Source organism: Pinus tabuliformis, chromosome 4_2 (assembly GCF_031772625.1).
Source record: "Pinus tabuliformis cultivar Carrire ecotype Pingquan chromosome 4_2, CPIR1, whole genome shotgun sequence".
In the NCBI taxonomy this organism is placed as follows: domain Eukaryota; kingdom Viridiplantae; phylum Streptophyta; class Pinopsida; order Pinales; family Pinaceae; genus Pinus; species Pinus tabuliformis.
The window spans coordinates 518,949,712-519,021,800 of NC_142304.1; positions in this window are offsets into that span (position 1 = coordinate 518,949,712).

Below are 72,089 nucleotides of genomic sequence, written 5' to 3' on the forward strand. Positions count from 1 at the left end.
GAGGTTGATGCCACCATTTACTGGCAGCTTGTGGGTTCATTGATGTATCTTATGAACACACAACTAGATATGTGCTATGCGGTCAACCAATTGAGCCAAGCTATGGTTAGGTAGACCAAATTGTATTGGAAGGCAGCTAAGCATGTTTTACGGTACCTCAGAGGCACTACCCAGAATGGATTACGGTACAGACGAACATAGGGAGTGAAGTTGTGTGGCTTCTTAGAAGCAAATTGGGCAAAGAGTCCATCCAACTGAAAGAGTACATCAGGTGGAATTTTAAGTGTTGGGTTTGCATCAATTTCCTGGTACAATAGCAAGCAGAGGTTTTTGGTGCTTAGCTTAGCAGAAGCTGAATACAGGGCTGCAAGTCAAGCAAAATGCGAGGCGATTTAGATCAGAAAGATGCTTGTGAGATTGTTTGGTCAGGAGATGGATCTAACTGTGATCTATTGTGATAATTAGAGTTGCATTAATATTTATGAGAATCCCGTATTTCATGATCGATCTAAGCATATCGATATCCAATATCATCATTTACAGGATTGTATGCATAGGAGGATAATGTTGCTACAATACATTTTGAAAAAAGAACAAGATGCTGACATCTTTACAAAGGCTTTGTCAAGAAGGAATTTCGAATTCCACAGGTTCATGATAGAGGTGGTTGATAATCCCTTTCTTGCTAAGAGGGAGTGATAAGAAGTGTAGCAAGAAAGACTCAATTTAACTTAGCTATGGTCAAATTGAGAAAATTCAAAATTTCCACATCAGCATACACTTGGAGGCAGTTAATTGAGGTGACATGGATCTTGTCACTCAATTAGCTTAGTAAACTCGAGTTAGAGGGCTTGAAGTTCAATTTGCATGTGTTGATTGCTAATTTGTAGCAATCCAGTTCAGTTATTTCTAGTTGTACTCAGTTAAACTAGTTTTTACTGTTAATAGAACTAGTTGAAGGTCAATTGTGCAATGAGAAAACAATCTAACCCATAAATCATCCAGTTAACTGATCAATCAACCAAAAATAGCTCATGCATGCAAGGAATTTGAATTTCTCAGCTATGGTGGAGATTCCAAGCTAGTGTAGCATCAATTATAGACTAGTCTTAAGTGTATAGGTGTTGCATGCAATCAGTGATCAATCCTTGGGAATTGCGCAATTTGGAGGAAATTCCTAAATAAGAAGGGCCAATTTCCTTAGGATTTGCACAAGGAAATAGGAGCTTAGGTGGAGGCATAAATTGACTAAGTCTGGGTCAAAGCTTTTCATTGAGAAAAAAAAACACTTATTCACTTGCAGGTTGAGCTCAGAGTGAGCAAACAATTGTAATACATTTTGTATTCATCTGATTAATGCAAGCAAGCTTAAGAGGATTTTCCCAGTTGGTTTCCCCTAGATAAATATGCATACTTGTGTATGTGATTGATGCATGTTTGCGAACGTTGTTCTAAATTGTGAATTAATTTCCATAGATCAGTAGAGTATAATTATGTCTCTTGATTTAGATTAAATTTCTTGAGCAGTTGCAATTTTATCACCATATTTATGTTGGAAATACTGAGAGGCGGGGTGAATCAGTATTCCTTTTCAATTGTTATTTTTACCAGTTAAATAATTTATATTTAGAACACAAAATGAACAATAGGAATAAATGCTTTTGTCAATATAATCTTTACAATAAATCAGGTACAATATATATAAGGCTCCAATCTGTTGCCAAGCACCAACTTGATCTTTTGTGAGGCTCCAACCTCTAGGGCTCCAACCCTATCTTCTCAAGGCACCAACCTTGTGTTTAGGAGCACCAACTCCAAGGACACCAATCCTTCCAATTCTGAGGGACCAACCCCAAGGGTTTCGACCCTATCTTGTCAGGGCACCTACCTTGTGTTTATTTGAGGCTCCAACTTTCAAGGCACCAACCCTCTGGGCTCCAACCCACTGCTATATTTTGTCTAGATATGTTTGGTAGTTATTCTCTGCTCCCAAAATATTCTTCACTGAATTTTGTCAACCTACAGCTTCACTGTAGTCTCCATGCTACATCATCAATGAAAACCTGTCTTCATGTGAAGGAGTCTTCACAACTATTCATATTTCCCACACAGAGTCTGCAAAGTTACCTCATGATCATTTCAAATAGCCATCATGATCTACAATAGTCTTCACACAACTTCAATGTTTCTACAATGAACTGCACTTAGCTCTGCACAAAAACAACTCTCTATTTCAAGCCTTTGTTCTCACTGTCACAGTAAATGCTTAAGGAGTGGCTACTTCAAGATTACCTGCTTCAGGAGTGACTTCTTTAGAGGAGTGACTGTCGCAGTTTCTTACTTCCAAGAAACACCCTCACAAACACTTCAATGCTGGTGCTATCTACTGCTCCCTTCAAATAATGATAGATGAAACTTTATTTCCTTTCACAAAACTGTTCTTCAAAATTGCGTTCTATACTTCTTCCATTCAATTTAATTTATCACAGGTCTGAGCCTTTTTAAAGATTAACCCACTCAACATAATGTTTTACCTTCATCTTCCACTGGCCCTTCGGCTTCCTCCTGTCCTACTGGACCTTCGGCTTCCTTCTGTCCTGCTGGACCTTCGGCTTCCTTCTGTCCTGCTAGACCTACGACTTACTTCTATCCTTTTGCTTACATTTCTCTCACTCGATCTTCGGCTTCTTTTGTACCTTCATTGTCTGCCAGACCTTTGGCTTCTCAACCTTTTGATTTCTTCTTTCATTTGTTTGACCTTCTGACTTCCTCTGTTCCTTCAAGTTCACGAACTGTTACCTCTTCTCCGTGATAGATTCCCGAGATATGTTACCCATATGGAGATCCCACGTGCCACATCATTTCTTTAATCGCAATCGCAACTTCCGAAGGTCTTTTATAAGTCATGCCCATAACATACTCTGTCCTCCGATCTCAACATCATCGATCTTCACATATCAACATAGTTAAAACCATATAATGGGTGATCCCACCTGCCACATCATCACCTTGATCGCAATTGTTGGTTTACCATTGTTACATTTCTTCAATACTTGCGATATGTGAGGGATGCGATATTCCAATAAGCTTCTTTTGATAACTCAATCAGGTCCACAACTTTATCACAAATGACAGTTTTAACATGTCATCCCTTTTGAACTTTGTGATTCAATGGATGCGATATTACATTAAGTTATGTCATAGTGGTGTAGTCGGGTCCACTTAGTCCCAAGTCTTATCGGATTAATTCTCCACCGTTGATCTCATCTTTAATCCGACGGTTGTTGATCCACCCGATCAACAAACCCAATCGCTGATCCTCCACCGTTTGATCAAGGCGCACTGGATCCAATGGTTCATAACGATATCAGCTGGGGAACTTGCACGATGCTTAACTGCCTTTACGGAGCTAATAAGGATTATAAATCCTTGATCTATAAAAGTTCGGGTCCATTCTTGAGATTAACGTCTGATCATTTTGTGACCCAATATCCATTGGATATACGAGGTCATCAAATCTACGGCCTGCAGGTCTTCAACTAGCACACGGGTTAACAACATGCTTAACGATTTTTGAATTGTTCACTTAGCACCCATTGCATCGGGTGATGCTCACAGGGGTGAAGAAGTGGGATTGAAACTAGTGAAATGAATCACATAGCATCAATCGTCACTTCCGGGGCTTGCACCCGGTAACCAGGACTTCCCAGGAGGTCACCCCTGTCAGCATCACCCGATGCAATGAGTGCTAAGTGAACAATTCAAAAATCATGAGAAATTAGTCAGTTACGACTACCTCTCATGGAAATGGTCATACGTTAATGACTTACTTAACGCAGTTGAATCCCAAAAACGATATCTAATATAATGCACTGCGTAAACCCCTAATACTTAAACATGCTTAACCCCCGCCATTGACCGTGATCTAAGGGTTGACTATGAGATCAATGGCTAGGATTGAGTGTGGGACTTCACCCACGATCAAGGAAGTCCGTACTTTCCTACCCCCGCTCTTTTGATAGCTACTGCTGCTGTGACTTCTCTTCACTCTTTCGCTCTTCCGATAGCTATTGCTCCTATGGCTTATCTTCCTGTGACCTCTGATAAATCTTTTTATGCTCCTTTGCTATTTCATCGATATTAATGTTAAATCCTCCGTTAACATTGCTTATGAACCTCCGCCGATGTGTTCCTCTTTGCTTCTCGCGGCTTCCAATGACCTCTTCCTCTTACGCTTTGGCTTCATGATGGCTTTCGATAAACTGCTTCTGATGAACTCTTCTTTGACTGCTCCTGTTCTTGACTTCCAATGGCTTCCAATGTCTTTCCAATGGCTTCCTTGATGGCTTTGCTCCTGTTTCTTCATGGATCTGCTCTGCTTCTCCTTGGCTTCATATCATCATTTAGTATCCTGGAATATTTCCATATTGACATCAATGACAATCTAGATCAACAATCTCCCCCTTTGTCATTGATGGAAATATTCTTCTTCTCTCCCCCTTTGACATCAATGGCAAGGGAGTGCTCAGGGACTCCCCTTGTCAAACTGCTCCCCCTATCAAACTGCTTCTGTTCTTTATGAATAGTAGATCTTCATGGGTATGTTACTCCCCCTGTCATAGTGCTCTTCTTTTTACTCAAGATAGAAGGATTGCTGCCTCATCATCCACTAGCACATTATCCCCTCTTCATGTCTCAGAACTTCTTCATAATGCTTTCAACAATGCTTAAATATGCTCCACTTCAATGCTTCCAAACAGTTTGCAAATAGCCACACACCAAATGTTCAAGTCCAAGTTTTTATGCTTCAATCCATATTCTGTTGTCTCCACAGTCAGAATTAAGAGGCCTTCATAGTCCGAATCAAGAGAAAATTCCACTGAAATTGTCTTTCTTGCTATCTTTCTTCAGATCCGAGTTCCTTTGTGTCTCTGTGTTTCTCCTTAAGTCATTGCCATCCAACATTTCAACATCATTGCATTTGGATGAAATGGTGAGAGGTTGTGCCTCATTGTTTCTATTTTTCTAAGTGACCAATATCAACTTGAGTTATATTTGACTCCACAACATTCTCCTTGCTACAGTCCTTTTGATGAGCCCTTTTTTTGTGTTCTTGCAAGTTATCTCCACTAGCAGATTTTGATATCCAATCTGTGACTGTCTTTTAAATTCTTTCTACTGATTGACAACTACTCTTGCTTCAAGCTCCATTCCCAGATGTATCTGTTTGTTTGAAGGTTGCTTCTATTTGTGTCCATAATTTACCTGTTCTTACATCATATCCCTGAGTCGAGACACTCAACTTCTGTAATAATAGCAACATAGTTCTTTTCCTTATTAACATTAGATGGCCTTCTCTGCTGCTCCAATTTTTGCTTAGTGATCAAGTGAAAAAAAACATCTTCAACAACAGTCCATTGGATAGTTAAGAGATCATGTTCTTTCAAAGGAATGTTCTTGAGAAAATGATCCATCAAAGAATTATTGTCAATATAGCTCATCAAGGATTACATAAGGCCCATTCACAGATGGCTTCTGCAAGAATGCTTAATCATCATAAGCTCCCCTAACTGTATGCATGATCTTCCTTTTGGCAGAGTCTCCCCATCAAATGCTTAGATTGTCAAAGATCAGGTCAACAACATGTGTTGTTGGCTGGAGAGTTCAAGGGACTTTTGAATTGTATTTGCTTCCTTCTCCATACTTATGTAACTTTCTTATCTGGCATAGTTCTAGCTTGAGAAGGTGCCCAAATCAAGTTACAATTATGTGCCATATGACCAATGTTATGACACTTTAAGCATTCTATGTTTTTCATGAATAATAATTCATGACTTCTTCTTGCGAAATTGCTTCTTGGAGATTGACGGGGATCATTATAAGCCCTACAATCTTTTGCCACGTGTCCAAAGTTTGTAGAAGAATAACAATAACCAAGAAATAAAATTTGGTACCTGGGAGATGGATATTTCCTTGATGTACTTCTGAAGCCCTTCTACCTTGAGATCCTTTGATGATAATTATTGCTCCTCGCATCCTTGACAACATCTACATTTCTTCTTGGAGTGGCATTTCTTCCATTGTTGCCTTGACTCTTCTCCTTGCCTTTGCTAGAACTGGGAGCATCAACATTTATTTCTGGATTCCTCACATCCTTTTTGTTTGAAGCATTATCATTCTTGCTTGAGGATCCACCTGCATACCCGAGACCTGATTTATCAAATGGAAATCTTTGATGGCTGAGCATGTCATCCAAGGCTTGAGAGCTCTTCAAGGTTTTTTCCACCCCTTCAACCTTTTTCCTGAGGGAGACAATCTCTTCTTCCAATCTTTCGCAATCATTATTCTTCTTAGCAAGTTGTTTCTTCATTTGCTTCTAATTTAAGGGAGATGATATCTGACTTCATTTTGAAGATTTCTTTATTTTCCTTTGCTAGACTGCTCTCCATTTCTTCCTTGATCCTTGTAGATTTACATGTTTCGGCCTTGAGAAGGTTGGTGTTAGATTTTAATTTGAAGATTTCTCCATCCATTGCTTTTAGTTGACATATCATGGTGTTTCTCTCCTTTTCTGCTTCATCAACCTGTCCTTCTATGATTGCCAATGCTTCCATTGTCTTCTCAGCTCCTTGTGCTAACTTTCTTGCTTCTTGTAGTAGAGATTTGAGAGAGGAGACCTCTACCTTGTACTGACCAATCTCTTCTTCAAGTTTGTTCAAGCTCCTGTGCCTTTGTTCAAGTTGACTTGACAGGGTATCTTCCCGTTTCTTTGCTTTATCCAATTGATTTGTCATGGATATGACTTCTTCATGATGCTTTTTTTTGCTTTTCTGAAATTCCTTCTTAAGCTTGGAAAGCTCTTCATCCCTTTCTTGTACTTGAAGCTTGATAAGGTCAACTTTATTCCTTGTTTGGTCTTGGTCACTAGCTAGAGCTTTCTTATTAAGTTCCTCGTTTTCCTTTTTCAAATTGATAATCTCTTCCATGGCAGCCATAAGTTTAGTGAGGACATCTTCTACAAAGTCTTTTTCATTCTCTTCATATTCTAGGTCTTCTTTAGCCTTGATGTCGTCATTCTCATTTTCAGTTTCTATGATGGGTTCTGGATTTTGTTCTTGGTTTCCATCATCTTCTTGACTAGTGGTCATGGTCAATTCTCCTTTTGAGTGAAGGTCATGAAGTTTGTCCCATATACCCTTCGCTGACGAACATTTTCCTAAATTTTTCTTTATATAATCAGGTAGCCCATTCAAAATTTCCTTCTTTGCTTTTGCATTGTACTCCTTGGATTCTCCATCCATCATGCTATCAACTATCACTGATTTCCAGATTTCAATGCCTTGAGTTTTTAAGAAATTCCTCATTCTTGCTTTCCATATATCAAAGTTTCCATTGAACCATGGAGCCTCCTCAAATTGATTGACTTCTATTTCAGTGGTAGAGGGAGACACATCTTTAGGAGGATTGGAGACTTTCTTCCTTGGCTTCGCCATTTGTGTTCTAATGATCGACCTTCAAGCTATTAGGCTTTGAGTGAAGGTATTGGCTCTGATACCAATTGTTGGAAATACTGAGAGGGGGGGGGTGAATCAATATTTCTTTTCAATTGTTATTTTTACCAGTTAAATCATTTATATTTAGAATACAAAATGAACAATAGGAATAAATGCTTTTATCAATATAATCTTTACAATAAATCAGGTACAATATATATAAGGCTCCAATTTGTTGCCAAGCACCAATTTGGTCTTTTGTGAGGCTCCAACCTCTAGGGCTCCAACCTTATCTTCTCAAAGCACCAATCTTGTGTTTAGGAGCACCAACTCCAAGGACACCAATTCCAATTCTGAGGCACCAACCCAAGGGCTCCGACCCTATCTTGTCAAGGCACCTACCTTGTGTTTATTTGAGGCTCCAACCTTCAGGGCACCAACCCTCTGGGCTCCAACCCACTGCTATATTTTGTCTAGATATGTTTGGTAGTTATTCTCTGCTCCCAAAATCTTCTTCACTGAATTCTGTCAACCTACAACTTCACTGTAGTCTCCATGCTACATCATCAATGACAACCTGTCTTCATAAGAAGGAGTCTTCACAACTCTTCATATTTCCCACAGAGAGTCTGCAAAGTTACGTCACGATGATTTCAAATAGCCATCATGATATACAATAGTCTTCACACAACTTCAATGTGTCTACAAGGAACTGCACTTAGCTCTGCACAAAAACAACTCTCTGTTTCAAGCCTCTGTTCTCACTATGACGGTAAATGCTTCAGGAGTGATTGCTTTAGGATTAACTACTTCAAGAGTGACTTCTTTAGAGGAGTGACTGTCGCATTTTCTTACTTCCAAGAAACACCCTCACAAACACTTCAATGCTGGTGCTGTCTACTGCTCCCTTCAAATAATGATAGATGAAACTTTATTTCCTTTCACAAAATTGTTCTTCAAAATTGCGTTCTATACTTCTTCCATTCAATTTAATTTATCACAGGTCTGAGCCTTTTTAAAGATTAACCCACTCAACAAAATGTTTTACCTTCGTCTTCCGCTGGCCCTTCGACTTCCTCCTGTCCTGCTGGACCTTCGACTTCCTTCTGTCCTGCTGGACCTTCGGCTTCCTTCTGTCCTGCTGGACCTACAGCTTACTTTTGTCCTTCTGCTTACATTTCTCCCACTCGATCTTCAGCTTCTTTTGTACCTTCATCATCTGCCAGACCTTTGGCTTCTTGACCTTTCGACTTCTTCTTTCGTTCGCTTGACCTTCCGGCTTCCTCTGTTTCTTCAAGTTCACAAACTGTTACCTCTTCTCTGTGATAGATGCTCGAGATACATTACCCATATGGAGATCCCACGTGCCACGTCATTCCTTTAATCGCAATCACAACTTTTGGAGGTCTTTTATAAGTCGTGCCCATAACATACTCTGTCCTCCGATAACAACATAGTTAAAACCATATAATGGGTGGTCCCACCTGCCACATCATCACGTTGATCGCAATCGTTTCTTCAAGACTTGCGATATGCAACAGATGCGATATTCCAATAAGCTTCTTTTGATAACTCAATCTGGTCCACAACTTTATCACAAACAATGATTTTAACATGTCATCCCTTTTGAACTTTGCGATACAACGAATGCGATATTACATTAAGTTATGTCATAGTGGTGCAGTCGGGTCCACTTAGTACCAAGTCTTATCAGATTAATTCTCCACCGTTGATCTCATCTTTAATCCAATGGTTGTTGATCCACCCGATCAACAAACCCAATCGCCGATCCTCCACCGTTTGATCAAGGCACGCTGGATCCAATGGTTCATAACAATATCAGCCGGGGAACTTGTGCAACGCTTAACCGCCTTTACGGAGCCGATAAGGATTATAAATCCTTGATCTATAAAAGTTTGGGTCCGTTCTTGAGATTAACGTCCGATCATTTTGTGACCCAATATCCATTGGATATACGAGGTCATCAAATCTATAGCCTATGGGTCTTCAACTAGCACACGGGTTAACAACAGGCTTAACTCCCACCGTTGACCGTGATCTAAGGGTTGACTATGAGATTGACGGTTAGGATTGAGTGTGGGACTTCACCCACGATCAAGGAAGTCCGTACTTTCCTACCCCCACTCTTTCGATAACTATTGCTCCTGTGACTTCTCTTCACTCTTCCGCTCTTCCGAAAGCTGTTGCTCCTGTGGCTTATCTTCCTGTGACCTCCAATAACTCTGTTTATGCTCCTTCGCTGTTTCTTCGATATCACTGTTAACTCCTCCGTTAACACTGTTTATGCACCTCCGCCAATGTGTTCCTCTTTGCTTCTCGTGGCTTCCAATGACCTCTTCCTCTTACGCTTTGGCTTCATGATGGCTTCCAATAAACTGCTTCCGATGAACTCTTCTTTGACTACTCTTGTTCTTGACTTCCAATGTCTTTCCAATGGCTTCCCTGATGGCTTTGCTCATGTTTCTTCAAGGATATGCTCTGCTTCTCCTTGGCTTCATATCATCATTTAGTATCCTGGAATATTGCCATATTGACATAAATGACAATCTAGATCAACAATTTCTACACATAATTGCAAGGTATGTATATTCTTTTGTTAAGGATCTAACATATGTTGAGGCTTAAGTTGGTTCTAGGGTATGTTGTTAACATCTAGGACCGTAGACCCTAGATGGTTCATGAGAAACCCTAGTGATGAGAAAACCTAAATCCTAAGTTACTTGTTCCCTCATAAACCGTATGTCATGATTTATAGGGATTATGGAGTATCTAGGGAATATAATAAACCCTAGTAATAATTGATGAGGATGATGATATGATTTTTAACTTGGAAACCCTAGGGTTCTATCCGCTATTGCATGCAAACCATGGATTAACAAATTGATATCATAATTTTGTTATCACATTTTGGTTTTAGTAGTGTTTGTCAAATAACATTGTAGGTGCCTTGTGAAGAAAGCATTGGAAGGAGGATATGTAAAGAAGATCCTATGTTTTGGAAAGCATGATGGAAAGAGTGAACTATGAGGATTCTGAAATTGGTAACTTGGTAATCAAAATTGGATTCTTGGGTACTCTAATGAGATTTTTATCAATAATGGCCATTTGAATATGTTGATGTATTGGTAGCAATCATCTGATGAACCAATTGCTGATGGTCTGAAAGGATCTTTCAAATATTCTTCATCGGATGATATCATGAGAGGATTTCTTCACCCTAGTTGAAGAAGGACCATGATGATATTGCAAAATTTTCCTCTCTGATTTGGAGCAAGCTTACTAGAAGTTTGCTGATACAGTTGCAACATGATAAAGTCTCATATTAAAGATGAGAAGCAAATTGTTGAAGGCTAGATGACCAATTGAAGTAATACATCAAGAGAGAGCTATAGAATCCATGACAACATTAATTCGTAGACAATGACGAAGGATGTTGATGAAGGAAAGACATGACAACTTATTATGATATCATGACTCTAATGTTTAACTTTGATAATCGATATATCTCTGCTACTTGAGAAGACACATGGAAACTGTATGATTATAATTCAATTCCCTGAATTGAATTTATGACTTTGACACACGGACCAGATGATTAATGTACACGTCGACAGGAAAGGTATCAAGTTGCAGATAACTAGATGGTCATGTATGGGCAAGGTCACTTTTCCAATATTCAAAGGGAGATATGGTTTCGCTATGATGATTGGTTTGTGAAGATACAACTACTGATGATATATTTCTAACAAATGTTGACCCTCTCAATTATCGATATAAGAGGGAGTTGACTTATAAATTTAAGATGAAAGACCTAGCCCCGATGCACTTCTTCCTAGGCTTGGAGATCTGGAAAAATCTTGGCTAAGTGAAAAAGTTGTTGGTCTGGATATATATAAAACTTGTGGGGGTCCTTATGTTCTCAGTAAACACCTAGCCGAACACATGCCTTATTGTGTAGACATCAAGTCAATTTATCATTAAGCCTCTTACATTGGATTGATGCTTGTTGATACAATTAACTATGGTTTGAGAACACTATCGAGAATATAATATTCCATGGATATCCCAATGATGAGTAGGTTGGCAGTGTGGTGGATAGAAAGAGGACATCTAGATGCTATTTCTCTTTGGGATCCACTTCTATTTTTTGATGAGTCAAAAGACTAAAATTTGTTGCTCTGAGCACTGTTGAGGCTGAATAGATAAAGCAATGAGCATGGCTTATTGTGAAGCCATTTGGTTAAGGAAGCTCTTTAGTGAGCTATTTGAGCACGTGTTGGATACAATTGTTATATATATATATATTGTGATAATCAGAGTGGGATTCACCTTACAGAGAATCTCGTATTCCACATTTGCTCCAAGCATATTGACATTAGGTACCACTTTATTTAGGATATGATACAATGAGGAGTAATCAAGCTCCATCATTTTAGCATGAATGAGCAGGTTACTGACATCCTTACATAGCCTCTTGGTAAGGTTATATTACCTTTAGAGAGATTCTGGGAGTTGTGGAACAACCCTACTATGAGTTTCTCGGTTGAACATTGAGATTTGGGAGGTCCCAGGGACATGGGGTACTTTTTGGAGCTATGTGTGACTATAGGGTGAGTGCTTCACCCTTCCCCTATAGATGTTTTATGTATTGGGTGAGTGGTCCATCCTTTCCCTATGAGTATATACCCTAGTATGACATATACATATATGTTGGTGGATGACACATGTATAGGGTGAGTGGTTCACCTTCCACTATGGTGGTTGATATGTGTGTAGGGTGAGTGGTTCACTTTCCCCTATGATGGTTGATATGTGTGTAGGGTGATCGGTTCACCTTCCCCTATGGTTGATGACATATGCATAGGATGATCAGTTCACCTTCTCCTATGACATATGAGCAGGATGCGCGGTTCACCTTCTCCTATAGATGCCCCAACATACATCCTACCCATGTCGTCAGGGACTCTTGGGAAGTACCTCCCATCTGGACAATGAGTTGGGAAAATAGTATAGGGACCATAGCACTACATATGGATGCATTGTGTACTGTTGTACTCCCTATGACTAGGATACATGATGTTTAGAAACTTGATCCTAGATCAAGTTTGGTAGGGGTTCTACCCTTGGACATGAGAATTTGCATCTGTCACATGTTTGAAGGTGGAAATGTCATGTGCCCCACCTTCTATGATCTTCTTCTTCTTGATCTATGATAAAAATATTCAACAGAGATGAGATGAGACGTAGAGATAGTACATGATGACCGTGATGGAATGAAAATTAATATATATTAGAAGGCGAAATTCTTCCTAATTGAGAGGGAATGTTAAAATGTGAAACTACGGTCAAATTCCACTTTGGAAAGCTCATTTGCAGAGGATGATTATTGGACTAAATTCCTCTTTTCAAGAGGACCAATTTTGACCTAAGAAGCACTGGATTTGGACAAGGATAAATATGTTTTAAGATCAAGCCCACTCATGCACTTTTGGTCAAGGTTGGCCCTAGCTTTATGTAGGCTCATGAAGGCCAAGAGAAATGACCTTTTACCCACATTTATTTGTATAAATAAAAATTACTGAGACCTCATTTTGGAATCTCATTAACACACATTTCTCTCTCCTCTTCTGATTGGTTCATACTTCTCAGAGCAGTTTTTCTCCTCACATGTGCGAGAGTTTGACAGGGTTGTTTGTTCTTTGTGTTGACCAATTTTTAGCCAACTTTCACCAAGCTTTGTTTGACCTCATTTGATTATGAATTTGCTGGGTTTCTCTGTTGGGTGTGTGTTATATTATTTCCACGACTAGTTGCACGTGTGGGGGGGGCTGATATCCCTCCCTGTTCATTGCGTCGGGCGCAAAAAGGGGGTCACATGGGGGCGTAGCCCCCCTTTTTAGGGGGTTTCAGGGGGGTAGTAGCCCCCTATATGGGGTCCGAGGCAGTGCCCCGAGATCTTTTTTTTGGACCCTATATTAGGTGGGCAAACTTACCTATGGTTTTGTGCATGGGTTTTGCACATGGTTTTGGGCATGGTAGTTTTTGTAGATCTGGTCAAGGGAACTATGGTTATGTTCTAATCTAGGGTTAATGGATTGAGGTTTATGAATGCTTCGACATGTATACATATATATTGTAACATTGAAAGACACATAATGAAAAATCAATTTGGTTGTCCTGGTTTTGGGATCTAGGGAAAAATCTGGTCTATTTGTTTTGTGTTTCTCGTCATTATATATTTTTTGTTTTTTAAGAATTCGTTTGCAAGTAATTTATGTACAGGGTTAAAAGCTACATTTGGCATCAGAGTTGTTTCAACTTCAAGGGGACGCCTTTGCTTTTGAGGGTTTTTCTCGGGCCTGCAGTAAACCCTGTCCAATGGGAGATTTGCGGGATCGATTCTTGCAGTGAAAGAAGATGGCGAGTAGTGGAAAGACAGATATCGAGAAATTTAATGGTCAGAGTTTTGAGTTGTGGAAACTAAAGATGGAGGATCTGTAGGTAGATAAAGATTGTTGGATCACAATATATATCGGTACTAAACCAATGACAATGTCAATAGAAGACTGGGCTAAGCTGGATCGGAAGGCAAAGAGCACAATACGATTATGTTTCTCAGATTCAATATTGTTGAATGTATAAGGAGAATCTACAATGAAGGATTTGTGGGTCAAGTTAGGGACTTTGTACCAATCTAAGTCTCTGGTGAACAAATTATTCCTGTGAAAAAAGCTGTATAACCTGAGGATAAAGGATGGATATTCGGTGACAAAGCATCTAGACGCCTTTAATATTGTGTTAATCTAGTTGTTATCTGTTGATATAAAAATTTCAGATGAATATAAGTGCATCAGTTTGTTGTGTTATCTAACAGATTCGTGGGATAGTCTGGTTGTTGCTATAGTAGCAATACAACTACCTTGAAGTTTGATGAAATAGTATCATTCTTGTTGTTGGAGGAGATGAGACGGAAAAATATGGAGAGCTAGAATGGAGATGCCTTGTCTGTACGAGGATAGTCCCAGAACAAAAACAAAATAAGTCATCGAGTGGGATATCTAAATCTAGAGGGAGATCTAAATATCCAGGAAAACCTATAAAGGTATGTTGGAAATACAGAAAGGAATGGCACAACAAAAATGACTATAGATCTAAAGCTCCTAAAAAAGGAAATGGATTTGATGATGCTCCTTCTGTAGAGGTGAAAACCACCTTAGACGAAGGTGGGGATGTGTACTTGGATTCTTATTCAAGTACACATGTAGATTACGAGGCATGGTTGATTGACTTAGGTGCATATTTTCACTTCACTCCCCATAGGGAGTGGTTTTGCGAGTATGATAAATATGATAGTGGTGATGTATTCTTAGGGGATCATAGGAAGACTATAATCGTCAGATGTTATAAATTCAAGCGGAAGTTGCAAGGTGGAAGGATTAGAACACTTCTGGGATGTTCTGCATATTTCTGCATTGGCCAGAAATCTGATCTTTGTAAGCAAGATGGATGATGCTAGTGTAAAAGAAATGTTTGAGAAAGATACCTGTAAGATGGCTTAGAGATCACTGATATTGATGTGGGAAGTTTGATTGGAACTCTGTACAAGTTTCTGGGTAGCACTGTTATTGATGGGTGCAACAGTTCTGTGATTCCTGAAAGTGGAGTGGAAAATCTAGTGGTCTCTAGAGAAAATACCATGCTATGGCATCAAAGGCTTGAAAATATTGGAGAGAAGGGTCTTCAACTACTTCACGGTAATGGTATGGTAGAAGGCATGTCTAATTTCTCTCTGAATTTCGATTTATGTGAACATTGTGTATATGGGAAGCAAAATTGGGCGAGTTTACCCCCTGGTGCTAAGAGGGAAAAAGGGATATTAGAGGTTGTGCAAAATGATGTGTTTGGACCTGTGTTAGTTCCATCACTGGGAAAGTCTATGTACTATGTATCCTTTGTAGATGAATTCTTAAGGAATACATGGATATATTTCCTCAAGAAGAAATTTGAAGTCTTTGACAAGTTTAAAGAATTTAAGGCTCTAGTGGAAAACTACACAGAGAAGAAGAGAAAGGTGTCGAGGAAAAATATTGGTGGAGAGTTCTGCAAGGAGGAATTTGATGAGTTCTGTAAGAAGTGTGGTATATCACGACAGAATACTACTCCATACACACTTCAGCAAAATGGAATTGCAAAAACAATGAATAGGACGTTGATGGAAAAGGCAAGAAGCATGCTCAGTGGCGTCAGGTTAGGAAAATAATTATGGGCAGAGGCGGTGGAGACTGCATGTTACCTGGTTAATAGATCACCTTCATTAACGTTGGAGGATAAGACTCCACATGAGGTATGGACTGTTAAGAAACCCTCTCTTTCACATTAGAGGGTATTTGGCTATGATGCATATGTACATGTTCCAAAGGAGAAAATAACCAAGTTGGATATTAAATATGAAAGGTGCATCTTTATTGGGTATAAGGATGGTTTAAATGGTTATAAGATTTGGAACCTAGAAACAAAGAAGGTTGTGTACAACTAAGATGTGGTATTTAGAGAGGTGAAAGATGTTATTAAACATGAATTACTACCAAAGGAACCTAATAATATAGAGTTTGAGCTAAAGGAGCAAGAATAAGACTCTACAGTAGAACAAGAATCAGAAGATGAAGAGCCACAAACTACAACTGTGAGAAGATCAGTTCGAGAAAGAAGACAACCAGAAAGGTATATTCCATCTGTTTTCTATTCAAATTTTGCTTTATCTATTACTAATGATGATCCCAGAACTATCAGGGAGACAATAGATTCAAAGGATGGCAAGCTCTAGAAAGAGGCCATGGTTGATGAAATGACATCTTTGGAAAAAAATGAGGCTTGGGATCTGGTGGAGTTTCCAGTTGGAAGGAAACCCAATGGAAGAAAATGGGTGTTTAACGAGAAGATGAATGCAGAAGGCAAGGTGGAGAAATACAATTCTTGGTGGTAGCAAAAGGTTATTCCCAGGTATCGGGAATTGATTTTGGCGATATTTTTTCTCCTGTTTCTAAGGTAGCTTCTATTATATTACTTTTATCTGTTGCTGCTGCTTTTGATTTTGAGGTAGAACAAATGGATATGAAGACAACATTTCTTCATAGGGACCTGGAAGAAGAGATCTACATGAAGCAACTTGAAGGCTTTGCGGTGAAGCAAAAGCAAGAACTGGCATACAGGTTAAAAAAGTCTCTGTATGGGTTAAAACAGTCACCAAGGATGTGGTATTAGAAACTTGATACACTTATACAAGGACTTGGCTTCACCAAAAGAAAAGTGGATCACTATGTGTATTTTATATTAATTGGTGATTGTGTTATTTATCTAGTTTTGTATGTGGAAGATATGTTGTTGATTGGAAATGACAAAGAAATTATCTAGGATTTGAAGACCCAATTGTCCTCCAAATTTGACGTGAAGGATCTTGGGGTTGAAAACCATATTTTAGGCATGGAAATTAAATGAGATCAAGCAAAGAGGAAGCTCTGGTAAACCAGAGGAAGTATGTCGAGACAATACTGCAGAGGTTTAATATGTAGGATAGTAAACTGGTGAATGTTCCTATTACTGTAGGTGTAAAGTTATATGCTGAATAGTGTCCTAAGACACAAGAAGCGGAAGAGGACATGTCCCGTGTCCCATACGCAAGTGCAGTCGATAGCTTGATGTATGCAATGGTATGTACTATACCATACATTGCACATGTAGTGGGAGTATTGAGGAGGTTTATGTCAAAACCAGGGAAGGAGCATTGGACAATAGTGAAGCAGGCTTTTAGGTATTTGTGTGGCACTAGTGATTATGGTCTGTGCTACCAAGGAAGACCAGGATTTGATAGATTTTTGGGCATCCATGGCTTTGTTGATGCAGACTAGGCTGGAGATCTGGATCAAAGAAGATCTACAAGTGGGTATGTGTTTAACCTATTTAGAGGTGCAGTTAGTTGGATGAGCAATAGATAGCCTATAGTGGCACTTTCAACTACAGAGGCAGAATACATGAAAACCACTCATGCAAGCAAGGAATTAGTTTGGTTGTAGAGATTGTATTCAAGTATGGGGTCAGTACAACGAGCTATAAGGATAGACTGTGATAGCCAAAGTGAAATTTTCTTGGCAAAAAACCCTGCTTATCATTCAAAGACAAAGCACTTTGATGTTCAATATCACTTTGTGAGGGAAATGGTTGAGGACAAAAAGGTGTTTCTGGTAAAGATGGACAATTTGAAGAATGATGCAGATGCATTGACAAAGTCTGTGAGCACTGAAAAGTTTTCTTGGTGTAGAGAAACAATGGGCATTGTAGGGTTGGACCAATGACTAAGCTCTCATGTGACCCTCCATGTGGAAAATAAAATAAGTGGGAGAATGTTGGGTGTGTGTTGTATTATTTCCACGATTAGTCGCATGCGTGGTACAATAGTTGGCTAATTCTATGTATGTTTCCTCAGCTGTGGAAAGAGAAACTAAAAATTGCTTTGTACTAGACCAAGCTACAAGGAAATCTCCCAAGAAAAATGCACTCCCATTGGTGCTTTTTCTGTTGTCAATACTTCCTGCCCAATCAACATTTGTGTATGTTGTCAATGTAAAATCGATACTTTTGGAATACCACAATCCAAATTCAAGGGTGACCTTTAAGTATCAAAATATCATTTCTATTGCTTGCATATGCAGTTCCTTATGAGATGATTGGAATCTTGCCACTATACCAACTTCTTGCATAATGTATGGCCTTGAAGCTATCAAGTATAGTAGACTCCCAATCATAGATTTGTAAAGTGTTGAATTGACCTTAGGAGATACATTAACCTTGCTTAACTTTCATTCTGTAATCATAGGAGTAGTAATTGGTGCACATTCTTCCATTCCAAATCAATTGAGCATCTCCTTGAGATATTTGTCTTGGGCAATGAATATTATTGCATTGGTTTGAGAGACTTGTAGTCCAAGGAAGAAGGAAAATTATCCAATCATTGAAATTTCAAATTCTTTAGACATTTCCTTCGAAAATGCATCACTCATATGATTATTATTGCTTCCAAAAATAAGATCATCCAGGTTGGGTTGTGTTATATTCTTTCCATGACTAGCCCACGTAGTTAACCGGGGGGTTAGGAGGGGGGCAGAGCGCCCCTTCGTTGTGTCGATTGCGTAGCAGGGGGAGTCATAGGGGGTTTGAGGGGTGCAGGTAACCCCACTCTATGGGGTCCGGGGCAGCGCCCCAGAAAATTTTGATTTTGGACCCTATGTTAGGTTGGGCGGACCTACCTATGGTTTTGTGCATGATTTTCGCACATGGTTTTGGAAGCGATGGTTTTCGGTCCATGGTTTTGGACGCGATGGTTTTCGGCCCATGTTTTTGGACGTGATGGTTTTCGGTCCATGGTATTGGATGCTTTGGCATGTTTAAATATGTATTGTAACATTGAAAGGAAAACAATGAAAAATTAAGCTGGTAGTCTTGGTTTTGGATCCAGGGGAAAATCTCTGTGTATATGTGTTTTATGTGTTATCTCTCGCATTGTTTATTTTTTTGTGTTCTTAGAATTCGTATGTAGGTAATTTCTGTATGGGGTTAAAGCCCAATGCTACTTTGGCTCCAAGGGAATGCCTTTGTTGCTGAGGGGTTTCGCTCGAGCCTGTGGTAGACCCTGTTCAGTGGGAGATCCGTGAGATCGATTCTGGTGGTGAAAGAAGATGGCAAGCAGTGGAAAGATAGAGATTGAGAAATTTAATGGTCAAAGTTTTGAGTTGTGGAAAATCAAGATGGAGGATCTGTTGGTGGATAAAGATCAGTGGATCGCGGTAGATCCGGGTACTAAATCAACAGGAGTTTTTGATGAAGAATGGAAGAAGTTGGATCGGAAGGCAAAGAGCACAATATGATTGTGTGTCTCAGATTCAGTATTGCTGAATGTATCAGGGGAAGCTACGACGAAGGCTTTGTGGGACAAGTTAGGGACTTTGTACCAATCTAAGTCTTTGGTGAATAAACTGTTCCTGCAGAAAAAGCTGTATAACCTAAGGATGAAAGATGGAGACTCGGTGACAGAGCATCTGAACGCATTTAATACCGTAGTAAGTCAGTTAGCATTTGTTGATATTAAAATTTCAGATGAAGATAAGTGCATCAATTTGTTGTGTTCTCTACCAGATTTGTGGGATAGTCTAGTTGTTGTAATAGGTAGCAATGCAACTGCCTTGTAGTTTGATGAAATAGTCTCATCCTTCCTGATGGAGGAGATGAGATGGAAAAATATGGAGAGCCAGAATGGTGATGCCTGTTGGAATTATGACACAGGTGTTGTCCTTGATGGCAACTCACTCAAATGACAGATCACAGTTCAGGCTCTCAGAATGAAGGAAAAAGATATATACGCAAGTTCCTCTTAACCAAGTCACATATACACACGAGATCACCGATCAAAAGGCTCGTATACGTATGCACTTACTTTCATGCAAGGAAAAGCGCGTACATGTGGGAAATTTTATTTTTTGGTCCATGGTATTTAGTCCTTGGTATTTGGACCTATGGTTTTGGACCATGGTATCTCGTCCGAAGTGTTGAACCCAGGTATTGGCTCCATGGTATTGATTCTCTATGGTTTTGGACCATGGTATTGAGTAAGGCCTAATACTATAAAACGGGAAATCGATCATTAGGCAAAGGCACTCAAGGATTGAATATCTTATGATGAGCAAGATCTAGAATACTAGTCATTGGGTTGTGGTGCATAGCTGGATCTGAGTCAAGGAGGAACCTGAGCACAAGGAGAAGGATAAGTTATATTGATAGATCTGTACGCAGGTTCAGCTTAGCAAAGGCACGTATATGCGCTAGTTCGGTAATTCAAAATAGCGTATACGCAGGTTGGCTTTAATACAGCAGCGTATGCACGCATGTTCTACATATTGAAGTAACGTATGTATCATGAAATATGTTTTAGCTACTTCTGTTTATTGCTGCCGTGTTCTGGGTTCAAGAATGGTTTCTGGTTACTGTTAATGTATTCTGGTTACAACTTTTAGAAAAGTGATTTCTTGATTCAGTTTTTGGTTGGTGCAAAGGAGATTGGTTGATGCAGATGTTTTTGATGTTTGATTAATGTTATTGATGGATCCAGTCTCAAAATTTTTGGAACGTGGTCCCTGGAAGAAAAAGAGAAGGTTGTAGCCTTCTGTAGGTTAGCACCTACGTACTAGTACAAGAGCTTAGGGGGTAATAGCTCCCTTCTAGGAGATTCTGGCGAATGAGAGAAGGTTGTAGCCTTTTGCAGGTAGAAGCCTGCGTACCGATATAAGACTGCACTAGTACAAAACTATTGTAAAAAGAAGTTTCTCATTAAAAGAAGATAGAGACGATGTTGGGTTGTGTTATATTCTTTCCACGTAGTTAACAGGGGGTTTGAAGGGCACACGTAACCCCACTTTATGGGGTCCGGGGCAGCGCCCTGGAAAATTTTGGTTTTGGACCCTATGTTAGGTTGGGTGGACCCACCTATGGTTTTGTGCATGATTTTGGCACATGTTTTTTGGACGCGATGGTTTTCGATCCATGGTATTGGATGCTTCGACATGTATAAATATGTATTGTAACATTGAAAGGAACATAATGAAAAATCAAGCTGGTAGTCCCGGTTTTGGGATCTAGGGGAAAATCTCTATGTATATGTGTTTTATGTGTTATGATCTCACAATTTTTATTTTATGTGTTTTAGAATTCGTAAGCAAGTAATTTCTGTACGGGGTTAAAACCTACATTTGGTATCAGAGTCAGGTTTTGGCTTCAAGGGGATGCCTTTGCTGCTGAGGGGTTTCGCTCGGGCCTGTGGTAGACCCTATTCAGTGGGAGATCTGCGAGATCGATTCTGGTGGTGAAAGAAGATGGCGAGAAGTGGAAAGATAGGGATCGAGAAATTTCATGGTTAGAGTTTTGAGTTGTGGAAACTCAATATGGAGGATCTATTGGTGGATAAAGACCAGTGGATTGCAATAGATCCGGGTACTAAACCAATGGGAGTGTCCGATGAAGAATGGAAGAAGTTGGATCGGAAGGCAAAGAGAAAAATATGATTGTGTGTCTCAGATTTAGTATTGCTGAATGTATCATGAGAAGCTATGACAAAGGCTTTGTGGGACAAGTTAGGGACTTTGTACCAATCTAAGTCTCTGGTGAATAAACTGTTCCTGCGGAAAAAGCTGTATAACCTGAGGATGAAAGATGGAGACTCGGTGACAGAGCATCTGAATGCATTTAATACTGTGGTAAGTCAGTTAGCATCTGTTGATATTAAAATTTCAGATGAAGATAAGTGCATCAGTTTGTTGTGTTCTCTACCAGATTCGTGGGATAGTCTGGTTATTGCAATAGGTAGAAATGCAACTGCCTTGCATTTTGATGAAATAGTCTCATCCTTGCTGACGGAGGAGATGAGATGGAAAAATATGGAGAGCCAAAATGGTGATGCCTTTTCTGTACGAGGGCAGACCTAGAACAGAAACAAAAATAAGTCATTGAGTGGGAGATCTAAATCTCCAGGAAAACATGTAAAGGTGGTGATCTATAAATGCGGAAAGGAAGTGCACTACAAAAGGGATTGTAAATATAAAGCTCTTGACAAAGGAAAGGGATCTGATGATGCTCCTTCTGCAAAAGAAAAAACCACCTCAGATGAAGGTGGAGATGTGTACTTTGCTTCTTCAAGTACACATGCAAATCATGAGGCATGGTTGATTGAATCAGGTGCATCCTTTCATTTCACTCCCTATAGAGAGTGGTTCTGCGAGTATGACAAATACAATGGCGGTGGTGTCTTCTTCAGGGATGATAGGAAGGCTAGAATTGTTGGTTGCGGAAAAGTAAAATTGAAGTTGCAAGGTGGAAGGGTTAGAACACTTCCGTGTGTTTTGTATATTCCTGCATTGGCCAGAATTCTAATTTCTGTAAGCAAGCTGAATGATGCAGGTGTAAAAGTAGTGTTTGAGAAGGATACCTGCAAGATGGTTCCAGGAGCACTGGTATTGATGTGGGGAGTTCGGATTGGAACTCTGTACAACCTGTAAGGTAGCACTGTTGTTGATCGGTGCAACAGTTCTGTGGTTCCTGAAAGTGGAGCATAAAATCTAGTGGTCTCTGGAGAGAAGAACATGTTGTGGCATCAAAGGCTTGGACATATTGGAGAGAAGGGCCTTCGAATACTTCATGGTAAAGGTATGGTAGAAGGTATGAGTAATAGCTCTCTAGATTTTAATTTTTGTGAAAATTGTGTATATGGGAAGCAAAATCGGGTGAGTTTCCCCTCTGGTGGAAAAAGGGCGAAACAAATATAGAGCTTGTGCACAGTGATGTGTTTGGACCTGTGAAGGTTCCATCACTGGGTAAGTCTGTGTACTATGTATCATTTATAGATGACTTCTCAAGGAATACATGGATATATTTCCTTAAGAAGAAATATGAAGTCTTTGACAGGTTTAAAGAATTTAAGGCTCTGGTGGAAAACCAGACAGAGAAGAAGATAAAGGTGTTGAGGACAAATAACAGTGGAGAGTTTTACAGTAAGGAATTTTAATAATTCTGTAAGAAGTGTGGTATAGCACGACAAAATACTACTCCATATACACCTCAGCAAAATGGAGTTGCAGAAAGAATGAATAAGACGTTGATGGAAAGGGCAAGAAGCATGCTCAGTGGTGTCAGGTTAGGACAAGAATTTTGGGCAGAGGCAGTGGATACTACATGTTACCTGGTCAATGGTTCACCTTCATCAGCGTTGGAGGATAAGACTCCACAAGAGGTATGGACTGGTAAGAAGCCCTCTCTTTCACATCTGAGGGTATTTGGATGTGATGCATATGTACATGTTCCAAAGGAGAAACGAACCAAGTTGGATAGTAAATCTGAAAAGTGCATCTTTATTGGGTATAAGGATGGTTTAAAGGGTTATAAGCTTTGGAACCCAGTCACACAGAAGGTTGTGTACAACCGAGATGTGGTTTTCAGAGAGGTGAAAGATGTTATTAAACATGAAGTCCAATGAAAGGAACTTGAGAAGATAGAGTTTGAGCTAAAGGAGGAAGAATCAGACTCTACAACAGAGGAGGAATCAGAAGATGAAGAGCCACAAACTCTGGCTGTGAGAAGATCAGTTCAAGAAAGAAGGCAGCCTGAAATGTATAGTCCATCTGATTTTTGTTCAAGTTTTTCTTTATCTATTACTGACGATGATCCTAGAACTGTGAAGGAATCAGTAGATTCAGAGAATGGAATACTCTGGAAAGAGGCCATGGTTGATGAAATGGCATCTTTGCACAAAAATGAGGCTTGGGATCTAGTGGAGTTGCCGGCTGGAAGGAAACCCATTGGCAACAAATGGGTGTTCAAAAAGAAGACAAGTGCAGAAGGAAAAGAGGAGAAATACAAAGCTCATTTGGTAGCAAAAGGTTATTCCCAGGTGTCGGGAATTGATTTTGGTGATATTTTTTCTCCTGTTGCCAAGGTAACTTCTATTAGATTACTTTTATCTGTTGCTACTGCTTTTGATTTTGAGGTAGAACAGATGGATGTGAAGACATCATTTCTTCATGGGGATCTGGAAGAGGAAATCTACATGAAGCAACCTGAAGGCTTTGCAGTGAAGAGTAAGAAAGAACTGGTATGCAAGTTAAAGAAGTCTTTGTATGGGTTAAAACAGTCACCAAGGATGTGCTATCGGAAATTTGATACATTTATACAGGGACTTGGCTTCACTAGAAGTAAAGCAGATCATCGTGTGTATTTTAAATTAATTGGTGACCGTGTTATTTGTCTGGTCTTGTATGTGGATGATATGTTGCTGGTTGGAAATGACAAAGAAATTATCCATGATTTGAAGACACAATTTTCCTCCAAATTCGACATGAAAGATATTGGTGCTGCGAACTATATTTTTGGCATGGAAATTAAAAGAGATCAGGCAAAGAGGAAGCTCTGGTTTAACCAGAGGAAGTATGTCGAGACAATACTGTAGAGGTTTAATATGTAGGATAATAAACCGGTGAAGGTTCCTATTCCTGTAGGTGTGAGGTTATCTGCTGAACAATGTCCCAAGACACAAGAAGAGGAAGAGAAAATGTCCCGTGTTCCATATGCAAGTGCAATCTGGTCTGTACTAGACCAGACATTGCACATGCAGTGGGAGTATTGAGCAGGTTTATGTCAAAACCAGGAAAGGAGCATTGGACAACAGTGAAGCGGGTGTCTAGATATCTGCGTGGCGCTAGTGATTATGGTTTGTACTACCTAGGAAGACCAGGATTGGACAAAGTGTTGGATATTCGTGGCTTTGTTGATGCAGATTGGGCTGGAGATATAGATCAAAGAAGATCTACAAGTGGGTATGTGTTTAACCTATTTGGAGGTGCAGTTAGTTGGATGAGTAAGAAACAATTTGTAGTGGCACTATCAACTACAAAGGCAGAATACATGGCAGCCACTCATGCAAGAAAGGAAGTAGTTTGGTTGCAGAGATTGTGTTCAAGTATGGGGTTAGTACAGGAAGCTATAAGGATAGACTGTGACAGCCAAAGTACAATTTTCTTGGCAAAGAACCGTGCATATCATTTAAAGACAAAGCACATTGATGTTCAATATCACTTTGTGAGGGATATGATAGAAGAAGAAAAGGTGGACACTTTGAAGAATACTGTAGATGCATTGACAAAATTTGTGAGCTCTGAGAAGTTCTCTTGGTGTAGAGAGACAATGGGCATTTTAGGGCTGGGAAAATGACTAAGCTCTCTTGTGGCCCCTTGTGGAAAGAAAACAACAAGTGGGAGAATGTTGGGTTGTGTTATATTCTTTCCACGTAGTTAACAGGGGGTTTGAAGGGCACCTGTAACCCCACTTTAGGGGTCCGGGGCAGTGCCCCAGAAAATTTTGGTTTTGGACCCTACGTTAGGTTGGGCGGACCCACCTATGGTTTTGTGCATGATTTTCACACATTTTTTTTGGACACGATGGTTTTCGGTCCATGGTATTGGATACTTCGACATGTATAAATACGTATTGTAACATTGAAAGGAACATAATGAAAAATCAAGCTAGTAGTCCTGGTTTTGGGATCCAAGGGAAAATCTGTGTGTATATGTGTTTTATGTGTTATGATCTCGCATTTTTTATTTTCTGTGTTTTAGAATTCGTATGCAGGTAATTTTTGTACGGGGTTAAAACCTATAGACGAATTGCAACAGGTGGTTTTCACCCACATTGGGTTTCCACCTTATATCTTGTGTTCTTGTGTGTGACTGTCTACTTTGTTTTACTATTCTTGGTTACTGTCTATATGATTCTGATGCACAGATTAATGATCAACATCTGAAGAATAAATCAAATTATAAGTCTGCAGGTTATATGCTAGTTTCCTTAACTGTAGTTGCGTATATACGCAGTTTTCACTAACTGAAGTAGCGTATACAAATCTGATTGTGAAATGAAAAATAATTGACTTGATAATACTGATTCACCCCCCCTCTTAGTATTATTTCCAACAATTGGAATCAGAGCAGGTTCTTCAGAAGAAGCTTGATCGCTTGAAGGAATATCTATCATCATGAGCAACTATGAAAAGGAGGCATCTATTAGGCCACCAATCTTTGATGGGAGAAACTTCATCTATTGGAAGGTAAGAATCACAACCTATCTTCAATCTCTTGGTACAGAAGTTTGGGATATCGTGGAAGGAGGATACACATTTCCATCAGCAACTCCTACAGATACGGCTGGTAAAAATCAGTATGAAACAAATGCAAAGGCTGTCAATACTCTATTGGGGAGTCTATCTCAATTAGAATTCATCAAGGTCATGTAGCTTAAAACCGCCAAAGAAATATGGGACAAGATCATTCTAATCTATGAAGGAGACGATCAGGTAAAACGTGCAAAACTAAAATCTCTCAAAATTCAATATGAAACTCTCATAATACAAAATGATGAAAGTGTGGCTAATTATTTCTTACGTATAGATGAGATTGTTAATCGCATGAAAAACTTGGGTGAAGAAATAAAAGAAGTCAATTTAGTTGAAAAGGTTCTAATATCTTTGTCCTCTAAGTTTGAATCAAAGATGTTTTCCATAGAAGAAAAGCAAAATCCTTAGAGTATTACCATCTCACAGTTGCACGAAATCCTAACTGCTTTTGAAATGAGAAAAGGGGGACCATTAGACATGAGAGAAGCTGTATTCAAAGCTCTAGCAAAAGAAGATTACAATGAGTCAGGACATATGTCAAAAGGAGAGGAAGAATCAAACTTTGTCAAGAGCCTTCAACGGGGTTCTAGAAGATTCAGAGGTAAGCTACCTTTCCAATGCTTTGCTTGTGGAAGAGTCGGTCACTATGCAGCCAAGTGTCCTCATAAAGATAAACTTGACAAAGATAAGCTTGGCAAAGATAAGGAACCAGTTAGATGGAACAAAAAACAGAATGTAAGTAAGAAGAGATATTATACACATGAAGACAGTGATGGATTTTCAATTAGTGATGAAGATGAACAATGTAATGATTATAGACTTTTGATGGATTTTGAAGATGATGATTTCTTGGATGCTAAAGATGAAGATGATCTCTATGAAGAAATTTCTAAACTTAAAATCTGTTTAGAAGAAAAGAGTATGATCATAGATACTTTGACCTTCCAACTTGCTGAAAGGGAAAAACACAATGAAAAGCTAGAATGTGAAATTGTGGGACTTAGAAAAGATATTGAGAAAACAAAAGCTCTTAATCTTAGATTTGCTAAAGGATCTGAAAATTTAGATGAGATTATCAAAGTGCAGCGTTCCACTCTAATCAAGACAGGTCTTGGATATATTCAAGAAGCATCTCAAGCACAAAAGCCATCCACCTCCAAAAGTTATCTTGATGCAGCAAGGAGAAGTGAACAGGTTGACAATCGACAGCAAAGGCATAAAGCAGATCACTAGGTAAATCAGGGTCAATCTACTTCAAGGATGAACAGAGATCACCAGGTAAATTAGGATCAATCTACTTCAAGGATGAACAGAGATCACCAAGTAAATCGGGGGCAATCTACTTCAAGGATGAATAGAAGCTACAAACAACCACAGGTAAATCATTCTCAATTTTCCTCAAGAATGAATGTCTATGGAAACTACGATCACCTGGATGGTAGGTTTGATAATCGTAGGAATTTCTTCAATGGACAATGTTTCTCTTGTCATAATTTTGGACACAAAGCTGCTCAATGTGTTTCCTACAAGATCATCATGACTAGAGAAGCACAAAATCAAAGGAGTGTGACTGGGATCATGGAAAGGACCTACAATAACTTTTCTTCTCTTGAAAATGAAATAGAATGTTCTATTTGTAACAACTTCGGTCATGAATATTCTGAATGCAAGAGTATGTTTCGGCGAACATTTCAGAAGGAGCAAGTTTCATTGGGTCCAAAAACATGGAGAAAGAAAGAACTGCAACCAGAAACATGTGGTATAGCTTTATATGCGGAAGGACAGGAAAAGCAGTGGTAGATCGACAGTGGATGCTCGAAACATATGACAGGTGATAAAGAAAAAATTCAGTCATATAGTGCCTTAGAAAAAGAAAGGAAGGTATGATTTGGAAATGACACCCCTGCACTCATAAAAGGTAAAGGTTATGTTATTTTGAAAGAAAAAGTCAAAGCTAGAAATGTTATGTATGTTGATGGCTTAAAGCATAATCTATTGAGTGTTAGCCAAATGTGTGATCAAGGAAATGAGGTAATATTTCGATCAAATGGATGTATTGTTCGTGAGCTTGATACAGGAGAAACAATGATCAAAGGCATAAGAACTCCAAATAATTTATACATACTCAAGGGAGGACAACAACAATGATATCTAAGCAAGAATGATGAACACTGGCTATGGCACAAAATATTGGAGCATCTAAGCTTCCCTCAGATGAGGAAAGCATGCAAATATCAGGCTGTTCGCAATCTTTCTAACATCAAAATTCTAGACAATACAATATTCAAATCATGTCAGTTTGGTAAGCAAACCAGAACTCATTTCCCTGAGAAGGAAGGATCAGCTAGTAAACCACTTGAACTTGTCCATACTGATTTATGTGGTCCATCAAGGAAAAAGTCACCTCGTGGAGAAGAATAATTTATATTGTTCATTGACGACTTTTCCAGGATGTGTTGGATAAGACTTCTGAAGCATAAAGATGAAGCTTTCGAAAAGTTCAAAGCTTTCAAAGCCTTGGTTGAAAATGAATCAGATCGCAGAATCAAATGCCTCAGATCTAATCGAGGAGGGGAATTTACCTCGGATGAATTTTTCGACTTTTGTGAAGAACATGGAATAAGAAGGGAATTCTCTACTGCAAGGACTCCTCAGCAAAATGGAGTAGTGGAAAGAATGAACAGAACGGTTCAACAAATGGCTCGTGCTATGCTTGATGAGTCTGGAACTCCTACAACCTTCTGGGGTGAAGCTGCATTTGCTGCTGTTACTATTCTCAACAAAACAAACATCTGGGTAAACAACACTCAAACTCCTCATGAACTTTGGTATGGTAAGACTCCTACGGTAAAATACTTCAAAAATTTTGGAAGCAAATGTTACATCAAAAGGACTGATGAAAACCTTGGCAAGTTTGAACCTAGAGCAGATGAAGGCATTCTCCTTGGTTACTCTTCTCGAAGTAAAGGATATAAGTGTTACAATAAAATAATTGGAAAAATTGTTGAAAGTATTGATGTGGTGGTTGATGAAGCAGGAAACAATCCAAGGTAGGTAAAATCCGAAGATTTCGAAGATGATGAGGACTATCCTTCAACATCAAATCAGACTAATGATGAAGAAGAAACCTATGAGGCACCAGAAGAATAGATAAGGATAGAAGAAAAGACTCCATCCAGGTACGTTCAGAAGAATCATCCAGAGACTCAAATTTTGGGGTAGAAAGAGGCAGGTGTACAAACAAGAAGAAGTATTTCAGAAGCTTCAAGCTATCTAGCATTTCTCTCCTCCATTGAACCATGAAATGTAAGTGAAGCATGCAAAGATGAATGCTTCGTCAAGGCCATGAATGAAGAACTTGAGTAGATTGAAAATAATAACACTTGGGAGTTGGTTCCTAGACCAAATGATAAGAATGTCATATGGACAAAATGGATATTCAAAAACAAGTTGAATGAAAAGGGAGATGTTATTAGAAACAAGGCCAAACTTGTTTGTAAAGGGTATGCTCAATAAGAAGGCATAGACTTTGAAGAAACTTTTGCACCAGTTGCTAGACTTGATGCCATAAGAATGTTCCTTGCTCTTTCTAGCTTTTAGGAGTTCAAAGTATATCAAATGGATGTGAAATATGCTTTTCTAAATGGAGACTTAGAAGAAGAAGTGTACATTGAGCAACCAGATGGATTCATCCTTGGAAATGATCCAAAACTTGTATGCAGACTCAAAAAGGCTCTCTATGGCCTTAAACAGGATCCAAGGGCTTGGTATTTTCTGTTGAACAAATATCTCCATCAACAAGGTTTTTCAAAAGGATCAATAGATAGCAATCTATATATAAAAATTGACAATGATAAATTGCTAATACTTGTTGTGTATGTTGATGATATCATCTTTGGTAGCAATGAAGAAACCATGAGTCAAAACTTTGCTTTGGTGATGCAGAAAGAATTTGAAATGTCCTTACTTGGTGAGCTCACATATTTTCTTGGTTTACAAGTCCAACAAAACAAAGACGGTATCTTTCTATCAAAAACCAAGTACCTCAAGCAGATCTTGAAGAAATATGGGATGGAGGATTCGAAACTGTTGGGTTGTGTTATATTCTTTCCACGCAGTTAATAGGGGGTTTGAAGGGCACCCGTAACCCCACTTTATGGGGTCCGGGGTAGTGCCCCGGAAAATTTTGGTTTTGGACCATATGTTAGGTTGGGCGGACCCACCTATGGTTTTGTGCATGATTTTCGCACATGTTTTTTGGACGCGATGGTTTTCGGTCCATGGTATTGGATGCTTCAGCATGTATAAATATGTATTTTAACATTGAAAGGAACATAATGAAAAATCAAGCTGGTAGTCCCGATTTTGGGATCCTGGGAAAAGTCTCTGTGCATATGTGTTTTATGGGTTATGCTCTCACATTGTTTATTTTCTTTGTTTAAGAATTCGTATGCAGGTAATTTTTGTACAGGGTTAAAACCTACATTTGGTATCAGAGCTGTTTTGGCTTCAAGGGGACGCCTTTGTTGCTGAGGGGTTTCACTCGGGTCTGTGGTAGACCCTGTTCAGTGGGAGATCTGCGAGATCGATTCTGGTGGTGAAAGAAGATGGCAAGCAGTGGAAAGACAGAGATTGAGAAGTTCAATGGTCAGAATTTTTAGTTGTGGAAACTCAAGATGGAGGTTTTGTTGGTGTATAAAGATCAGCGGATCGCGGTAGATCCGGGTACTAAACCATCGGGAGTGACCGATGAAGAATGGAAGAAGTTGGATCGGAAGGCAAAGAGCACAATACGATTGTGTGTCTCGGATTCAGTATTGCTGAATGTATCAGGGGAAGCTACAACAAAGGCTTTGTGGGTCAAGTTAGGGACTTTGTACCAATCTAAGTCTCTGGTGAATAAACTGTTCCTGCGGAAAAAGCTGTATAACCTGAGGATGAAAGATGGAGACTCGGTGACAGAGCATCTGAATGTGTTTAATACTGTGGTAAGTCAGTTATTATCTGTTGATATTAAAATTTCAGATGAAGATAAGTGCATCAGTCTGTTGTGTTCTCTACCAGATTCGTGGGATAGTCTGGTTATTGCAATAGGTAGCAATGCAACTGCTTTGCAGTTTGATGAAATAGTCTCAGCCTTGCTAACGGAGGAGATGAGACGGAAAAATATGGACAACCAGAATGGTGATGCCTTGTCTGTACGAGGATGGTCCCAGAACAGAAACAAAAATAAGTCATCGAGTGGGAGATCTAAATCTAGAGGGAGATCTAAATCTCCAGGAAAACCTACAAAGGTGGTGTGCTGGAAATGCGGAAAGGAAGGGCACTTCAGAAGGAATTGTAAATCTAAAGCTCCTAATAAAGGAAATGGATCTGATGATGCTCCTTCTGCAGAGGCGAAAACCACCTCAGATGAAGGTGGGGATGTGTACCTGGCTTCTTCAAGTACACATGTAGATCATGAGGCATGGTTGATTGACTCAGGTGCATCCTTTCACTTCACTCCCCATAGAGAGTGGTTCTGCGAGTATGAGAAATACGATGGTGGTGATGTCTTCTTAGGAGATGATAGGAAGGCCAGAATCATTGGTCGGGGAAAAGTAAAGTTGAAGTTGCAAGGTGGAAGGGTTAGAACACTTCCGGGTGTTCTACATATTCCTGCATTGGCCAAAAATCTGATTTCTTTAAGCAAGTTGGATGATGCAGGTGTAAAGACGGTGTTCGAGAAAGATACCTGCAAGATGGTTCGAGGAGCACTGATATTAATGCGGGGAGTTCGGATTGGAACTCTATACAAGCTGCAAGGTAGCACTGTTGTTGATGGGTGCAATAGTTCTATGGTTCCTGAAAATGGAGTAGAGAATCTAGTGGTCTCTGGAGAGAAGACCATTTTGTGGCATCAAAGGCTTGGACATATTGGAGAGAAGGGCCTTCGAATACTTCATGGTAAAGGTATGGTAGAAGGTATGAATAATAGCTCTCTGGATTTTGATTTCTGTGAAAACTGTGTATATGGGAAGCAGAATCGGGTGAGTTTCCCCTCTGGTGGTAAGAGGACGAAACATATATTAGAGCTTGTGCACAGTGATGTGTTTGGACCTGTGAAGGTTCCATCACTGGGTAAGTCTGTGTACTATGTATCATTCATAGATGACTTCTCAAGGAATACATGGATATATTTTCTTAAGAAGAAATCTGAAGTCTTTGACAGGTTTAAAGAATTTAAGGCTCTGGTGGAAAATCAGACAGAGAAGAAGATAAAGGTGCTGAGGACAGATAATGGTGGAGAATTTTGCAGCAAGGAATTTGAAGAATTTTGTAAGAAGTGTGGTATAGCACGGCAGAAGACTACTCCATATACACCTCAGCAAAATGGAGTCTCAGAAAGAATGAACAAGACGTTGATGGAAAGGGCAAGAAGCATGCTCAGTGGTGCCGGGTTAGGACAGGAATTCTGGGCAGAGGTGGTGGATACTGCACGTTACCTGATCAACAGATCACCTCCATCAGCGTTGGAGTATAAGACTCCACAAGAAGTATGGACTGGTAAGAAACCCTCTCTTTCACATCTAAGGGTATTTGGATGTGATGCATATGTACATGTTCCAAAGGAGAAACGAACCAAGTTGGATAGTAAATCTGAAAAGTGCATCTTTATTGGGTATAAGGATGGTTTAAAGGGTTATAAGCTTTGGAACCCAGTCACACGAAAGGTTGTGTACAACCGAGATGTGTTGTTCAGAGAGGTAAAAGATGTTATTCAACATGAAGTCCAACCAAAGGAACCTGAGAAGATAGAGTTTGAGCCAAAGGAGGAAGAATCAGACTCTGCAGCAGAGGAGGAATCAGAAGATGAAGAGCCACAAACTCCGGCTGTGAGAAGATCAGTTCGAGAAATAAGGCAGCCAGAAAGGTATAGTCCATCTGCTTTTGCTTTGTCTGTTACTGATAATGATCCCAGAACTGTGAAGGAAGCAGTGGATTCAGAGGATGGAAAACTCTGGAAAGAGGCCATGGTCGATGAAATGGCATCTTTGCACAAAAAGGAGGCTTGGGATCTGGTGGAGTTGCCGGCTGGAAGGAAACCCATTGGCAGCAAATGAGTGTTCAAGAAGAAGACAAATGCAAAAGGAAAGGTGGAGAAATAAAAAGCTCGGTTGGTAGCAAAAAGTTATTCCCAGGTGCCGGGAATTGATTTTGGTGATATTTTTTCTCCTGTTGCCAAGGTAACTTCTATTAGATTACTTTTATCTGTTGCTGCTGCTTTTGATTTTGAGGTAGAACAGATGGATGTGAAGACAACATTTCTTCACGGGGATTTGGAAGAGGAAATCTACATGAAGCAACCTGAAGGCTTTGCGGTGAAGGGTAAGAAAGAGCTGGTATGCAAGTTAAAGAAGTCTCTGTATGGGTTAAAACAGTCACCAAGGATGTGGTATCAGAAATTTGATACATTTATAAGGGGACTTGGCTTCACCAGAAGCAAAGAAGATCATTGTGTGTATTTTAAATTAATTGGTGACCGTATTATTTATCTGGTCTTGTATGTGGATGATATGTTGCTGGTTGGAAATGACAAAGAAATTATCCAGGATTTGAAGACCCAATTGTCCTCCAAATTAAACATGAAAGATCTTGGTGCTGCAAACTATATTTTGGGCATGGAAATTAAAAGAGATTGGTCAAAGATGAAGCTCTGGTTAAACTAGAGGAAGTATGTCGAGACAATACTCCAGAGGTTTAATATGCAGGATAGTAAACGGGTGAAGGTTCCTATTCCTGTAGGTGTGAGGTTATCTGCTGAACAATGTCCCAAGACACAAGAAGAGGAAGAGGACATGTCCCATGTTCCATATGCAAGTGCAGTGGGTAGCCTGATGTATGCAATGGTCTGTACTAGACCAGACATTGCACATGCAGTGGGAGTATTGAGCAGGTTTATGTCAAAACCTGGGAAGGAGCACTGGATAGCAGTGAAGTGGGTTTTCAGGTATTTGCGTGGCACTAGTGATTATGGTTTGTGCTACCAAGGAACACCAAGATTGGACAGAGTGTTGGATATTCATGGCTTTGTTGATGCAGACTGGGCTAGAGATCTGGATCAGAGAAGATCTACAAGTGGGTATGTGTTTAACCTATTTGGAGGTGCAGTCAGTTGGATGAGTAAGAAACAATTTGTAGTGGCACTATCAACTACAGAGGTAGAATACATGGCAGCCACTCATGCAAGCAAGGAAGCAGTTTGGTTGCAGAGATTGTGTTCAAGTATGGGGTTAGTACAGGGAGCTATAAGAATAGACTGTGACAGCCAAAGTGCAATTTTCTTGGCAAAGAACCCTGCTTATCATTCAAAGACAAAGCACATTGATGTTCAGTATCACTTTGTGAGGGATATGATAGAAGACAGAAAGGTGTTGCTGGTAAAGGTGGACACTTTGAAGAATACTACAGATGCATTGACAAAATATGTGAGCTCTGAGAAGTTCTCTTGGTGTAGAGAAGCAATGGGAATCTCAGGGTTGAAAAAATGACTAAGCTCTCCTGTGGCTCCCTTTGGAAAGAAAACAACAAGTGGGAGATTGTTGGGTGGTGTTATATTCTTTCCACATAGTTAATAGGGGGTTTGAAGGGCACCCGTAACCCCACTTTATGGGGTCCGGGGCAGCGCCCCGGAAAATTTTGGTTTTGGACCATATGTTAGGTTGGGCGGACCCACCTATGGTTTTGTGTATGATTTTCGCACATGTTTTTTGGACGCGATGGTTTTCGGTCCATGGTATTGGATGCTTCGGCATGTATAAATATGTATTGTAACATTGAAAGGAACATAATGAAAAATCAAGCTAGTAGTCCCGGTTTTAGGATCCAGGGAAAAATCTCTGTGCATATGTGTTTTATGGGTTATGCTCTCGCATTGTTTATTTTCTTTGTTTAAGAATTCGTATGCAGGTAATTTCTATACAGGGTTAAAACCTACAGAAACCAGTATGTACCCCTATGGTAACAGGATGCAACCTCAGCACAAATGATGAATCAACAGCAGTGCATCAACCAACCTATAGATCCATGATTGGAAGTCTGCTCTATCTGACAGGTACCCGACCAGACATCATGCATGCAGTGGGAATAGTTGGAAGATTCCAGGCAAATCCAAAGGAAGCACACCTTCAGGCAGTTAAGAGGATTTTCAAATATCTTCAAGGAACACAAAACTATGGTTTATGGTATCTTAGAGACATAGATCTCACACTTCATGCATAAACAGATGCAGATTGGGCAGGAAGCGTTGATGATAGAAAAAGCACTAGTGGTGGTGCATTCTTTATGGGTTCTAGATTAGTACCTTGGTTCAGTAAGAAACAAAACTCAATAGCATTATCTACAGCTGAAGCAGAATATGTGGCTGCTGCATTTTGCTGCACACAACTCCTTTGGATGATGCAAACATTACAAGACATTTAAATCACTTGTACTCCACCTATCTCCATTTTTTGTGATAATACAAGTGCAATCAGTATTTCAAAGAATCCAGTCATGCATTCAAAGACCAAGCACATACCTATCAAATATCATTTTATCCAGGAACAAATTCTTGAACAAAAGGTTAGATTAGAATATGTACCCTCCAAGGAACAAGTTTCTGATATATTCACCAAACCAATGCCCAGGGGGACATTTGAATACCTCAGACAAAAGCTGGGAGTAGTTGATGCATCATCTTGCTATTGAAATTATCTATTTCAGAGAACAGTGGTTGTACGCGAGTTTCATGAAGCGTATTCGCGTAATACACCGAGACAAACAGTGGGGCCAGACTCAGGATGAAAAGAGTTTGATATGGGTCTAACAGAGACCATCTGGCACAGGTTCAGGGGGAGCATATACTTCTAATAATGCATTGTTAGCATTATCTTAGAAGATCTTGGTTCAATTTCACAATTGTTTTGTTTCAGGTGGACAGGTGCAGAGGGAGATCATGGTTGCCGGTCTGAATGATGATTGAAAAATGCTTCTGATGACTATCATAGTCTTGTCTTAGATATTTAGTCTCTATGTCATGTATTTCTTTTATTATCAAGGTCATGTAATGATCTATGTTGGTTTCCCCACTATGCCTGGGATGGATGATGTAATGTTCTTGTTTTACCATGTGTAAACTTTTGGTGTATCCCCACTTGGTTGGGACATGGATGTATGGTGATAGGAGGTCATTTATGATGTATAAAGTCATGTTTCTTCTTGTAGAACATATTTTTGCAGACCTTGCCTACAGTCAGGGGGAGCATGGACAACACACTAGAGCAGAGATTTCAACATGTACTCAGGGGGAGCATAACTCTTTGCCCTTGATGACAAAGGGGGAGAATGAATTTGAGTGACTTGGGGTTGCCATAAAGTCCAAAGGGGGATATTTTTGGCATTATGACACAGGTTTGGTGCTATGACACAGGTGTTTTCCTTGATGACAACTCACTCAAATGATAGATCACAGTTCAGGCTCTCAGAATGAAGGAAAAATAGATATACGTAGGTTCCTCTTAACCAAGTCGTGTATACACGCGGGATCGCCGATCAAAAGGCACGTATACGTATGCACGCACTTTCATGCAAGGAAAAGCGTGTACATGTGGGAAAAATTATTTTTTGGTCCATGGTATTTAGTCCTTGGTATTTGGACCTATGGTTTTGGACCATGGTATCTTGTCCGAAGTGTTGAACCTAGGTATTGGGTCCATGGTATTGATTCTCTATGGTTTTGGACCATGGTATTGAGTAAGGCCTAAGACTATAAAAGGGGAAAGAGATCATTAGGCAAAGGTACTTAAGGAGTTAATATCTTATGATGAGCAAGATCTAGAATACTGGTCATTGGGTTATGGTGCGTAGCTGGATCTGAGTCAAGGAGGAACCCGAGCACAAGGAGAAGGATAAGTTCTATTGATAGATCTGTATGCAGGTTCAGCTTAGCAAAGGCGCATATACACTCTAGTTCGGTAATTCAAAATAGCGTATACGCAGGTTGGTCTTAATACAGCAGTGTATGCACGCATGTTCTACATATGAAGTAGTGTATGTCTCATGAAATATGTTTTAGCTACTTCTGTTTATTGCTGCAGTGTTCTAGGTTCAAGATTGGTTTCTGGTTACTATTAATATATTCTGGTTACAACGTTCAGAAAAGTGATTACTTGAGTCAGTTTTTGGTTGGTGCAGAGGAGATTGGTTGATGCAGATGTTTTTGATGTTTGATTAATGTTATTGATGGATCCAGTTTGAAAATTTCTGAAACATGGTCCCTGGAAGAAAAAGAGAAGGTTGTGCCTTCTGTAGGTCAGCACCTATGTACTAGTACATTAGCTAGTACAAGAGCTTAGGGGGTAATAGCTCCCTTCCAGGAGAGTCTGGAGAACGAGAGAAGGTTGTAGCCTTCTGTAGGTAGAAGCCTGTGTACTGGTATAGGACTGCAACAATACAAAACTATTGTAAAAAGAATTTTCTCATTAAAAGAAGATAGAGATGAATTGTAGGAGGTGGTTTTCACCCACATTGGGTTTCCACCTTATATCTTCTGTTCTTGTGTGTGAATTTCTGCTCCGTTTCACTGTTCTTGGTTACTGTCTATATGATTCTAATGCACAGATTAATGATCAACATCTGAAGAATAAATCAAATTATAAGTCTGCAAGTTATACGCTAGTTTCCTTAACTGTAGTTACATATATATGTAGTTTTCACTAATAGAAGTAGCATATACAAATCTGATTGTGAAATGAAAAATAATTGACTTGATAATACTGATTCACCCCCCCCTCAGTATTATTTCCAACAATGCCTTGTCTATACGAGGATGGTCCCATAACAAAAACAAAAATAAGTCATCAAGTGGGAGATCTAAATCTAGAGGGAGATCTAAATCTCCAGGAAAACTTGTAAATGTGGTGTTCTAGAAATGCGGAAAGGAAGGGCACTACAAAAGGGACTGTAAATCTAAAGCTTCTGACAAAGGAAAGGGATCTAATGATGCTCCTTCTGCAGAAGCGAAAACCACCTCAGATGAAGGTGGGGATGTGTACTTTTCTTATTCAAGTACACATGTAGATCATGAGGCATGGTTGATTGACTCAGGTGCATCCTTTCACTTCACTCCCTATAGAGTCTGGTTCTGCGAGTATGAAAAATACAATGGTGGTGGTGTCTTCTTAGGGGATGATAGGAAGGCTAGAATCGTTGGTCATGGAAAAGTAAAATTGAAGTTGCAAGGTGGAAGGGTTAGAACACTTCCGGGTGTTCTGCATATTCCTGCATTGGCCAGAAATCTGATTTCTATAAGCAAGTTGAATGATGCAGGTGTAAAAGCAGTGTTTGAGAAGGATACCTGCAAGATGGTTCGGGGAGCACTGGTATTGATGCAGGGAGTTCGAATTGGAACTCTGTACAAGATGTAAGGTAGCACTGTTGTTGATAAGTGCAACAGTTCTGTGGTTCCTGAAAGTGGAGCAGAAAATCTAGTGGTCTCTGGAGAGAAGACCGTGTTGTGGCATCAAAGGCTTGGACATATTGGAGAGAAGGGCCTTCGAATACTTCATGGTAAAGGTATGGTAGAAGGTATGAGTAATAGCTTTCTAGATTTTAATTTCTGTGAAAATTGTTTATATGGGAAGCAAAATCGGGTGAGTTTCCCCTCTAGTGGTAAAAGGGGGAAATAAATATTAGAGCTTGTGCACAGTGATGTGTTTGGACCTGTGAAGGTTCCATCATTGGGTAAGTCTATGTACTATGTATCATTTATAGATGATTTCTCAAGGAATACATGGATATATTTCCTTAAGAAGAAATATGAAGTCTTTGACAGGTTTAAAGAATTTAAGGCTCTGGTGGAAAACCAGACAAAGAAGAAGATAAAGGTGCCGAGGACAGATAACGGTGGAGAGTTTTGCAGTAAGGAATTTGAAGAATTTTGTAAGAAGTGTGGTATAGCACGGAAAAATACTACTCCATATACAACTCAGCAAAATGGAGTTGCAGAAAGAATGAACAAGACGTTGATGGAAAGGGAAAGAAGCATGCTCAATGGTACCGGGTTAGGACAAGAATTCTAGGCAAAGGTGGTGGAGACATCATGTTACCTGGTAAATAGATCACCTTCATCAGTGTTGGAGGATAAGACTCCACAAGAGGTATGGACTGGTAGGAAACCCTCTCTTTCACATCTGAGGGTATTTGGATGTGATGCATATGTACATATTCCAAAGGAGAAACGAACCAAGTTAGATAGTAAATCTAAAAAGTGCATCTTTATCGGGTATATGGATGGTTTAAAGGGTTATAAGCTTTGGAACCCAATAACAAGGAAGGTTGTGTACAACCGAGATGTGGTATTTAGAGAGGTAGAAGATGTTATTAAACATGAAGTCCAACCAAAGGAACTTGAGAAGATAGAGTTTGAGCTAAAGGAGGAAGAATCAGGCTCTACAGTAGAGGAGGAATTAGAAGATGAAGAGCCACAAACTCTGGGTGTGAGAAGATCAGTTCGAGAAAGAAGACAACCAGAAAGGTATAATACATTTGCTTTCTGTTCAAATTTATCTTTATCTATTACTGATGATGATCCTAGAACTATGAAGGAAGTAGTAGATTCAGAGGATGGAAAACTCTGGAAAGAGGCCATGGTTGATGAAATGGCATCTTTGCACAAAAATGAGGCTTGGGATCTGGTGGAGTTTCTGGCTGGAAGGAAATCCATTGGCAGCAAATGGGTGTTCAAGAAGAAGACAAATGCAGAAGGAAAGGTGGAGAAATATAAAGCTTGGTTGGTAGAAAAAGGTTATTCCCAGGTGCCGGGAATTGATTTTGGTGATATTTTTTCTCTTGTTGCCAAGGTAGCTTCTATTAGATTACTTTTATCTGTTGATGCTGCTTTTGATTTTGACGTAGAACAGATGGATGTGAAGACAAAATTTCTTCATGGGGATCTGGAAGAGGAGATCTACATGAAGCAACCTGAAGGCTTTATGGTGAAGGGTAAGAAAGAATTGATATGCAAATTAAAGAAGTCTCTTTATGGGTTAAAACAGTCACCAAGGATGTGGTATCAGAAATTCGATACATTTATATGGGGACTTGGCTTCACCAGAAGCAAAGCAGATCACTGTGTGTATTTTAAATTAATTGGTGACCGTGTTATTTATCTAGTCTTGTATGTGGATGATATGTTGTTGGTTGGAAATGACAAAGAAATTATCCAGGATTTGAAGACCCAATTTTCCTCCAAATTCGACATGAAAGATCTTGGTGCTGCAAAATATATTTTGGGCATGGAAATTAAAAGAGATCAGGCAAAGAGGAAGCTTTGGTTAAACCAAAGGAAGTATTTCGAGACAATATTGCAAAGGTTTAATATGCAGGATAGTAAACCGGTGAAGGTTCCTATTCCTGTAGGTGTAAAGTTATCTGCTGAACAGTGTCCCAAGACACAAGAAGAGGGAGAGGATATGTCCCGTGTTCCATATGCAAGTGTAGTCGGTAGCCTGATGTATGCGATAGTCTGTACTAGACCAAACATTGCACATGTAGTGGGAGAATTGAGCAAGTTTATGTCAAAACCAGGGAAGGAGCATTGGACAACAGTGAAGCGGATTTTCAGGTATTTGCGTGGCACTAGTGATTATGGTTTGTTATACCAAGGAAGACTAGGATTGGATAGAGTTTTGGATATACGTGGCTTTGTTGATGCAGACTGGGCTGGAGATCTGGATCAGAGAATATCTACAAGTGGGTATGTGTTTAACCTATTTGGAGGTTCAATTAGTTGGATGAGTAAGAAACAATCTGTAGTGGCACTATCAACTACAGAGGCAGAATACATGGCAGCCACTCATGCAAGCAAGGAAGCAGTTTGGTTGTAGAGATTGTGTTCAAGTATGGGGTTAGTACAGGGAGCTATAAGGATAGACTATGACAACCAAAGTGCAATTTTCTTGGCAAAGAACCCTGCTTACCATTCAAAGACAAAGCACATTGATGTTCAGTATCACTTTGTGAGGGATATGATAGAAGACAAAAAGGTGTTGCTGGTAAAGGTGGACACTTTGAAGAATACTGCAGATGCATTGACAAAATCTGTGAGCTCTGAGAAGTTCTCTTGGTGTAGAGAAACAATGGGCATTGCAGGGATGGATAAATGACTAAGCTCTCTTGTGGCTGCCTATGGAAAGAAAAAAACAAGTGGGAGAATGTTGGGTTGTGTTATATTCTTTCCACGAATAGCCCACGTAGTTAACCGGGGGGTTAGGAGGGGGGCAGAACCCCCCTTCGTTGCGCCGATTGCGTAGCGGGGGGAGTCGCAGGGGGTTTGTGGGGTGCAGGTAACCCCACTCTATGGGGTCCGAAAATTTTGGTTTTGGACCCTATGTTAGGTTGGGCAGACCTACCTATGGTTTTGTGCATGATTTTCGCACATGGTTTTGGATGCGATGGTTTTCGTTCCATGGTTTTGGACGCGATGGTTTTCGGTCCATGGTATTGGATGCTTCGGCATGTATAAATATGTATTGTAACATTGAAAGGAAAACAATCAAAAATCAAGTTGGTAGTCTCGGTTTTGGGATCCAGGGGAAAATCTCTGTGTCTATGTGTTTTATGTGTTATGCTCTCGCATTGTTTATTTTTCTGTGTTCTTAGAATTCGTATGCAGGTAATTTTTGTACGTGGTTAAAACCTACAATCCACATTTACAAGTGTAATCAATAACTTGTCCTTTTCAATCTAGATGTATAGATTGTTGTCAAAAACTCTTCTTTTGAAACTTTGTTGTTGAAGGTAGTGGTCCAGTATGAAATACCAAGCTCTTGGGGAATGCCTTAACCCATACAAATATTTCTTCAATTTGAATACATAATCTATTTTAAGATAAGTCAAAACCCTCTGGTTGCTCGATGTATACTTCTTCCTTTAAATATCCATTAATAAAGGATGTTTTAACATCCATCTGATAGACTTTGAAGCCTTTTGAACACATAAATTCCAAGAACATTCTTATTGCTTCTAATCTTGAAACTAGAGCAAAAGTTCCCTCGAAGCCAATTCCTTCATTTTGCGCATAGCCCTTACAAATAAGACTTGCCTTATTTATGATAATTTTTCCTTGTTCATTCATCTTGTTCTTGAATAACCACTTGGTCCCAATCACGTTTTTAGTTTTTTGTCATGGGACAAGTTCCCAAGTTTCATTTTGCTCATTGGCATGTGCAAAATTATTTGGTTCTAATTTAGATAACAAAGCAAAATCACCTTTTCTTGGAGTGTTAATTATTATTCTTTAGGTTTGTATCCCTACATCAAAATATCCAATGATATGGTTATCTGGGTGATATTTTTGTACAAATTTAAGAGTTGTCTTGGTTAGAGTCTGGGTTCCCCTTCTTGATCTTCTAATTCGTGATCCTCCTTTTTGATAATTTATTCTTGGTTTGTAAGGTCAATATCTTCAGAATTCTTATTTGATATATCTGCTTCTCTTTCTGGCAATGTTTTTGCAATTTTTATATCAATACTTCCTACCACCTTATGGAGACAATTGTTGAAGCACTTGTAAGATTTGGTTTTGGACTAGTATCCAAGAAAAAATTCCTCATCTACTCTGGAATTGAATTTTCCTAGTTTGTCTTAATTTATCTTCATGTAACATTTTCTTCCAAAAATTCTAAAATACTTATATGATGTTGACCCACCTTTCCATAGCTCATATGGTGTCTTATCACTGTTAACTTGGAGTTGTGCTCTGCTCATGATATACATTATTGCAACAATTGCTTCTCTCCAAAACTTATTTGATAATTTGGCTTCTAACAACATGGTTCTCATTGTTTCTTGCATTGATATATTCTTTCTTTCAACAACTCCATTCTGTTGTGGAGTTCTTGCAACTGAAAGTTGTCTCTTAATTTCATGCTTCTCGCATAATTCATTGAACTCATTTGAGGTAAATTCACACGCTTTATTTGATCTTAGGAATTTTATTCTTAGATCGGTTTCATTTTAAAGTAAGGCTTTAAGTGATTTGAAGGTATCTAGTGCTTTTAATTTTGCCTTAAGAAATTGAATCCAAGTCATTCTAGTATAATCATCAATAAACAAAATAAAATAAATTTGTCCTTGTAGGATTGTTGTTCTTGTTGGTATACATAGATCTGTGTGAATAAGATCCAGTGGTTTTGATGTCGAACACTCTTTTGACTTGAAACTAGTCCTAACTTACTTCCTGTGTTGATATGATTCACATATGATACTTGCAAGATTTGAGATCCGAGGCATATTCCTCACTGCTTGTGCTGATTTTTATCAAGTTATTTATCAAATCTCAATCTCTTAACCATTTATGCCATAGCCAAATTTCATATAATTAATTGATGTAACATCTTTTTCCTTGGATTTCATTAAGAACATATACGTTACCTAGCATTCTTATTCCTCTTCCCACACAAATTTTTGGCGATGAGCTCCTTATTTCACATTCTTTAGCATAGAAAATGAGATCATACCCTTGATTTCACATTTGATTGACACTTGGAATATTATGCTTAAGTTCTTCAACATATAGCACATTTTGTGCTTTTCTCCTACCATTGTCGAGGCTTACGGTACCCCTTCCAACAATTTTTGCATATCCATTATCTCCAAAGGTCATATTACCTCGCTTTTATGTGCTTGAAGAGAGAAAATTCTTCTGATCTCCAGTCATGTGTCTAGAGCATCTGCTATCAACATACCACTGTATTTCCTTGTTCTGGGTGTACATCACCAATCCACATTTCTTAGATGATAGTTATTTCGTCTTCCTTTTTCAAAATCCTTTTCTTGCTTTTGAAGGGAAGTATTGTGCTTCATGACCAAACTTTTTTGCACCTGTAACATTCTATACTATACTTGAATAGAGGGGAAAATGAGTTATGATTTATGTTATCATAATATTTTCTTTTGTTGTTCATAATCTTATTCTTAGGAGATTAATGATAATATTTTTTAGCGTAGGCTTTACAATATTTTGCTTGATGACCAAAGCTATTGCATGAAAAACAATGACTAAGAAAGATATTTTGATACCTTGATGTATACGGTTGCTTTGATGAATCTGTTGACACCTAATCATAGGGATTGGGTGAAAAACTATAATTAGTGTAAATAAATAATAGAGAAAATGGAGAGTCATTGGGAGATGAACTGGGCAGTCACTCCCCCTTGTATATAATAATGAACAACCTGAATGAATAATATGATTACATTTGAGGAGTTACCTCTTGGTCTGACATGGTATCAGAACTAGCGCCATTTTTGGCTTCCCTCTCTGCTTTGTAACTCCTCTCTGGAAATTGCAACCCCTCTCTGGAAATTGCTGCCCCTCTCTGGAAACTACTGCAGACGTTCGAATGGTTATGTGAGGCAACTACTCCACAAGCACAGTTGAGGTATCACTCTCTTGGTTTCATAATGTTAAACACGGGTGTGATGAATGAAATTCTCTTATGACTATGTATCAATGTTCTGGACCCTAATCGGGTATTTTTCTCTGTTCATACATTTTATTTATAAATCACAGTCAATTAGTGTTAAGCGTTAATACTGAGTTTAAGCGCTAAACCTTTTCTTAAGCGTCTTTTGAATTAAGCATGTGGGTAGTATTCGGCAAGTGGTAAGCAGTATCTCGCGTGCCCTAAAGGCTGGAAATGGTATCCCTAAATTTCATGTGATTAACCTTAGCGAGCAACACGTAGCACGAGAAAACCACTTTTATCGCGCACTCTTGATTTGTTATGCATCGTGCAATATTTCACGCGAGATTACATGATAGCTGTTGGATCAAGCGGGATTGATCGACGGTGGAGATCGGCTAAGCTAGTCGGCGAGCAGGTGACGCGATAGGCGTTCGATTAGACATGTCAGATCTAACAGTGATCACGTTAGAAGATGCATGTGAGTTAATTTAAATTTTGGACGCGATAAGGTTACGAACTGGGGTTTTAATTCCTTTTGGTTCCATTATGAGATTGCGTGAAAACCGTTTGATTGAATGGGTCACATCGATGGTGGAGATCATCCAGGTTAGTTGGTGAGCAGACGACACGATATTTGTTGGATCTGGATAAGTGAGATCAACGGCGCGGATTGAAGCGGTTGGTAAAAGGAGAAGTCAACGAGGGACCGACAGTGATTGGTCAGATAAGTGGGACCCTCAGGGGGAAAATCCACGTACAGAACCAAATTTAAGTGTAGCTGATTGGTTACAAAATTAACCAGTAATCAAATTATAGACTACCACCTCATTTTCGTCAACCTCGTATGTCAACCTCATGTGTCATTTTTTTACCAGCAGAAGAGCAATTTTTTTACACAGTACATGTTTGAAATGCACTCATTCATATCTATTGTGGGAGTGGTTCTCACTAGGAAGGAGAACTATCCAGAATGGTCGCGGAAAATCAAACACACTCTCATTTATAATGAGCTGTGGAAAGGAGTGTGTGTTGGAGACAGAGACAAAGAGCTAGAACAACCTACCTCAGACAAGGAATTCACCATTTGGGAAAATAAGAACAACAAGGCTTATGCATTGATTGCAACATCAGTAAATGAAGAGGTGAGTCACCATATTTCTCCATTTTCAAATGCTTTCGAAGCCTTACAAAAACTGAAGGAACTCTATGACTCACACTCTGCACTTGAAGTTGTTCAACTCATGATTAAATTGTTCACCCTTGAATTACAAAATGATGATCCTCTTGCTCTTGCATCAGAAGTAAAATCTATTATGCATGATATCAAAGTCACTAATGTTGAACTGGACATTCCTCTGATATATTTTCTCAAGGCACTTTATCCCACTTACTCAAATTATCTTAAGTCATTGCAAGCAAATGGAAACCTCAAAGGTATTACCTTTGACTCCCTTGGGAAAAAGATTGCTGAAAGAGAGAAAGCTTTTGGGAAGAAGACAACTCCTTAGTCTTATGAAGAGGCTGTGTGCCTTGCACATAGAGAGAAGAATCTTTCTCAAGATTCTTCGAGAGGAAGAGGAAGAAATTTTAGAGGCGGGGGGTGGTAGACACTCTCAAGGAGAAAAGTCATATTTGCACTGCATACTCTGCAAAAGAGATGGATCACATGATGCATCCACATGAGAGTTGCCTTGGGACAAAATTGAGCATGAAATAAACCAACCCAAAGGTAAAATTAATGACAAAGAGAAAGGTAAAGCACTTGAATCTACTCACTTTGTTGTGGCACACTATAATATTGGAGTAAATGAAGACTTATTTAATGCTTCACTTGCTTCTTGGAAAAATGATTGGTTGCTTGATTCAGGAGCAACTTGCGACATGAATTTTAGAAGAGATTTTTTTGAATAATTTTCTGACAATGTTGATGGAGCAGTATACTTTACAGACAAATCAAAACTCAAGCCATCAGGGCTTGGTACAATCAGGCTTAAATTGCCTGGTCATTCAGAATTGATTCTGCATCATTTTTTATATCTCCCACAGCTGAGGAGAAAATCGATGTCCTTGGTCCACATTTTCCAGCAAGGAAACTCCATTCATATGTTTGATGGCAAGCTTGAGGTGAGAAAAGCATAAAATCACTCACTTGTCATGATGAGGATAGAAGAAGAAAGGCTTTTCAAGCTACAGGGTACCTCTGCTCATGCACAAAATTTCTCATACAATTATCATTGTGAAGAAGGTACATTTCCATCAATTTTATTATGGCATGCTAGATTTGGACACTTGAACTATGACAACCTCTGCTTGTTGAAGAAAAATGGTGTTACTGGTTTGCCTACAATTCCTAGGAAACTTAAGCAACGTGATGCTTGCATTCTAGGAAAGCATAGAAAACAATCTTTTCATGATTCACATTCTAGAGCACATACAAAACTTGAACTCATTCATTCAAATTTATGTGGTCCAATGCCTGTTTCTTCTGCAAATGGAAATAAATATATGATGACATTTATTGATGACTACACCAGAATGTGTCGGGTTTATTTATTGAAGAACAAATCTGATGCTTTTCAAACATTTAAGAACTTTCATACATGGATTGAAAATTATGCACAATCTCATATTGTCTCTATTCACAATGATAATGGAAAATAATACACTTCAAATGAATTTGAAAACTATCTTCACCAACATTGGATCAAACATCAAACAACTGTGCCTTATAATCCCCAACAGAACAGAGTAGCTGAAAGAATGAATAGGATAATCTTAAATATGGTGTGCTCCATGATGTTTTAAAAAAATGTAAAAGTGATGTTTTGGGTTGATGCAATTCTATGCATTGTATATATAAAGAATAGATGTCCATCTAATGCTATTAGAAACAATACTACTTATGAAATGTGGTATGGGCACATTCCTTCAATAAAGAATCTCAGTGTCTTTGGTTCCACATGTTATGCCTTAATAACGAAGGTACATAGAAACAAACTTGGTGCAAGAAGTCATAAGTGTTGCTTCCTAGGGTATTCAAACACCTCCAAAGCATACCGTCTCTATGATGAAGTTAATAAAAAGTTTGTTGTATCTAGAGATGTAACCTTTCTTGAATCATCCAAAACTGACAATGTTGTTGAGCGGCAACTTGATCGCTTGGATAGATTCACAAATGAAAAATAATTTCAAGAATTTGATAATCAGATTCCACATCTTGAAGGGGGGATTCCTATACTAGATCAACCTATGGAATCTTCTTCTGAAGCACTCTCTCCCCTGCGTGAATCTCCAACAACGGATGATACTTTGAGTGATGTGATTGACAAAATTGGGAGACTCAATCTTGATTCAGTCCCAACTCAATCAACGGAGCAGCCCATACCATCTCAGAAAGGTCCCCCAAAGTGGCTGACAAAGACACTTGAAAATGTTCATCCTGATGAGGTTGGAAAGACAGGAACTAGAAATTCAACCCGACAAAATGGAGGTGATGTAGATGACTTTGATTCACATGTTGATATGGATGTTTCTTATGATTGTGAATTGAATTTTTCTACAGATTTTGAACCAATTTCCTTCAAAGAAGCTGATTGTTGAGGCCAAAACAATCCATCTTCGCCATTGTTCCACTAATGCGCAGATTGCAGACATCTTCACCAAAGCTCTTGGAAGAGAAAAACTTGAAAGATTCAGAACAATGCTTGGAATCACCAACATCCCTTCAGATTAATGGGGGAATGTTGACACCTAATCATAGGGATTGGGTGAACAACTGTAATTAGTGTAAATAAATAATAGAGAAAATGGAGAGTCATCGGGAGATGAACTGAACAGTCAATCCCTCTTGTATATAATAATGAACAACTTAAATGAATAATATGATTATATTTTAGGAGTTACCTCCTATTCTGGCAGAATCAATTCTTCGATTATCATTGTTCCTTATTGAATTGTTTCATGCATTATGAAAGGACCCCTTGAGAGCATCGACGAAGCTTCTTGGTTTTTCAAAATAATTTCTATTGGAGCTTTCAGGATTTCCTTCAATTGGAACCTTAGGAATTTCCTTTTCATTAACAGAGGATTTTCCTAAATAACCAAGGTCTGGCTTGTCATATGGTGACCTTTGATTTCTAAGAATAACATCCAAGCTCTAAAATATTTTCATATTTTTATTGATCTTATCTAATTCTTTTCTTAATGAAACTACTTATGCTTCTAGTTTTTCACATATCTCTTCCTTTTCTTCCAGCTTACCATTCAAAACTTCTTCCAATTGCTTTTCTTCCTCTTTCTAAATTTTGAAAGGGTTGACTTATTTGGATGACTTCTTGTTTTACTTTTTGAGATTATCATTTTCTTCTAGAGAAATAATGAATTATGCCTCAAGCTCTCCCATGCCTTAAACATTTTCTTCTTCAGATTATTTTTCTTGCTCTTCTACTTGGCCTAGGATGTATCCTTCATTCATTGAAAAAAATGGAATTTATCTTCTGTCATCATCACACTCTTCTTCTTCAGAACCCTCACTATCTTGCTTAGAGAATAAATTCTTCTTTTTCAAGGCTTTTCTTTTGAAGAACCTTTTTCTAGGTTCTTCCTCGTCATCATTGTCATCCTCGAAAGGATAATTAGTAGAATAATGTACTATTTTACCACATATAAATCAAATTATAGGTAACTTACCTTTGAGATTGGATCCTTTATTTAGATCTTTGACTAGATGTTCCATTTTAGTATCAGATTCATCGCTGGAGAAATCACAACACTTTTCTTTTCTTGATGTATTTGATGCTTTAAATGCAACTTCCTTATCAGTAGGGTTTCTTGACCTCATTTCATATGCTATGATATTTTTGTTATGCACATCTATTTTTAAAATTTACAAATCCTTTAGTTCTTTTATGGCACATAATTTGGCATCAAAGCGAGCCATAAGCTATCTCAAAACATTTTGGACAATTGTTTTCTCTTTGACCATTTCACCCATCCCCCTGAGAGAGTTAACCAATTCATCTACTCAGAGGAAGTAGGTAGCAACATCTTCTTCATCATTTATTTTTAGGCTCTCAAATTGTCTTTTGAAGTTTCGAATTAGCTTTTCCTTCTTTACCTTGTCATCTCATTTATAGTTACTTATAAGCTTGTTCCACATCTCTTTAGTTGATTCACAATGCATAATTTTGGTGAATTATGAATTTGACAGACCACTTGAAATAGATCTCATAGCCTTTGCATTGGAGACATAACCCTTCTTCCCATCTTGATTAGTTGTCAGAGTAGATGGGACCTTGTAACCATCTGTAGTTTACTACCAAACCTCAACACCAAGGGACATCAGATAATTTCTCATCCTTATTTCCTGAAAGAAAAAAAATTCCATCAAAGAAAGGAGCTTTGAGAGATGCTTCTCAACTAGCCACGACCCTAGAGAAATCTTCTTCCAGTTCTTAGACTATTGAGAAATGGCAACAAGAGAGTCCAGTTTAATTTTTCCTTGAATTAAACTGGAAATTAAATTCAAATTCTATTCTCATAGAAACTTAAAATAGTTAAATTAAGTTTATTAAACGTACTTAACTTAGGAATTTCGAGTTGGAAGTCTTTTGGAAGTCATGTATATGTTCTCCCTATTTTGTAGGAGTCCAATATGAGTTAATTGTGAGCTGTAAAATAGAAGACTCAGTTTCATGATTCAGTTCAGTTAAATTAGTTCTCAAACTGATTGAGAGAACTAATAGTGAGTTAATAGTCAGTGGTGAAACTAGTGAACTCCACCAATGCTACTCTAGTTAACTGAATATTTACTCATCAGAAAATCATGCATGTCGATTTTGAGAAAGACCCAGTTGAGACTAGAGTGCAGGGATAGTGTACTATTTGTTTTAGATTTTTCTAAGTTGCAATGGTAGTGCATGTATTCAAGAACTAATCCTTGAGGGATTGCGCTATTTTTAGAGGCTTTATTTCCCTTTAAATACAAGTTATCCTTCATAGGAATTACACATTGGAATAGAGACTTGGAGAGCTTGTGAAGAGGCTAAGCTTTGGCCTTGAGCTTTCTTATGAGTTGGAGATTGAATTTGTTGAGTGTTGGGATTGTTCTAGAGAGAACAAGCATTGTAATTTCATCTTGATTTTCCAGATTAATACAAAATAGATAGTGGGGTTTTGAGTTGTGGCTTTCCCCAGATATTTATTTTGTTATGTGCCTTTGATTCTCTTCCTCTATTGATTATTGTTTTCTTGATGTTTATGGGCTTCCGTTGTAAAGAGTAGAAGTAGATTCTTGTCTCTTGCTTTAGCAAATTGCATTAGCTTGTGAATCTACAGGATTTTCTACATGGTGTCTGAGCAAGATTGTTTTAATGGGTTGAAAGTTTGCAGAGAAGATCTGAAAATTTCTATGCAAAATTTTTAGAAACAAATGCAGGTCTGGATTCATTGCAAAAGATACCAAAATTCAAAAAAAAAATCATCCAAATTGAAGTTTGGATGAGGGAGATATCGCTGATTTAAAATCAGCTCTCTAGAGGAGATTTCGAAGTTTTGAGTTTTGGGTTACAGGTGAAAGTTGAATTTACAATACATACTTTAGGATCAGTAGATGACATTCCATGGGTTGAGGCTTGAGTATGCCTTGGAAGGAAGCTCAAATTTTATAGCCTGGAGGGACAAGATGGAGGCTGTGCCAGAGGACAATGGCTTGAAGGAATTCATTGATTAAGAAGTCCCCAAGGAAACAATATTGATGCACAAAACTTGGCCGAGTGGAAGAAGTGTGTGGTGAAGGCAAGGCGGATAATCATTGAGGGAGTTCAAGATCATATTGTCTCGAGTCTCCATGGAAAGGAGACCATGCATGCTATGTGGAAAACATTGACGAAATTATTAGAATAGCAGTGATCAAAGGAAGTTGGCACTGAAGGATAAACTTCGTAAAATCAAGATGGAGAAAGGAAAGATGATTCCAAAGTACTTGACCAAGTTCACTCAATGTCAGAATGAACTTGGAAGTGTTGGAATCATGGTTTCCGAGGAGGATATGGTGAGTCTTGTTCTTCTTGGACTCCCAAAGAGTTGGCATATTTATCAGGACTTTTTCAATGGTTGGGAGAAGCTGCCAGATTGCGAACAACTATGGTTGGATTTGATGCATGATGAGATCAGGAGGAACACCAGGGATGGATCTTCATCAAACATTGATGATGAAGAGAACTCTGCCTTAGTGATTAAGGCGAGGAAGGGGAAAGGTAAAATTTCTCATTCCAAATCAGATTCTTATCATGGAGGTAAGAAGAAGGACATGACAAAAGTTAAATGATTTCATTGTCACAAGATGGGTCACTTTGCTACATATTGTCCATTGAAGAAGTCCAAGGAGAAGTCATCAAGAGGAGTGGCGAGTGAGGCTTTGGAATCCCAATTCGAATTGGAATTTTACCTCATTGCATGAATGATGTATTCAATGATAGGAAGTGTCTAGTACTTAGACAATGGAGTTTCTTTCCACATGACTGACGACAAAGAGTTATTCAGTGAACTGGAGGAGAAAGATATCAAGATGCATATTGATATGGGTGATGACGGTAAGTATAGTGTTACTGGTGTGGGCACTATTACTTTTTAGAGGGAGCATTCAACTCCACTCACCTTGAAGAATGTTATGAATGTACTCGGATTGATGAAGAACTTGGTATCCGTTGCCATGTTTGAGGATAGAGGATATGATGTGATATTTTCAAAAGGAAAGTCATTCCTTCGACACATAGCCATAGGTCAAGTAAAGAAGATAGGGATTCGAGTTCAGAATCTCTATAAAATAGAGGTAGAGGCTTGTGCTGCTTTGAGTTCAAAAGCAGAAAAGATATTGAGCCGAGATGTTGGCGAGTTGTGGCACAGATGATTAGGCCACTTACATCATGGGGCTTTGAAGATATTGCAACAAATCTCTACGGTATTCCCAAAGGTACGCTTGAGAAATTTGATACATGCAAGGGTTGTACTTTGGGAAAATACACCAACTTTTCCTTTGGAGACAAAGACAGTCGAGTAGAGTCTATTAAGGAGAGAATCCATTTAGATGTGTGTGGACCATTCTTGACAGCATCCACGGCTAAACACATGTATTATGTTATATTTGTTGATGACTATTCTCGTAAATGTTGGGTATTTTTTATGTAGAAAAAGGATCAAACTTTCGTAAAGTTTTGTGAGTTAAAAGCATTGGTAGAGAAAGATTCTAGCAAGAAGGTTAAATCTATATGAAGTGATAATGGTGGTGAGTATGTCTCCAAGAGTTTAAGAAATTCTGTGCAGTGGAAGGGATTAAATGAGAGTTTACGATATCCCATAACCCTCAATAGAATGGGGATGCCCAGAGGAAGAACAAGAGCATAGTAGGGGAAGCAAGGGCGATGTTGCATGATTAGGGATTACCACTACACTTGTGGGATGAGGCATGCAAAATAGAAATTTATGTTCAGAACCATAGCCCACATCGGATACTTGAGATGAAGATACAAAGGAGGCTTATTCTGGTAAGAGGCTAGATGTTGGTCACTTCAGGATTTTTGGATCATCGGTTTATTTCCATGTTACCAAAGATGCACGGAAGAAGCTTGAGCTAACAATAGAGTTGGGGATCTTTGTGGGGTACACTGATACACCCCACAACTATCGGGTGTACATTCTGACAAGTCGGATGGTAGTGGTTCACAGAGATATTAGATTCGATGAGGAGAAGGCCATGCAGGTATTCCTTGAGATGGATCTTGAGATACATGCAGATGAGGAGATTTTAGCTCCTAAGGTTGAGGGGCCTCAGATAGATGTGGAGAAACCACATGCAAAGGTTCAGAGAGTGGAGACATACACTCAGGAAGAGTCTTCGAGAGAGGGAAGAAATCTCATTAGAGAGGCTGACAGATTGTTGGATGATGCATGGGAGAATGTGGGAGCACCCTCTTCTCAGTGCAAATAGAGGAGGTCACTAGAGAGGTACAATGGATACATGGAACTTATGGGTGCATGTGTTGTGATAGAGCCATCTTCCTTTCAGGAAGTAGTGCAACAACTAGTTTGGGTTGATGCGATGGTGGAGGAGTATGAATCCATAGTTCGAAACAATGTTTGGGATGTGGTCCCGAGACCAGAGGATAAGTCAGTTGTGAGCTCTCGTTGGATTTACAAGGTAAAGAAAGCTGCAGATGGTAGTGTGGAGAAGCATAAGGCCAGATTTGTGGCCCATGGCTTTTCACAGGTAGAGGGGATTGACTATGATGAGACCTTTTCTCTTGTTGCAAGGTACTCGTCAATCAGATCTATTTTGGCACTATCAGCACATATGGGTTGGAAGATCCATCAGATGGATGTGAAGACTGCCTTCCTCAATGGCATGATTAAGGAAGAGGTGTACATAGAGCAGCCCAAAGGTTTTTAAACCTTGGACCATGAGTCGCATGTGTGCCGACTCAAGAGAGCGTTGTATGTACTGAAGCAGGCACCCTGTGCTTGGTACACCAAGATAGATAGCTACTTCACTAGGTTGGGCTTCACAAAGAGTTAAGCAGATGCGAACCTGCATCGCATAGTGGTGGAAGGTCACTGGAAGGTAATATATTGATCATTGTACTTTATGTAGATGATCTTATACTGATAGGTGATGAGAAGATCATCAAATATTGCAAGGAGGACCTTGCAAGAGAGTTTGAGATGAAGGATATGGGGCTCATGCATTACTTTCTTGGCATGGAGGTATGGCAGGGAGATGGGGAGTTGTTTGTATCTCAGGGAAAGTATGCCAATGAGATACTCAGGAGATTCTGCATGGAGAGTAGTAAACCCATGGAGACTCCTCTAGCTGGTAACTGGAGGAAGGAGGATGCTAATTCAGGGGAAGTAGTGGAAGTTACTGTTTACAGGAAGCTTGTGGGTTCACTCATGTACTTGGTGAACACACGACCGAATATGTGCTATGCAATTAAACAACTTAGTTAAGCGATGGTTAGGCCTACCAAGCTATATTGGAAGGTGACAAAGCATGTATTGAGATACCTCAGAGGCACTACTCATCTTGGGTTATTGGTACAAATAGACAGAGGGAGTGAAGCTTCAAGGCTTCACCGATGCAGATTGGGCAGGGATTCCATCTAACAGGAAGAGCACATCAGGAGGGATCTTAGTATTGGGTCAGAAGAAATTTCTTGGTACAGTAGGAAATAGAGGTCAGTTGCACTTAGTTTGGTAGAGGCAGAGTACATGACTGCAAGTTAGGCAGCATGTGAGGCTATCTGGATGAGGAAGATCCTGATTGGTTTGTTTGGTTAGGAGATGGATCTAACAGTGATTTATTGTGATAATCAAAGTTGTATCAAACTCTATGAAAATTCAGTCGTTCATTATTAGCCCAAGCATATTGATATCCAATATCATCATCTCAGAGATTGTGTATTGAGGCGGATCATGTTATTAGATTACATTCCCATGGAGGAGCAAGATGCTAACATCTTGACAAAGGCATTACCAAGATGTAAATTCGAGTTTCACAGAGATAGGATCGGGGTAGTTGATAATCCCTTTCTTGTTAAGAGGGAGTGTTGAGAAATGGAAATAAAAGAGTCCAGTTTAATTTGTCCTTGAATTAAAATGGAAATTAAATTTGAATTCTATTCTCATAACAACTTAAAATAGTTAAGTAAAGTTTATTAAACTTACTTAACTTAGGAATTTCGAGTTGTAAGTCTTTTGGAAATCATGTGTATGTTCTCCCTACTTTCTAGGATTCCAGTATGAGATAATTGTGAGTTGTAAAATAGAAGACTTAGTTTCATGAGTCAGTTTAGTTAAATTATTTCTCAAAATGATCGAGAGAACCAATAGTGAGTTAACAGTCAATGGTGAAACTAATGAACTCCACGAGTGCTACTCTAGTTAACTAAATATTTACTCATCAGAAAATCATGCATGTCAATTCTGAGAAAGACCCAGTTGAGACTAGAGTGCAGGGACAATGTGCTATTTGTTTAGATTTTTCTAAGTTGCAATGATAGTGCATGTATTCAGGAACTAATCCTTGAGGGATTGCGCTATTTTTAGAGGTTTTATTTCCCTTTAAATACAAGCTATCCTTCATAGGAATTACACACTAGAATAGAGACTTGGAGAGCTTGTGAAGAGGCTAAGCTTTGGCCTTGAGCTTTCATATGAGTTGGAGATTGAATTTGTTGAATGTCGGGATTGTTCTAGAGAGAAAAAGCATTGTAATTTCATCTCGATTTTCCAGATTAGTACAAAACAGATAGTGGGGTTTTGAGCTGTGGATTTCCTCGGATATTTATTGTGTTATGTGCCTTTGATTCTCGTCCTCCATTGATTATTGTTTTCTCGATGTTTATGGGCTTTCACTGTAAATAGTAGACGTAGATTCTTGTCTATTGCTTTAGCAAATTGCATTAGCTTGTGAATCTACAAGATTTTGTACATAGAGAGTTCTTGAAGAAGATGGTTATGATACCAATTGATGGAAATAATGGGGGGGGGGGGGAAGATGAATCAATATTTCATACTCCTTTTCACTATTTAACAATAAATCATATCATAAGATGAATCATTGAAATAGTGCAAGAACACCTAAGATAAAGTGAAACCCCAATTCGGAAGAAAAACACTTTAATGTTTTTCTAACACAACTTCAATTGTTACAGTAATGAGGACACTAATAATATTTACATAGAAACAAGATCCAACATGTAAATAAATTGAGGACACTAATCCTTTTTATATAAATGTAGGCTTCAACCTGTCAATAAATTAATGACACCAATCCTATTTACACAAGGGAAGGCTTCAACCTGTCTTAAAAATTGAGGAAAGTACGGGCTTACAATAGATTGAACTTCAATATGATGACTCACATACTACTACATGAATATTAATGTTTGACTCCTTTTAGGCACATGAATATGATTTATTACTTGTTTGGCAGTAAATAAAAATTCTAGTGGATATGAAATTTTCGCCATAAAATTGGTTTGAAACCTCCTTGAGATTGGTATGTATTCTAAGTTTATAATATACCAAATCCTTATCCAAAATAGGTTTGAAGTCCGAGTTCATAACAATTTGAGTTTTGAGCCAAAACACTGAAAGAATCCTCCTAGAGGTAGTGCATCATTCCTTAACCTCAGCCACACTTAACTCTTCTTTTCACACTAGGTTCATGAGTTGTGAACCTATGATTTCTTCTTGGAACAAATCAGAGTTGAGTGAGTGCTAAAATTAGTGAGGATACAACCTATTTATAGGCCTTTTTGACCACCAAATAGGGACGACTTGACATCTAGTAGGGTCGACTTGACTTTTGGCAAAAAGTAATATATAAAATTCAAAAACCATTTTCTCCTCAAAATTTATGAGTTAGAGGATATGCATACATCGTCAGAAAGGTCTAGGAGTGCACTATTTGGCTATGCAATCATCTCCTTCATTTGGAAATCCTTTGACATCAATAATAACCATTTTCTTAACAAATCTGTGTGAATGGATGTTTTATGAACAACATTTCTATGAGTTACATGAATTATTCATTATCATAGGTTATGAGAAATTTCTTTCCATAATTTTGTTGTGATTCATTAATAGATCTCCAGGCAAAATATAAGAATGATTATGATATCTAAATAATTCCTTATTTGTTAGCAGATGTTATTTTGTGTTTAATGATCCCTGAAGTAGACAAATTTATTTTGTATGCTCCAATGGTCGACCTTTTTTTTTTATATATGCTTTTCAAAGAAAATTTATGCCCTTAGCCAAGATAGATAGGTAACTTTATTGATTTATTTTAAAATTTAATAGTTATATAAATAAAGAATTAAATTAATATTTTTCTCTTTTTAGGAGGAATTGGAATTGATTTCGATCTCTTTTCACTAATAAATCGAGCCATATATCTGTTTGAAATTATTATCCCAAATGAGACCAAATCTAATTGGAACTTGCCATCGAGTAATTTCTCATTTTGATATAGGAATATTTCCACATATCAACAATTTGGCCGTAAAAGGAGGGCATTGAATAACAAATGGCATGCCAAGCTACATGAAAATAAAATTCAAATTCATCTAGATCACATTTTCCCTCACAACATATTGTATAAACATAATCTAGCGAGGCTTCTCAATTGTTATGTAAAAATTAGTTAGATTAGGTTTATTATTTAATTTTTAGTTAAATTAGACGAAAGGGCATGATCATAAGATCATGCCCTTTCCCCAAAGGGTGTCCATGGCAGTATATAAGCCAGGAACCCCATTTGTAATCAACATCATCTGTAATTCATCTTTTTAATAAAATATTTATATATCTATTTCTGCGTATCAGAAGATTTTTGTTTCATCTGGTATCAGAGCATCGATCCTGCCGCCTGCAACACTGTTCAACCACCATTATCTTCATCCCTCCACGCTCACTATTCTTCCGACTGTCTTTTATCTGTTACATTTGGCATACCCTTCCAACGCAGTCGTTTTTTTTTCGTGATCCGCTGCCATTGCAAACCATAATACGTGCTGTCACAATCCCGCTCCCTGTTCTGCCATCCGCTATCCGTCGCATCTGCAGAGTGTATCCGATCCAAATCTGCGTTTTCCAGTGCGTAAGCTATCGTTCTTCAATTGGTACGCACGCTGAAATTTGCCCGGGTTCTGCGGTAATATCTGCTGGAAGCATTGGTCGTGACGTATTGGGGTGAACGTAACTGTCCGTTTTCAAATTATATAACATACGTTTAAATATTACATGTATAATTAAACATATATATATATATATATATATATATATATAATATAATTATATATGTAAGCTATATATAATACATAACTATAATTTAATTATAAGTTATAAAGTTATATATAACATTATTTAAAAAAAAATTAAATTATTAAATTAATTTAATTTAATTATTAAAAAAAAAAAAACTTAAGCTAGCAGATAAATACACGCCCCTGCAAACCTGCTCGATGTCGACAATGACAATGGCGGATTTTCAGAAAAAATGATTGGATTCAGAGCATAAGATAAATAAAAACCATGACAAAGTCAGTAAAAGATTAAATGAATTCCAGATCAAGCTTGGGGAGCAAGCTGACGAAATCAAAAGTCTTCACGATACGACAAACCGAATAGAAACAAAGATGGAAAATCAACATGTCCAAACAGAAGTACATATCAGAGATGCCGTAACAATGCTAAAACTTCTGTGTAAAAAGATGAATTGTACACCCGAACAACTACTAAAAGAAAATGAAGAGAATCAAGAACACATCTCATCAGATTCAACAAAGTCCACTGACTCTCATGAAAAAGTTGAATCCCCAAGGAAATCAGCAACACCCCACCAAGAAGTGAGTAACACAGCTTTTACAAACAAGCAACTCTGGGATAACATTACCAATCAACACCCTTTTTTCGCTCAACCATTAGCAACATACCAGCGAAGGGCAAAAGTCGAGATGCCTAAATTCGATGGAAACGAAAAAAACAATGTTGCATGGATAAATAAGGCAGAAGAATACTTTGAGATATATGACATCAATGATGATGACGAAAAGCTCAGGCATGCATCCATGAAAATGGAGGGAGAAGCATATAACTGGTATATGTGGTGGAAAAAGACAACACACATCATTAGTTGGAGGAAATTTAAAGATGCATTCTTTAAAAGATTCCAAGGTGTAAAGGAAGAAGAGTTCTTTTCAAAACTCATCAAAGTACGACAAAAGGTAAGTGTGGACGAATACACTCAAGAATGGGAGACCTTAGTAACACGAGTACCTGGGTTATCAGAATATCGTCTAATTCAGTCATACATCTCGGGACTCAAAACCCATTTGCAAGTATAACTTGAGATGCATGACATTTCATCAATAGAAGTAGCAAGACGAAAAGCAAAAACAACCGAAAAGAAATTCGAACAAATATTTTGGTGAAAATCCGAAAAAACATATTCAAGACGAAGAACACCTCAGTATGCAGACGCAAAAAATACAAGATATGTTCCACCACATCGTCGTAAAGATGAAAAATCTAATGTGGAAACACAAAGGATAAAAGAGGGTAAATGCAAGCGTTGTGGTGAAAAGTGGGACCCCAAACATAGGTGTGCTAAGGGAAAAGAACCAAAGAACCTATATAATTATGAAGCAACCAATGATTCAAACAGTGAAGATTCTGACATTGAAGAAACAGAAGATGCCCCAGAATTCTCACCAGAATTAGATGACAAAAGTATTCCGCAAGTGTCATTATCAACTATGACAGGTATATCACAACCCTAGACTTTAAAGTTAAAAGGACACATAAAGAAGAACAACGTGGTGGTTCTCATTGATTCTGGTAGCACACACAATTTTTTGGATGAAACTGTGGCAAAGAGACTCAATATTTTTTCATTTCCCTTACCAAACATGAAGGTGATGGTAGCAGACAATAAGAAGATTGAAAAGGTGGGGAAATGGCATAAGGTTAAATTGCAAATTCAAGACTTCAGTTTAGAGTCTCCGTTTTTCACACTACCATTAGGAGGAGTAGATGTAGTCTTAGGTATTCAGTGGTTATGAACTTTAGGTACTTATGCCGCCAACCACTAAGTACAATTTATAAAATTCAAATGGGGAGGTCAAAAGTACAAATTACACGGATTCCAAGCACCAGAAAATCAAATTGTATCATCATCATAGATGATAAAGATGATTCGAAAAGGAGCACCCGCTTATGTAGTACAATGTCATCAGTTAGAAATGTTATCTGCAAATATGACCAGTGAAGAGTCACCAGAGATACAAGATCTAATTAGGAAACATGAAAAAGTATTTCAAGACTTACCTATGAAGATGCCGCCTAATAGGGAAATTGAGCATATAATAGAAGTCAAGGCAGGATTAGACCCTGTCAACATCAAGCCATACCGATATCCACATCACCAAAAAACAGAAATCGAGAGATTAATCCACGACCTCTTAAAGTGTGGAATCATCTTGAAAAGTAAAAGTCCTTACACTGCTCCAATGGTGTTGGTAAGGAAAAAAGATGGGTCATTCAGGGTATGTATTGACTATAGGGGATTAAACAAAATAAAAATGAAAAACAAGTTTCCAATCCCCTTTATTGAAGAAATGTTGGATGAGCTACATGGCGCAAGGTATTTCTCAAAATTGGACTTAAGATCAGGCTACTATCAAATTAGAATCAGATTAGAGGACATACCAAAAACAACATTCCGAACACACAAAGGTCACTATGAATTTAAAGTAATGCTGTTTGGATTAACCAATGCACCAGCAACGTTTCAAGCAACTAGGAACGAATTATTTTGCCCACATCTTAGAAAGTTTGTATTAGTATTCTTTGACGATATTCTAATTTACAGTAAAACTTGGAAGGAGCACTTGCAACATTTGGACAAAGTTCTTACACTACTTAAAGAACACCAATTTTATGCAAAAAAATCCAAATGCACCTTCGAAAAGGAAGAAGTAGAATACCTTGGACACATTATATCCCATGAAGGTGTAAAGGTGGACCCTAACAAAATCAAAGCTATAAAAGAACGGACCAAACCTGCTAATATATCAAAGCTAAGAGGGTTCTTAGGTTTGACTGGATATTATCGAAGATTTATTAAAAACTATGCACATATAACTGCACCTTTAACAAATCTTTTAAAGAAGAATTCGTTTCTATGGGATGAGGAAGCAGGAAGGTGTTTTGAAAAATTAAAGGAAATTATGTCTAATGCTCCCGTATTAGCAACACCAGATTTTTCTAAACCATTTATCGTTGAGTGTGATGCTTCTGGATTCAGTATAGGTGCAGTATTAATGCAACAAGGACAACCAATAGCTTTTGAAAGTAGGAAGCTCAACAAAAGAGAACGCCTCAAATCCACATACAACAAAGAAATGCTCGCTATCATGCACACACTAGCTAAGTGGAAGAAATATCTTTTGGGAAGTAAGTTTTCTATTCGAACATACCATAACAGTCTCCAACATCTCCTTCAACAAAAAACACTTTTCGAAGAACAACAAAAATGGATTGAAAAAATTGCCGCTTTTGACTTGGAAATACTGCATAAAAGAGGTAAAGACAATGTAGTAGCAGATGCCTTATCGAGGGAAGATGAAGAACCAACACTAATTGCAATTTCGGTTGTTGTCCATGAGTGGCTTAACAAAATTCGAAGTGAGTATGCCAAGGATCAAGAAAACAACTCAAAATTTGAGTGGAAGAATGATATCCTATGGTATAAGGGAAGAATCTATCTAAATATAAATTCCAAGTTTAAGTTTAAAATACTCAAGGAATTACATGACTCACCGTCAGCTGGACATGTAGGATTCTTTAAGACTTACTACAATGCACGTCAATCCTTCTTTTGGAAGGGAATGAATCGTGATATTCAGAAGTATGTAGCAGAATGTGACACATGTCAAAGGAATAAAAGCGAAAATATTATGACACCAGGATTACTTCACCCCTTAAACATTCCAAATCAGAAATGGGAAGAAATCTCAATGGACTTTATTGAAGGATTACCAGTATCTGAAGGCAAGGACAATATTTTCGTAGTAGTTGATAGACTCACCAAATATGATCACTTTATGGCAATAAAGAAGTCATACTCAGCAAAAGAAATCGCTGAAATATTTTGCAAAAATATATATAAGTTACACGGTTTTCCAAAAGTCATTGTGAGTGATAGAGATGGCAAGTTCAAGGGTAATTTCTGGAAGGAATTGTTCAGCCATATAGGAACCTACCTAAATATGAGTTATGCTTATCACCCTCAAATAGATGGCCAAACAGAGGTTGTCAATAAATGTTTGGAGGCCTACCTACGTTGCTACGCTACAGAAAAACAAAATAAATGGGCTCAATGGTTACATATTGCTGAGTGGTGGTATAATTCCATTTATCATACATTAGCAAAAATGACGCCATTTCAAGCTCTATATGGGTATGAACCCCCGAAATGGAAGGATCTAGCTATTGTCCAGACAAATATACCCGTTGTTAAAGGTCAACTAGAAGAAACCCAAAAAATCGTCCAAATATTAAAAGAAAACCTGAATAATGAAAGGAATTGTATGAAGCAACAAGCAGACCGTAACAAAACTGAAAGAGAGTTTGAAGTTGGAGAATGGGTATTTGTTAAGCTCCAACCATACAAACAATTATCCTTAAAACAAAAAGGAAAAAACAAACTGGCACCAAAGTTTTATGGACCTTATTAGATCAACAAAAAGATTAGCCAAGTTGCGTATGGTTTAAGCCTTCCAGAGACAAGTCGTGTTCACAACGTCTTCCACGTATCTTGCCTTAAAAGGGCACTAGGTAACAATCAAACAACACAAACAACACTTCCATCCTTAGATGATGACGGAAGAGTCATTTTAGAACCAGAAGGTATTTTGTCTACTAGAGAAAGAGAGCTTCGATATCGTACTATCAAGGAATATCTGATCAAGTGGAAGGAATTACCCGAAGAAGAAGCTTCTTGGGAGAATGAAGCATTTTGTCAACAAAATTTGTCATTACGTATGCTTTGAGGACAAAGCATTCTTTCAAGAGGAAGGCAATGTTATGTAAAAATTAGTTAGATTAGGTTTATTATTTAATTTTTAGTTAAATTAGACGAAAGGGCATGATCATAAGATCATGCCCTTTCCCCAAAGGGTGTCCATGGCAATATATAAGCCAGGAACCCCATTTGTAATCAACATCATCTGTAATTCATCTTTTTAATAAAATAAGTATATATCTATTTCTGCGTATTAGAAGATTTTTGTTTCATCAATCTGCTCAAATAGCACTAGAATTCATTTCTCCATCCTCTATTATTGCTGAAGAAACTCAAATTTCAAATCTATATAGACAACCTATGTTGGAAAAATATTCTAATACACTCAATTCTATAGAACATGAAACTTTAGATTCTGGTATTACTAAGGAATATTTTCTAGATATTCCTCCATAATTTCAACAACTAAGAGTTTTAACTAGAGAATAAAGTAGGAAATTTAGCCAAAAACCAATTGAATATACTATACTTGCTTGTTACACAAAATATTGTCACCATGAATTTCTGCAGTCAGTGTGAGTCTATCACCACTCATAATATCCTCCTTTGCAAGTCTCAAACCTCAGCTCTTCATGTCAAGCCTTAAAAATGAGAGAAAGTCCTTGAAAAGCTCTAAAAATCTGGTTCCACACTTTCTCTTAGCATTACCTGCGGTCCCGCACCCCTTGGTCATGTTACCTGCGGACCTGCCCGCTCTGTCTCTAAAGGAGTGGGTGCGGACCCCTGTAAAAGTAAAAAAGGCGCAAGTTTATTATTAAAAACTCACTTTGGATTAATTCTGGACGCTTCTAGAAGGAATCTCGAGGTGGCAAGTTCGCTCCTAGGTGGTTCATGCATCCCATGACTAAAGGAGCTAACCCCTTGATGAGAGGAGCTTATCCCTTTGAAGGAGGACTCTATCCCTTTGAAGGTGGACCTGGTAACTTCCCTCCTCTGCACTATAAATTAAGGCATTGGGCTGGTTTCTAGGGAGGTTGAAAGCTGAAGATTTTTGAGGGTAAATGCTGTTGGAACTTAGACTTCCTATTTGAGCTTGAGAGGAGAGATTACATGCCTTTTGGCTTCTTTGGGAAGAGAGTGAAACTTGTCAAAGTAGAGGAGATTCTTGCTGGACCTTGGGAAGAGCTTGTACAACATCAAGGCACCAAGGTTGTAAAGTTCTTCTTTGTTTAAAGTTAATACAATCAGATCCATTTTTCTCAATAAATTGTCTTCTATGGTTTATTTCATGAATTCCTTGATCATCATGATAAATTTGGTTTATTATATTGGCTATGCAGGTGGTATTTGATGTGTGCATGTTTGTGTTTGCAGGTTCTTTAAAAGGGAGCTCATTTGGACAAACGGAGCGTGGCTTACACAAACTAGCACTGGACTTGAGGTAGGGTCTGAAACATCTCTTGGCTTTTATTTATAAATCACATATTTAGAGAAAGATAGAATTTATTTGGTTTGCTTGTCGCTAGATATCCATAGATACTAGGGAGATCGCTCTTGTCCGCAAGAACGATTTATCTGCCCGACAAAATGGCGACCATACTGGGGACTTGAAATTTTGGTTTTTGCCTTTTCTTTTACTTTGACTTGAGAAACTGTTTCTCTGTTTCTGGTTTTTGCTTGATGTGTGTGGGATTGGGTAGGTTCCTTAGATTTTGAATTATTTTTTGTTTTTCATGCTTTTGGAAGAGGACTGCACATTCTGCTTGTAACACAGTGCGGAAATCCCCACACTTTTGCTTTATACACAGAGCGGCACCGCACTTGGTTGTACTGGGAGCCTGCGGACCCTGTCAAAATTTTGAAAAACTTAAAATTTTCTCATTTAGTTAAGCCTAGGATTTGTTTATATGTTTTAGCCTTTGCCCAGATCTGCACATGTCTTGTCAGAAAATTTTCGTAGGTTAATTCCATTGGCATTTAGGTTTTAGGTGATTTTCTAGAAGTTTTGTGTGCCTGGCTTGATTTTTCGTTTGGTCTTTGTAGTGACTCAAAGCTTAGAAGCCTTAGAAACCTTAGATCACCCTGGTTTTTGCTGGTCTTCTTTATGAGTATGAAGATAGAAGATATACACGTATTAAAAACGGTAAACCTCGGATTAACCATTGTTGAGGAGCCTGGGGTCACTTGTTGGTAAACCTTGGATTATGTCAAGGAGCCTTCAAGGGGATTGAGCTTGCTACTCTGCCCTTGCATGTGTATCGGATCACAGACTTTTCCCCCAGGCATATTTGTTTCCGTTGGTAACCATAGTGACCATAATCTATAGGATTCTTTCCTAAGGTGACGATGGAGGGAAGATCCCACTGTACCTGGAGCAGACATCGACTAGACTCACTTGGATTTTCTGGGGGGTTCTCTTCACTCGAGACGGTTTAGTGGAGAAACTTGTGCCAGTCTATTCATTAAGCAGGTTGTCGGGGTAACTGTTCCAACCGCCATTTCTGTATTGAATTCTGCGACGTTGGATTTCATCACCAACTAGTGTTTTTGGTACGGAAAGTTACTATTTGTGTGTGGTTTGACCTCCTAGATTATTTAGGCGTGTGATTCAAAATTGTTTGGTTCTTTAGAGACTTTAGGTGGTTTTCATTGAGATTTTTCTTTGTTTGCGTGTGAAGTAATTAAAATATTTAATCTTGGCTGAATTACCGAGGCAGCCCCATAAACTTCAGGGCCAACCTCCCGAGTTTTCACCAAGCCAGCTTGAAGGGCTACGAGCCCTTGTAACTCCTAGTGACAGTAGAGTTGGGTCACTCGAAGAAGGAGAATCTTCTTTAGTTGTACATCCTGTTTATCAAGTTCAAGCACCAGAGTATATTATTGAACCTGTTTCATTTTCCGAAGTTACTGGTAGTTTTTCTTCTACTAGTGAATTAGCCGAGGAACCTGAAATTTCTGAACCTGAAACTGAACCTGCTGCTACTCCATCATTAGGATTTGCATCTCCAACTTCCAGTGGTCCTAGTTCACCCAGGGTAGGAAGAGTCATTACCGAAAATCTTCCTTCTGGACTTATTGCTATTGAAGAAATTGTTACTCTGGAGGAAGGTATACCTATCCCTGAAAATCAACCAGCTATAGAACTTAGGGAGTGTGAATCGATCTTTTACAATCCACCTAGGAGGGACGCTTGGTATCTTTCATTGACCAATTTTCTAGAAAACTCGGGACTACGTTTTTCACCACCTCACATTCCTTTTCATCCAACACCTAGAGGTTATTATCCTCCTTTGAATATGTCGAGACAATCATCCATGTTTTCTCAATATCCAAAAACATTTTTATATGGTGGTCCTTCTGTTCCCTCTGGGTATCAGTCACTTACTGGTACTTTTTCGGGAGCATCTCCTCAACCTGTTGAACAAGGGTTATTAACTGGTAATAACGAGACTAAGCCGTTGAGTGTAGAAGATATTCTTATGATGTCAGGTACCATTCCAAATCCGTAACCTCAAGGTAGTCAGTTATCGCCTGGGGGGAAACCTCAAGGTCCTCAATTATCGCCTGGGGGAAACCTCAAGGTACCCAATTACCGCCTGGGGGGCAACCTCAAGGACAATACGTACCTTCGAGATAGTACATTCCTCAGGGTCAACCTCAGACTCAGTATGTACCTCAAGGTCAGTACCAAATCCACGGTTTCCAACCACCTTCAGGTCAATCATTTGTCTAAGGAGTTGGAAATGTACCTTTGAATTATCAACCCTACCCTCAACCCGGTTATGGTCCTCAATATGCTCAACCTTCTATGGGTCCATACCCCGGAATGAGCGTAGTGTGGGATCCATCTCAATCCCAACAGATCTTGCAACCGAATGTGCAATTGTCATCTCAATCTGGATAGCCCTTGGTTTCTGGTTCAACCCAGCAACTTGTCCAACTTACTATTCAAACTTCTGCACCTTCTATAGTTTCTCAGCCTAGGCCTAGTTCGCCTCGAACTCTGCCTCAAACGACTGCTGCAACTGCTGCAACATCTGTTCCATCTACGCCACCTACTTTTGGAGTATCGGCAACTCCAGTTTCTACTGTTCCTGCATCAATTCCTCAAGCATCTTTACCTCATTCTGGACCTACAATTCAGACTTCGGTTCAAATGCCTGTAGGACAACCTGGTCCAAGTACGGTTGTCACAAGTCAACCTCAATTTACTTATCAACTGTACCAGGGACAGTACCAATTCGGTCCTGCTGTGTAGAACCCAGTCTATCAGTATCAACCGTACCCTGGATATACTTATCAACAACCCCAGTACGGTCCGGTTAATCCTGGTTTTTTGGGAGGATATAATATCCCAAATGCAATTCCCGTTCCTAGTTATCCTGGATAACCTCCTCCTGGGGCTGGTCTCATGAACTAGGGTTTTCAAGACCCTAATCATTAGTTACCATTCATTGCAACTTTGGACTTGCCTGACTTGTCGCGCCTTACGAATGATCCGATTAATTATCTTCCGTTTTGGCCGCCAATGCCGAATAAGTTGCCCAGTGACATCCCAAAGTTTGAAGGTAAATCAGGAGAGGATCCATCGAACCATGTGATGACTTATCACCTCTGGTGTGCATCTAACTCCATTTCAGATGATTCAATTCGTTTACGTCTTTTTCAACGTGCTCTAATTGGTCTTGCGGGCAAGTGGTACATTGAGTTACCGCGAACTTTTTATAATTTTAGTCAGCTAGCTACTTCATTCTTAACTCATTTTCAGTTGCCTGTCAGATATGACAATGGCACGGAATTATTGACTTCATTAAAATAGTCAACATCCACTTATATTTCAGATCACATTCATTAATGGAGATGTCGACGGCGTTTAGTGAAAGTTTTTATTCCGGATCAGATCTTAGTGGAATGGTTTGTTAAATCATTATTACCTAAAATCACTGAGGATGTAGCTAAGGCAAGAGTTTTTACTGAAGAGTAAGTAATTGCTCAAGCTTAGTACCTTGACCTCGTTTATACGCAGTCGGTTACTTTACACGAGAAAATCCCCGACCTTCCTAAACACAATCAAATAACTGCAGTTCCTTCAGGGTCTCATGCCACTGATGGTATGATTGGTACAGTTAATACCAAAAGTAAGAAGAAATCTTCTAAGAAATCTTCTCCTATTATAACTTTACCAGATTCCTCGACAGGAGACTCTTCCACAGAAATTTCTACCGATATTCATGTTGTAGAGTCATCTACGGCCAAATCAAAATCCAACGGTAAAAAGAAAGGGAAGAAGAAAAATAAAACAGATAAAAATTCGAAAGAGAAACCAGAAAAAACAGAATCTACTGATGAGAAACATAAACCTAATTATCCTTGTCTCATTTGTGACGAAGAGCATTTTACAAGAGACTGCCCTCATCATGCTGAGGTTGTGAAAATCGTCAAAGGTGCTCAAACGCCTGTTGTTTTGAAGGATCCTTTTCCTAGTTAAGACAGTAAGATGATAGGTTCTTCCTCAAATGCCTCAGAAGAACCCATAATGATGATGTCCCATGTTAGGATTGCGACACGATCGCAAGATTATGGAAGTAAAAGTCCTGTTGGTGGTAAGGAAGCAGAATCTTCTAATTCGAACCCATCAACTTCAACTCCCAGTTCCGATCCGCTACAGATCGAGAAACCTAACCCGGAATTAGTAATCAAACCGCCCGCCAAGGGTATACTTCGAAAGTTAGCTTTCAATCCACATGCGAGAGCTGCTCAGAACTATAACATTGTTGAAGATCTAGCCATTTCACCTTCAGCAATGTCGGCTTTGGAGGTGCTGCAATCATGTCCAGCACAGTGTAAATTGCTATTGTCGGCTGTAGGAGCTATTGATATTCAAGACTCAAACCTTATTCGATTTAGAAAATAGTACACCTCGCTTACCTCATCAAATGGCTTTCTAGATTCCAGTGTTAGTAAAAAACATACCTTGTTATAGGACTGTAATTGATGAGGGAGCTTCAATGTGTGTTATGTCGATCTAGTGTTGGAGATCGCTTGGTTCTCCTACACTCAATCAATCCCTGACGATTCTAAAGGCTTTTGATGGCCGTGGGTTCCATCCTTTTGGAATTCTAAAGGATTTACCTATAGGGGTTGAAGGAAAAACTGTTAATATAGATGTGGAGGTAGTTGATGCCCCTCTAGATTACAACCTTCTTGTTCGGCAATTTATTTGCTTAAATTGCTTTCATTAAATTATCAACCAGGGAAACTCGTAAGCCTGTGATGATGCCAGCAAAATATATGTGGGAGTAGGCAACTAACTCTATGTCTAACGAAATTATTTACAATTCAATATAATATGCAAGGGAAGAGGCTCCTAATTAAGGAGGTCCTGGTTGTCCTTCCCTACAATATCATAGATTGAAAAGAAATCCTTGATTACATAAAACCAGAAACTTGAAATAAAGACAAGAGAATGAACTTTAATTGTTGTTCAGATTCAAAGAGAGAGAAAGACTAACTTAGTCTCTTGATTGTCCCCTCATATACTAATCCAAACTAAACTAAGATTCATTCATAAGCATAAGAAATGAAATAACTTGAAACATAAAAGCAAAAGAATGAATTTCAATTATCATGCAAATCAAATGGAGGGAGAGCCTAACTTAGACCCTTGGTTGTTCCCTCATATGCTGATAAGATTTTAATTTAAAACTCATTCATCAATCACAAACAAATCCTCAAACATCTAAGCAATGAAATAAGATCTATTATGAAATAAAATGTTCCTTTGATCCTTTTAGAGTGAGCTCAATTCTCCTAAGAACAAAGTGACAAATTATTCCATATACTACATTAAGGCAACTTATATCTAAAACTATAAAATGGAAATTTATGTAAAATAAAACTTTATTCTATTCCATCATAAGTTGGATACATGCTCCAAGAGTCCTCCCTTTGGAATGGAGGAGGTACTCCTATTTATACAATGGGATGAGATAACAAACTCATAATGATGATCCACTAATCTCTCTTTAGTTCCATACATTTCTCAACCATCTAGACACATAACCCTATCCTCCATGATCTCCTCCATGAGGTCCATGATCTTCTCCATGAGATCATGATCTTTTCCATGAGGCTTATCTTATCAAATTCGAATTTGATCATTCAAGGCCACATAAAGATGCCCTGGAAGCTTCCTTTGTACCTACACATGTCAACAAACTCATTCTAATTGTTAGGTATAAGTATAAGCATATTATTTTCTAAAGTTTAACCATAAATCCACTTTAAAATGTTAAGAATTAATAAACTTTGGAAAAGCATAGTTATAACCCAATAATGAGGTAAATGTAATGATGTGGAGGTGGAATGGAGGTGACATGAAGGTAAAATGTGAAGATATTGGTGAATAATGGAGTGAGAATAAGGACTATTTTGAGGCCCAACACTTCTCTTTGGTCGTAGTTGGTTTTACGCTATGACTGTTGTTGTTTCATCGGTCTTTCGGCTTATAAAGTTTCCTCATAATGGAAAGATCGTAACTATAGACCAGCTAACTTACTTTTCATCCAAGCCAGCCTCTTCTGAAAGTATCCAACATGTCGGCAAAACAACTATCCCTTTAAGGATGTTGGAGTAGGACTAGTTAAAAATTCTGGTTTACTAGGAACTTTTTCCTTTCCTCCTCCTAACGTATCGCCTTCTACTGCAACCATTCATATGATTTCATCAGAAACTATTGTTTATGATGATCCTTGGATCATACCTTCCGAATCTGAGATCGATTCATTTGGTGATGCTATGCCTTTGAGTCCTTATGAAATTGCGTATCAGGCTGTACAGTCGTTTTCCGACCCTTCTTCAACCGAAATTGACTTAATGAATGTAGTCTATGAAGAATCACTTTCAACATCAAACTCAGATTCAACAACTTTTTCCGAACTTGTTCATACTGATGAGCAAATTCGTGAAATCTTGTCTGTTGATGATTTACCATGGGAAGATGTTCATCATAGATCTTCATTCTTACTTGAGATTGATCATTTTGAAAATGATTTTTCATCTATTTTTACGGCTGATTATGTCAAGGAACCTCAGAATCCATTGCAAAATCCTGATTCTGAATTAAATTTGGGAAATATTTCTCGGACAGTTCCTATTGAAATTTCGGTTAAACCTGGATTTGTTGAAAACATTTATATAGGTGCCTCTTGTACGGAAAATGAACTTCAAACATATAAGGCCCTATTTCAAGAATTCTGCGATGTGTTTGCCTGGTCGTATGAGGAAATGCCAGGAATTGACCCAACAATTGTTGTTCATGAAATCAAAACTTACCCGGATGCTAAACCCGTCCGACAACGTTTGCGTCAGATCCACCCGCCAAAAGCTGCTGCTATTAAGGCAGAAGTTGAAAAATTACTTAAATCATGTTTCATTTATCCAATTCCCTTAACGGATTGGGTATCGAATATTGTTCCTGTTAACAAAAAACAAGGAACAATAAGAATATGTATCGATTATAGGGATATTAATCGAGCCTATCCAAAAGACAATTATCCAACTCCCTATATCGATCAAATAATTGATGATTGTGCCAGAAGTGAAATATTCTCCTTTATGGATGGTTTTTCCGGTTATAATCAAATCAATATTCTACCTGCCGATCAACCAAAAACGACTTTCATTTATCCATGGGGAATGTTTGCTTATTGCAAATTACCTTTTGGGCTTAAGAACGCCGG